Source organism: Ailuropoda melanoleuca, chromosome 9 (assembly GCF_002007445.2).
Source record: "Ailuropoda melanoleuca isolate Jingjing chromosome 9, ASM200744v2, whole genome shotgun sequence".
In the NCBI taxonomy this organism is placed as follows: domain Eukaryota; kingdom Metazoa; phylum Chordata; class Mammalia; order Carnivora; family Ursidae; genus Ailuropoda; species Ailuropoda melanoleuca.
The window spans coordinates 36,918,810-36,984,454 of NC_048226.1; the positions used below are offsets into that span (position 1 = coordinate 36,918,810).

Below are 65,645 nucleotides of genomic sequence, written 5' to 3' on the forward strand. Positions count from 1 at the left end.
CACTCGTGTGGTACGCATGCTTCTACCCACAAACTTCAACCCTCGAGTATACCCTTTTCTAAACAATCACTTTGCTAAAACGTGCCATGTGACGCAATTCCCTTCACAATGAACTGCATAAGATTATTTTAAGGAATGAAAGTTAAAAGAAATAAGATGCCTAGAGCAAGAAACAAGATGCCTGGTACAGGACCAAGTTGTAGAGTAGAAAGGACCTCAGTGATTCAGGTTACAGATGAAAAGAGACTGGTAGCTGCAATGGCTTGTCCCATGTCCCGTGTCCCATGGGGTCTGCTCTGCAAGGTCTCAGTCCTTCCTTCTTTACTCTATCATTGGAGGCCACCCTCTGTCACAAGTCCTGATGAACTAGGTGTTGGCTGTTGATTGCAGTCTGATGATTTTTTTCACCTTGTCTTCAAGTCTCAGGACAGCTGACGAAGACACCTGCTGTTGGCTCCTCCCACGCCACCTTCCCTCTTATCTTGGATCTGAGCATCAGAAAGTCCCCTGCTGATGGACTTTCTTCTTGCTTTTTTGGCTTCTCAGGACAAACAAAAAATCCCAGACCTCAGATCCCTGCTCATTGTTTCCCAAAAGACAGAATAGTTCAGTCCTGCCTGCCTTCTTCTTTCTTTACGTATGCTTTAAACATAATTCCATCTGACCTTATCAAGCCTTCTCATGATTTTTTGTCAATCAGCAAACCTACTGATATCAGTGTCTTCCAAAGACTTTTGTTCATGAGGAAGTGCTTTTGCAAATCATTGCTTGAAGTTGCTTTCTAACTGGCTTGCGGAGTTTCACTTCTGTTAAGCCTCTTTCTTAAAAGGGAATTGCTCTCTGCCCCTTCTGCCTTCTTAAATCTATTTCAAACCTAAAACAGCAGTCATTGAATGCAGTTTTACAAAATAGTTGACTTGCGTCACCTATGTCATATGAAATCAACAACCTAATCATTTTGATGATTCCCATCGCATTCCAATAATAATACAAATAGCGTGTGAGTGTGGCTGTTAATTAGCTTTCCCATTTCCTCATCAGAACTTGCCTTGTGCTGTGCAGGCTTCTCCGTTGCATTGTCTGGCATTTTTATTATTATAAACTGTCACATTGAACCCATTCATTCAACCAAAACCTACAAATATTTATTTAGTTCTTCTATAGCTCTTCACTTTCGCCATCACTCCAAGTAAGAAGAAGAGATTTCTCTGCAAGACATTTTTAGGCAAAATATAATGTATGGAGCACCAAGTTCAATAACTTTAGAGAACGAAATGTGGGACAATTCACGCGGCATACTTACTTTGTTTTTATAGGCCAGGCAAAGCTCGTTAATTCCATTCTATTTATTATTTTTGAACCATTTGTTTAGTGCAGTGCATTTTTTAAAAAATCACTTGATTGATCTTTGGATTTTTTTAAGATCACAGAGGAAGGCCATTGACTATAGAACTCAAATATCTGAAGTTCACCCAGAAATCGAAATCTCTTGGCCCTTTGTGAAGCTTTTTTGTGCTCCTAGGCTGGCAAAGCCTTTGCTCTAAAGTCTCTGAGCTTGAGTCACATCTGTCCCATTAATCTTTGTCAAGAAGGAAGTTTGGGGGGGAGGGTCGAAAAGGCCAAGTCCAGATCGCATTTCATTCTTTCCTCATTTGTTTCAGGGCCCATGGCCATCAACCCTCCTTGATTTTATTCTGCCTGAGCTTCACATTTCCATAGGGATAAATATGGGGCTGCATGATAATTACTAACCCTTAAAAAAATAGAGAGTGTTCATTAAAGTTTCCCCGCACATCTGAGATGCCGTTCGAGAAAGGCTAGCAGCACATAGTATCATTAACGCCAGTGATAACTGCAGGAAGACTATGTCACGTTTTCTTTTAAAGATATAGATATTTCAATTTCACCCTGTCTGACTCAAAGGGAATTTGGGTGTTAACACTTCAAAATACTTTTTAGTCCTTAGGGAGAAAATCCAAAGTGAAAAGTATTAATTTCCAATTCAGTTCCTAAAGCAAAATGCCTGCCTCAGAATAACAGAGTTATTTCTTATCCTGTGGCAGAAATGTATAGGTGAGAACTCCCACTGAGACCTTCCTATCTGAACGCATTAAGGGATTTCTGCCATTGTAGGTAAAAAGACAGGGGGGAGAAAAACTGTCTTCTCACTTGTGCTTACCTTTCAAATTTTTCTGAGACTCCCTTTATGTGACAAGAACCCTGCTCCCTGGCAACCTCATCTACCCACAGCAGAACAGAGAGCCAAGAAACAAAGGAAAAAGCTTTCTGACTATCCCGGTAAATTTTATAAAATCCACACTCTGAGACTCCTGTGTTTTTTCCATAGAAAAGCTCTTCAACCTTTTATTTAATTCCTAGTTACTCTTAATTTATACACAATTCTAATTACCTTAATGGTCTAGATTTCAATCACATAACCGATCATAGGTCGAAAATTAAAAAGGGAGCTATGTATAAAATAAGCATGGGGCACCTGGGTAGCGCAGTCGTTAAGCGTCTGCCTTTCGCTCTGGGCGTGATCCCGGTGTTCCGGGATCGAGTCCCACATCGGGCTCCTCCCCTGGGAGCCTGCTTCCTCCTCTCCCACTCCCCCTGCTTGTGTTCCCTCTCTCACTGGCTGTCTCTCTGTCACATAAATAAATAAAATCTTTAAAAAAAAATAAGCAGAAAATACTGATACTCATGCAATATACTCTCTCTGAAAGAACAGACACAGAACACTATAAAAATCTAGAGCACGGTTGTCTGGGGACCTCTAAGGTGAGAATGAATATACTTAGCAGAGTCTGTGGGCAACATTGCGTTGTTCTTTAATCATATGATGGTCCATATGATATTTTTATTTTATCAATAAAAATATTTATTGGGAATTCAGAACAGGAACCCCTTACTCAAGATACTTTCTTTTCATTGGTCCTAAAATCATATTATTCACTTTTGTGTAAGTATGACATTTTACTGCCATCACCTGAAAAAATTTTCAGAACATCGTATGGATCTCAGTGTCTATGGTTTGAGTGGGAGCCCTTTAAATGGGGCGCTGCTGTGCCCTGCCTAACCTCACATTGTGTGTTGGCCTTGGGGTCACAACGGTTTTTTCTAAAAATTAGGTATGTAAATTTCACTCTGGAAAACTCACAGTTTGAACCGCTGAAATGAGGACTGCGGGGTATTTAAAAGGCTAAAGTGTCTGTAATAACAAAGACATTCCCTGAATGTCCTACGGAAGGAGCCAGGTGCTAGTGAGAAGACATCTCTGGAAACAAGCGAATAGATTTTCAACACTGTGGGCGTTGGTATTAGTTCTCTGGAATTCTCCCCTTTGATAAATTTTCCTCCATCTCACCGTTGCCAAATTGTCTCTTCCGGTAGAGTGCCTTGCTTTTTGTCAGTGGCAAGGATATCAAAGTCCTGGGGTGTTTCACAGAAAAAGGAAGCCTTTGAAGAGAGCACAAATGTGGAGCGCTTTTTCCTTTCTCCTGCCCATGTTCACCAAAACAAACGTGCGTCCTGCAGCATTCTTGGCCTGCCCGCGTTCCAGAACAGCAACTCTCTCTCTTGATAGTGGCCGTGTATATCACACTGGGGTGTGTAGTTTCTTCACTCGTGGACAATTCCAGTTTGCTCCTCGGTGTGTACGACTGACTGCACTCAGAGGACACTCTTGGTCTTGAAGTGTCTCTGCAGGTAGTTGCCGTACTAGCATTTGGTCCAACAGCCCCACGGGTGAGACAGCGTCAGATGACCCCCTTCGGGCCACATCATGGGCCACTACCCACTGACGGCAACCGGAGGCTGCTGGTTCTTTCTTTCAAATCACTCCTGCTGAACACCTTCGAGGGGTGAGGTGTGCGGGCCCTAGCAAAATCAGAACAGAGAGTTTTCTGGCAAGAAGCTTACAATCCAGTTGTCAAGAGGAGTGTTAACTTCACACTCCTCTTTAGATTTATTTATTTATTTATTTTTGTGAGAAAGAGAGAAAGAGAGAGCACACGACAGGGGGAGGGGCAGAGGGAGACACAGGCTCCCCGCTGAGCTGGGAGCCCCAGGCAGGGCTCGACCCCAGGACCCCGGGATCATGACCTGAGCTGAAGGCAGACACTTAACCGACTGAGCCCCCCAGGCGCCCTAACCTCACACTCCTAAAGCAACGCCTGCTAGCGCTGCACAGCCAGGCCCCCATGGGAGGTGCTGGGGCTTTCTTTCCTCTGAATCCAGAGTCCCCAGGATTCAGGGGGAAAGAGCCATTTGCAACCTTCCTCTCTCCCAGTCTTTCCACAACCGCTTAGCTAACATCTACTTTGCGCAAAAAGCCTCCAGGAGTAAGCAAAACAAATCAAATACACAACTTCGCCTTGAAAAGTTTAAAAAAGAAATCCCAATCGCTTTCAGGTGGTCAGGAAGTGGGCTTCCTTGGGTTCAGTTTCCAGAAAAGACACCTGTTTGCTCCATGATCTTGAGATCTCATGAGGCCACAGACGGCCCCATTCACTGGGGCAGGCACACGCCACATTTTGTTGTTGTTGTTGTTGTTGTTGCAATTTTATGAAAGTGCACATTGACAAAATGAGCCCCTGATTGCTCAGGACCTGAACAGCAAATTCCAGAACTGCGGTCACTCATTTCAGGCAAACCAAAGCAAGTCTGAGGGACCTCTGAATTTGTATGAAAGGTAGCAAGTCCACAGCTCCCAGCAATCAAAAGCAATCATGGCCACTACTTGCTTGAGTGATATCAACAGACATTTTCTTGTTCCCTCCTGAGTGATCGAGAGTGGTGCCCTGGGGCCTTGTTCGACGCGTCAGTGTTTTAAATAAAAATCAGAGCAGACAGGTAAGGGAACTCCCTAAAGGAGCAAAAGCAAAGCTAAAGGCAGTCCCCATGCAACTATGGCATAATTACAGAGATTATGCACCACACGATCGTTTCTTTAATCCTGTTTCTAACAAACTGGATGTTATTATTATTTTACTACAACAACTGATACTACACTACTACCATTATTGAAAGCACGATAGCAGTCTTTAACCGGTGAGAATGACTTTAAGTCTTGGTTGCTGTGACCAATGGTAAGAAAGTTAGCTCTCACATCTGTAATACCAACTCCGCCATCTCGTGGAAAATATTGGAAGTACCTAAAGCATTTCCTTATATTTCAAAGGCAAGGATCTGCTGGTTAAGGAAACAGGAAGACAAGGACATTGCACCTCCTGTCTATTTCTACATATTTTTAACCTTTAACATTTTTACCAGCAGAAGTCATTTGAAAAAAAAAAAGTTTCAGTCTCGAACAATTCTTAGATCACTTGCCAACCTAGATGTGTCACAATCTTGACACTGCAACTTAATGTAAAAATCTTGAATATTTTGTACCAGTATGAATTTCTACTGCCCCCAACACTGTGTAGTGACTTCACTGTAAATTAACTTCTTTTCTACGGATTTTTGAGCTACCAGGTGAATTAATTGAACAAGTCGAATCCTGTTAGGAACCATCGTAGATGATGTCGGTAGCCTGTGTAAAATGAATGTCATTTTTCTTATATAAACTGGTAACAAGACTTGTTTTCACAATTCCTTTTTACATTTTTGTGCATATAATGTGTGTATATTATAGTCATATTCTAAGGTGACCAGAAAGTGTTATTTAATAGAAACTACACACATTTTTTTATGTCTCTATGGACCCTTTGATTCTGGGTACATTTACAATAAGTTAGCAGTAAAATAGACTATTCTTTTCAAGTATGAATAAAAATGTACATTGAAGTAAAAGATGACTACTGTTTTTAATAACTTTTTCCCTGTTACAGTGTGTATTTATTGTAGTAAAATTGGGAAAGGAATGCATCCTGAATGTCTCTTCGTTCTGGTTTCAAGGAAAGCTGTCGCAGGCCATGTGACTCTAGGAAACCCAGTCTTCTCCCCAGGAATTTCCAAGCATCCTGTGAGGGTTCAGATGGTCTCCAAAGCCACCAAGGTGTAGGCTCACCGCAGACAACTGCTCCCGGCCACTCTGCCGATGACTGGAACTTTCTCCTAACTGCCCCTTGTCCTGCAGCGTACTCCTGGCAAACCTCTTCCCAGACGAGAATGTGGGCTTTCTTTCTATTTCCCAAGGAAAGCTAAAACAAACCTTTACTTTTCATTAAACCGAATATATTTGATTAAGGTTTGATGATCAATAAAAGGGTTACATCCCAGAAAAGGAAAAGCCAAAAAGTGCATCTCAGATTTCCGTGAGCCTCAAGTCATTCTGAATCCACCCTCACAGGGCAGCCTCCGTGTACCCCCCTCTTTTTAAACTCCTGCCTTCTAACTCCTCGCTCCCACTCACCCTTGCACACTGATTTCGGCACTGCTTCCGGGTCAGGTCGCCGGAAATGCCTTCCGCGGCACCCCAACCAGGGAGCAAAATCTCCGTAACATCAGAGTCATCTCGATGGAGATGAAGGGAATACTGCTATTTCTATTAGTTAACAGAATACTTAACATCTGGCCGGACACGTGCACACTGGAACTCTGTCCCCAGATCACGACAGTGAAAGAATTTGTCTTGAACCGACTGCCTAGCACCCCACAGTGGGTTCATCCCAGAAAAAAGAGGGAGAGGGATGGTGGGGTCATGTAGCCACTCTACTTTTGCGATTATTATTATTATTATTGGTAATTCTAAAACAGAGTGTATTTCTTAGGGGGTTGCTGGTTTCAGTGGTCTAGTCCAAATCCTACCCTTCATGATGCGAGCGCACAACATAAAAACTTATAAATGTATCAAAAAGATTGAAATACGGTCTCAGAGCAGCCATGTACTTACAAGCAAAATAAAGAAAAATGGAAATTGTGAATTTTATTGCCTTCTCCCTCAAATGGGCTTTTGAATGCCTATGCCCTGCTGAGCAAATAGAAATTATATTAGACATTCCTAATAGGTTCCATAATCTAATCATGGCTATGAATTTAAACAACAGACTAGTATATATTCTTTCCCTACTCTAACCATTTATCAAATTTTATTTTTTCTTCCATTGTTTTACCTGTATCAGAATAACCTGAATATCCTTTCTTAGCCCCTCCTCTCCAATCCCAAAGCCACTGCCTCAGTCCTGGCCCTCATCATTTTTTAATTAAATAGGCTCCTACTGAGATTTAGACCCTCCACCTTTCCCTAAAAACTCTGCTTTCAATAGATTTCTAAAAATGACAACTCTGAGCTTTGTTTTATCATCCTGCTTAAAATCTTGAAACAGGATAAAGAATCAGATCCAAAATCCTTAGCTTAGTATAGAAGCTCTTCCATTATCTGACCCAACCTACATTGTCAGCCTCACCTCTTTACTACTACTCTCTTTTTCACACCCTGTGTGTAAGTCTCCTTCACGATTTTGTCCAAACATTCCTCCTGCTTTTCCATGCCCTATTATTTGGGAGCCCATTTTCTGCCTGTAGAATGCTCAGGTTGGCTGGAATGCTAGATATATTTTACTCAATCTTCAAGACCTAAGTCAAATGTTGTCCCATTAAAAACCCAATCAACATATAATTATGGAGTCCTCACTAGGTGGAAGATTCTGAATCTATCAAGCAGCACTGGTCTCTTTATACGCTAAGAACTTTGGTCCCACTTCCGTAATTACACGTCAAACCCTAACTACACTTACCACATTGTGAGTTTTCTAAGTGCTTTATAATATGAATCACATTAGCTTTTTGGCCGTCACGGTGCCATTAGTTCATTTCCATTAATTCCTCCATCACCTAGAGCCGTAGGGTTGGGGTTTCCCCACTTATGCTACTACTGTTAAGTGAAAACTCCCTACCCAGCATCTGTGCAAGGGGTTTACTAGACTCAATTTTAGGTACTTAAAATGAATTCTTTTAAAGTTAATTTTGTTAGATTCAGCTGATCATTTCAGTGTAATGATCTGATTTTGAATTCTGATTTTTTTTTAAGATTTATTTATTTATTTATCAGACAGAGAGAGACAGCCAGCGAGAGAGGGAACACAAGCACGGGGAGTGGGAGAGGAAGAAGCAGGCTCCCAGTGGAGGAACCTGATGTGGGGCTCGATCCCAGAATGCTGGGAACACACCCTGAGCCGAAGGCAGACGCTTAATAACTGCGCCACCCAGGTGCCCCTGCATTCTGATTTTTTTTTTTAAAGATTTTATTTATTTATTCGACAGAGACAGAGACAGCCAGCGAGAGAGGGAACACAAAGGGGGAGTGGGAGAGGAAGAAGCAGGCTCATAGCAGAGGAGCCTGATGTGGGGCTCGATCCCAGAACGCTGGGATCACGCCCTGAGCTGAAGGCAGACGCTTAACCGCTGTGCCACCCAGGCGCCCCTGCATTCTGATTTTTTTAACTGAACTAGCAGTTATGCTACTCAGATTCATGTGACCTACATATATTCAAACATCTTTTTATTCAGAGACTACAAATTGTTGAATAAGACGAGTTAGAAAGTGATTATAGCCAAATTATCACATTTTTCTCATCAGTTGGGCCTCAGGTGCCTCCTCAGAATCTGATGTGATCCACGACTTTAGGCAGAGTACCCTTCTGGAATCCAGAGTCATCGTTTTCTTCATCTCTCTAGTGTAGTCTAATACATTAATTTCACTAAAAAGAAACAATAGGTCTGACTGAGGTGTTCTTTGAGAATTAGTTCTTAAAGACCACAGTCAGTTTTTGTCAGATATTCTAAGTCAAGTCTTATTTGGGATTTCCACTAAATTCATCACTTTATGACTTTTGAAATCTACCTTCCCCCACTTTTTGAGAATTCTCATATTGATTGCCCATTTTCAGTGTTCTGGCACTTCTTTCATCCTCCAAGATCCCCCAGTTTCAACAAGAAGAATGATCCTACCTGCAGTTTTATTCATTCAATTTTTCAACAAGTAGTTATTAAATGTCTATAATGTGTGAGACATTGCCGGACACCGGGGCTCACCTCGAGCTAAACAGATGCAACTCTTCCATTCAAAGCTTTTACATTTTGATTTTTTTGTCTTGAAAGATTAGGCTTGGAGAACTAGTCAGATCGTTTCTTCAATTATATGGGACTTCAGTTAACAATTACTAGTGTTTTGTCTGGTAAATTATACTTCTTAGCAGAGAAGGTAAAGAAATGCTAACCATTAGTCACTTGCCATTATAAAATTACCTAAAGTCTGAAGAAAATTCCCAGGAACATGGCCTCTAGCTGCTGTCATGGAGCTCACCACACCTTGGTGAGCAAAGACAAGTCCAATAATCACATGATATGTATGCAAGAAGCAAATAAAGAATAAATTCAGATTGTGCTTACATGCCACTAAAACATAAACAGAACAATGTGATGGAAAGTAAATGGACGTGGAATGAGGTCCTAGCTTCGATAGAGTGACCAGGTAACACCTCTGATTTCTCATGAGATGGGAAAGAGGTAGACACAATTAAGAAATCTCCACGGTTGGAGTACAGCGTGTGGATGGGAGGTATGAGAAATGGTTGGAAAGTGGGAAGTAAGTAGTCACCAGGGGCACCTGGGTGGCACAGCGGTTAAGCGTCTGCCTTCGGCTCAGGGCGTGATCCCGGCGTTATGGGATCGAGCCCCACATCAGGCTCCTCCGCTGGGAGCCTGCTTCTTCCTCTCCCACTCCCCCTGCTTATGTTCCCTCTCTCGCTGGCTGTCTCTATCTCTGTCGAATAAATAAATAAAATCTTAAAAAAAAAAAAGAAGAAGTAGTCACCAGATTGAGAGCCTTGTAAATCAATGAAGGTTGAGATTTTATTCACTGGAAAACCACCAGGGGGCCTTGGGCCTTGATTGACGGTAGATAAATCAAATAACCTCCCATGGTACCTCTTTGGGCAACAAATACCAGCAAATACTAGGAACAGCGTGCACCTTTGGAAACTAAAATTGTTGGCAAAGAACATGGACATTACACTATTCCTCTTACTGAAGTAGGACCGTAATTTAATTTCATCCCTCCGTCTTTGCCATTTTAATCCTTTGAGAATACACGTACGCCAACTCAGAGCGAAGTATGTGCCTGTTCAGCTCGCTGTGACACATAATAACCCTGACATCAGTCAATATGTTGCAAATAAAAATTCAATCATAAAAGACATTTCTGCTTCCAGATTATATAGAAATGACTTCATTAAGTTTGCTTTCAAAAAGTATTTTCCCCCAAAGCTGATGTCTTCTTAAATGGTTATGTTTAAGGGCTCTAATGAAGACCTGTGTGGACTGAAACATCATAACTAATGGTGCCTGATTCTGTCTTTGTCATTTTGGTGATGAGAAATAAAAGAGACTGGGTATCTTCAGTGAATGCAGTCTTTTCAAAGCTCTTAAGCTCTTTGATTGAACAAAATTCCTTAAGGGGCAAAGTGTCCTGGAGAATAAAAATGGCTAAAGCAATTTCCTTGACTTGCAGGCTTTGTTACAGAGCAAACACCTTCAGGGGAAACAGGGTGGGTCGCTGGAAGGGAGGGGCTCCTTCTCTGACTTTCCTTCCTTCCACCTCTAAACTTTCTGCATTTCTGATACTTGGGACACCCCCACACATGTTCTTTTAGTCTCCACTTCCACCACTCATTAATTCCGTGTCATTGAGTCAGTGAAGTTTCTCAGAGTCTGAGCTTCCTTGTCGATAAAAGGAGGCCGACATCTATACCATTTGGTTGTTAAGTGAGAAAATACATTTAATGCAGATAACACAGGTGTGGACGTATTAGCAGGCGCCCTACAAATGCTGGTCTTCCCCACCCATTCTGCCCCTGGCAACACTCCCTTTCCTCCTCTTTCCCTGTCCAAGCCAAAGGCCAACAAGTTGTTCTTAGAGCCAGGACTCACTTCAGCTGTAAGCCTCCGGGTTCAACAGCTGAAGGCCAACTGGCACAGTGTTTAATACACCCAGAAGTACATTCTAGAATACAGAGTAAATTTCTGTTTTGTGTTTTTATTTCAAACAGTTTCACCAAGAATTATCTGACCTCTTCTGCTAATTGAGGGCAAGATTTTTATTTAAAATAAAATTGGGAAAAGCTATATAAGGAAGTTGAATCCTACTCCTATTTCTGTGGCTTCTTACTCAGAAGCATATGGGGACTTGGAAGTACCTGGATGGGACAGCAGCCCGCCAGCAGAGGCCAATACAAGGAGGGAACTAATATCTAGTTAGTGAAGGCATAAGCCTTAGGCTTTCCTGACTTGTTCTCATCAAGCAGATTTCGGGGCCCCGAGCTCACCCTGTGTTCTGGCTTTACTAAAGCCAGAAGTGGTCTAAGACTTTGGAATCTTTCGTTTCCAGCTGTACAAATAGGAGGAAAAAGGGGGTGCCTGGGTGGCACAATTGGTTAAATGCCCAACTCTTGGTTTGGGCTCAGGTCCTGATCTCAGGGTCCTGATCTTAGGGTCATTAGATGGAGCCCCACGTAGGGCTCTGTGCTGAGGGAGGAGTCTGCTTGAGTGAGATTCTCTCTCCCTCTCCCTTTGCCCCTCCCCCCCCGCATTCCCTTTCTCTTCCTCTCTAGCTAAAATAAATTAATAAATCTTTTTTTCTTTTTTAAAGGGAGGAAAAAAGACTGTAGAAGTTATTTCATGGGGCTAGAGGAGAAGGGTGTTAGACACCATGCCTGGAAATGGTACATATCACTTCTGCCCATGTTCTTCAGGCCAGAGCAGAGTCACAGAACCCCACTAAGTAGTAAGGAAAGCAGAAAAATGGAATCTAGCTCTGGCCCAGAAAGAAAAGGGAATAGAATATTGTGAGCATATAGCAAACTCCGCCACAACAATCTTTTATTACAAATAGTTTTGTTTAGTATTTTTTTTTCGCTGTAATGGGAATTTGTGTTAGAACTTTAGCAATATTTAAGGAAATTAGAAGATTGAAAGCAGGGGCGCCTGGGTGGCACAGCAGTTAAGCTTCTGCCTTCGGCTCAGGGCGTGATCCCGGCGTTCTGGGATCGAGCCCCACATCAGGCTCCTCCACTATGAGCCTGCTTCTTCCTCTCCCACTCCCCCTGCTTGTGTTCCCTCTCTCGCTGGCTGTCTCTCTCTCTGTCAAATAAATAAATAAATAAAATCTTTTTAAAAAATAAATAAATAAATAAAATAAAACCGGCAGCCATATCAGAGGGCAAGGAGAGACTGAAGAAGGAGGCAGACCACTCCGGGTTGGTTGGTGGCAAGTTTAATAAGCAAAGAGAACTTACATACAAGGCTTATCCGAGGTGCCAGCGAGACGAATGGACCCCTGCACCTGTGTGCCGAATCTTAAGTTTATAAGGAGACCCTAAGTGGGCTCAATCGTGGACACCATGAAGGCATTTTCAACACCGCATCACCATCTCAAGACCATGTCCTCGGAGCAGCCTCTGGGAACGGGAAAGGCAAGTGGAACCCACACTCCAAGGACAGAGAAGGGGGTGAGGGAGTCTCTGAGTGCCTGGGTCCAGCTCATGAGTCAATTGGCAGTCATGTCTTTTTGATGACCATGCTCAGGAGAGATGGGAAAAGTACCGTGTGTTCTGTTCCCTGCGTTGCAATACCTAAATCATCTGTGTGTCCTTCTGGCTCAGTGAGGTGGGAGGATGTGAGGCAGGGGAGGGAGAAGAAGACAACGGCCCCAGCTCCCTGACAGTTTCTGCTCTGTCCAGCAGGTTGAGAGCTAGGAAGCAAAGCATTCCTCCAATGGATCACAAACTAAAGATGAATGAGCCATATCTCATAAACGTACTATCTAACTTCAGCCCACTAGGTTTATTTCCTTTTCATTATTCCCAAGCCTTTTGTAAACATTTGTCAACTGCATACATTACTTGTGTGTGTGTGGGGGTATAGATTGGAAATCTATCAGTGTAAATTTGACATTATATATTAAAATTAAAGATGCCCCTGCTCTTTGACCCAACAGTTTCTAAAAAGTTGTCTTACAGATTTCACGTATGTGCAAAAAAGTTATTCATTGTTTTTTACTGAAGCATTTTGGGAGTAAAAAAAAGATAAGAAACAACCCAAATGGCTATCAGCCGGAAAGTGGCTAACTAAATTATGGTATAACCATACAATGGGTCATTGTGGGGAATTCTGTGCTGGAGAATTTCCAAGACAGAACAAGGGAAAGGGCCAGTGGTAGAAGTGCGTGCAGGGCTACCATGTCTGGAAAGGGAAAAGGGGGAGTCATGCCAGTATTTGTCTAAGTACAGAATGTCTCTGAGGGTTTATGAAGCAATCAGTTACTCTGGTCATCTCAGGGTAACTGAGATGGGCTGGTATGTCCCTGGGGACATCGACCGAGGAAAAGACTTTTTAGACTTCCCTTCTATAATCTGTTCAGGAAAATTCAAGTCGAAAGCATATAAACAAAATATTTTGATCTTAAACCAGAAATGCCAGAGTTCCTCATCTGAGCTGTAACAGTCAAGGGCAGAAGCATGTCCCTGGAGCCAGAGTGACGAGGGCATCAGCTGGGAGAAGCGTAGGAGCTGTGCGGTGGACATTTCCCCCACCCCCACGTGCAGAGTCCCTTTCAGGTGCCACCATAGGTGAATCCAGGTTTTCCGCCTACTAAGGAAGGTCGCATTTTCTTTCATGGACAATGAGATTCTGTTTTCACACAGTTTCTTCAGCTTGGCGGAAGCTCAGGAAAGTAAACAGCAAAAACAGGTGAACCATAAAATTAAGCCGACATCATTGGGGTGTTAATGAAGGCCATTAAATCTGTCATTTGGGACCTCAATATTGGAGCAGGACTTTGATGATACTGTAAAAGGGTACCTAAAGTAGACTAATCCAGAATAATAATACAGCAAACAGCAGGATTGAAGTTTGAAAAATGACTCAGGCTTTCCAATTGGCATTTACATTAGCACATTCCCATCTTTAATGACATAGAGAGAAAAAGAGTTACAGATGCTTAATGCATCAGGGCTCAGTGGATGTGGAGGAAAAGCAGATGGCCTATGTAGATCTGAGAGCATTTTAATATTGAACAAATAAAGCACAATTAGGTGGGCATGGCAAGCTTAATCGTGGGAAGTAGGCATTTCAGATGTTTGTCCTCTACAATCCTCAGGAGTTCATTCAAGGGGGGCAGGCTGCAGGGCAGGAGCCAAGGGAATGAGATACGGCTAAGAAGCCAGACAGTGCAGAAGTTGGGGGGCGTCACAAGACCATGCAGACAATGTCAGTGTGGACGGGGCTGCCCAGCCACTTCGCGCCATTCGTGGTGCTGGGTGTGGAAGTAGGCTGGTTGCTGAGAAAAACAAAAACAAAACCTACGCTGATCTACATTGGAAATGGCATGAGACCCATGGAAAAAAGGGGAGTGGGGGCAAGGCCGAGAGAAGGAGGGAGAAGGCAAGGTCCCTGAGAGCCTGGCAAGGCAGAAAGGCAAGGAGATGGGGGTGACCCCGTTCCTTTCAAAATGAACAAGGTCAACAGAGGGCGGCAGGAAATCTTAGTGAATTTGTGGCAAGGCACTCGTCCCCTCCTCCACGGCCTCATAAAAGAATAAAATGAGCACTTCAGCTGAAGACCTGTGTGACTCTGCAGGGCTTTAGAGAGTCAGATTTACAGTGTTTTCTCTGGGTGGTGCCGCGTAGACAAGCATTTTGAGTTGGGAGCAAGAAAGCTTCGTGTTTGGGGGGTTGGATTATGAAAATTGGGACTATATGCCCAGCACATCTCTTCAGTATATATGATGCTTGAGGACAGAGACACCTGCACGCTTACTAATTGTGGTCAGAGGCTTTCAAGACCTTCGAGTTGCTGGGTTTTTGTTATTTATTTTATGAAGGAGGCCACATGGACACCACCTTTCATAGTGGAGTCAGATTCCACTCAGGGGATGACATTGTGAAGTGAGTGCAGAAACCAGAAGTTAAGTATAGTCAAAATTTCCATTAAAATACTGTTAGGGGCGCCTGGGTGGCACAGCGGTTAAGCGTCTGCCTTCGGCTCAGGGCGTGATCCCGGCGTTATGGGATCGAGCCCCACATCAGGCTCCTCTGCTATGAGCCTGCTTCTTCCTCTCCCACTCCCCCTGCTTGTGTTCCCTCTCTCCCTGGCTGTCTCTATCTCTGTCAAATAAATAAATAAAATCTTTAAAAAAAAAAAATAAATAAATAAAAAAAAATAAAATAAAATACTGTTAAAAAATAAATACTGTGATTCGCCCCTCAGGTACAGTCCTCCTCAACTGCCCACTCAGGTTCAAGTCGGTTAGGGGCTTTTCAGTCCTGAGTACCCACCCAGCTTGTCGTCAGCCATTGAAGGGGTGCCAGCCACACGCAGGCGATGGTGTAGGACAAAATACTGTCTCCGCCTTCAGGTGAATTGTGTTCTAGCTGTGGAGGCAGAAAATACTTCCGTGAGCAATCCAATAAAATTACATCCGGTAGTTTTATATGTGTGGAGACAAAGCAGGCAAAGGGTAGAGGCAGCGCCAAGACAAGAGTTACAATTTTACGTAAAGCGATCAGGGAAGGCCTCACTGAGAAGGACGTTGGAGGAAAGACTAGTAGAAAGCATAGCGGGAGCCCGCCACTCTCTGGGGAAGGGTGTTTCAGACAAAGGAGCTATCCATGCGAAGGCCAGGTAGGGAAGCGTGCTTAGCAGGTTCCAGACACAGAGAGGAGGCCAACGGAGCTGGTGGCTGGCAGGGAGCAAGGAAGGGCAGGGCTGGTAGGTATGAGGTAGGGCCCTGAACCCTGAGACCAGGGTGCCAGTGCAAAAGATTGGCTCTCACTCTGAGTGAATTAGGAAGCAGTGGAGAGTTCGGAACAGAAAAGTCACATGAGGGGACCCAGATTTCTAAAGAATCACTTCTGCTCCTTCATGGAGAAGAGACTACTGGGGAGCAAGAAGCAGGGACAAGTGAGGAAAGTGTCACAATACTCCCAGTGAGAGATGGGGGTGGCTTGGGCCACAATAGTGTTGGCCACTCTGGGGACAAGTGGCTGGACTCCGTGATCACCAGTCCGATGAGTTAGCTGACAGAGGTCTTCACAGTGGAAGGATCAAGTTGTCACCTCTGGACCTACCAATCAATCTTCTGCCATGCGAAGTGGGGAAACCATTATGGGACATTTTGTTCTTCCTGGAGTGATGCAGGACACAGTACTCATCAAGTGCTAATAGACAGCATTTCTGTCAAAAAAATTGATCTTGCTTCCAGTCAAAACTGTACAGCTAACATCTGGTTTACAGGAAATGTAGATGACAAAAAGACAATTAGAAAGGGGGATAGTCTGTGTGACAATTGGCCCAATTTCTCCAATGAGGTGGTGGATTTTTTTAATTCAAAATAAAAGGATGGGGGACTGGTTCTGCCTCCAGCCCTATGTTTGCACTCAGTATTGATAGCACCTTCTGGAATCCACTTCTCCTGAGATCCCCTCCCTACCCCATACCTCCCCCCTCTTAGACTTCATTACTCCTTGCCCCAGGTTTCTATTCTGCTCAACACATTTTCTATTTTTAGTTATTTTCCTTCAGTGTCATGCTATGAATTTATAGAAGAGATTGTTCTCTAGACATTTCTAAGAATCTCAATTCTCATTTTCCACCACTCCTGCTATACAACTAACTGTCTATTGCTGGTGGGGGTTTAGACAATAGGTCTGAATTCCAAATTCTGAATATGTCTGAATATGTCTAAATTCTATTTGAACATGTCTGTCGTCTGAGGGAAGACTTGTGGGGGATTTTCTGTCATCTAGTTTTCTCAAAGGTGGTTTCTGTGGGTATTTTTTCCATTCACTATGCAGATTGATCTGTGATTAGTTGGCTTGATCTGCCATAACAAAATACCATAGACTGGACTGTTTAAACAGCAGAACAGAAATCTTGTTTGTCACAGCTCTGGAGGCCGGAAGTCTGAGATCAGGGAGTCAGCATGGTCAGATTCTGGCAAGAAGTCTCTTCCTGGCTCGTAGACACTGCTGCTCGCTCTGTGCTCCCAGGGCAGAGAGAAAGAGCGAGCTCTCTGGTATCTCTCCTATAAAGCTATCAATTCCATCACAAAGGCCCTACCCTCATGACCTCATCTAAATCTAATTACTTCCCCAAACTCTGTCTTCCAAAGGCCACTGCACTGGGAGCTAGGGCTTCAACAAATGAATTTCGAGTGGACACAATTCAGGATTGGCAGCCTATTCAATTTTCAGTAAAAATTCAAAAGGTGTTTAAGAAACTACCACTGCATCATGATCCCAGCACCTGAAATCTGATAGAATTTTCTGCTGGGTTGTGTGTGGATATAAAAGAAAAAGAAAATTAGGGATGCAGCTACAGTGTTCTGTCCGAGCAACAAGAAAGATGGAGTTTCCATTTACTGAAGTGGAAAGAAAACGAGGACTTCGATTTTAAGTGTTGAGTTTGAGAAACTTATGAGGCATCCACACACAAATATAAAATAAGCAGGTAGACAATGAGTCTGAAGTTCAGGAAAGATCCAGGCCAGGTTACAAATTTCAAAGGAGCCATGCTGTGTTTAGAGCCCTGAGACCAGAGAATACCAGATAGGTTAATGCAGAGGGAGGAGAGACGAGGTCCAAGGATGGGACTCTGGCCAATCCAATGCTTAACAGTCAGAGAGGTGAGGATAAATCAGCTAAGATTAAGAAGCCACAGCTAGCGAGGTCAGGAGGGAATCAAAAGGGCAAGTCTTCCTGGTGCCAAGGGAAGTTGGTGTTTCCCTAAGGAGAGAGGGACAATCCAGCTCCAGGCTCAGGCAGTGGGCACGGTCCTGAACATGGAAAACTTACGCTGAGTCCACAAGATGCAGTTCTTATTCCTCTTAGGCTTTATGCACTCAAATGTCTTCATTCAAGAACTGCTGACATTCTAGGCTTTGAGCTAGGCACAGGACTACAAAGTAAATAACTACGGTCTCTCCCCCTCAGGAGCTGGCTGCAGTCCAGTGGAGGAAAAAGGAAATACATTAATAACCTCCATGGAAGGCTAGAAGACACTGCAGAAGTCAGGGTCTAGATAGAACCAGGTGTGGATGAAGGTCAATGTAGATGAAGGGCCCTCTCAGAAGAAGTGTGATGAAATTGAGGATTTAGGCTGCAAAATGTCCTAGCTCCAACAGTGTGGCTTTGGGCAGGTTATAATCTCTGAGCATCTGCTTCCTCATTTGCAAAATGTGCATAATAGCAATAATAATAATTTATGCTACAGGAAGGATGTGCTAATGAAATGAGATGTTTATCAACTGCCCAGTACAGGGACTTTGCAGGTGCTCAGCAAATGTCACTTCCCTCCCCGTGTTTTTGCCCTTGTACATTTGAGCTCTTTAATCACAAGTAGGAGGTAAATGTCTTCAGGTTAGATAGGAAAATGAAGATAACAGAGTCTCAATTGTAAGTTAAAGGTCATACCTTTGGAAATAGTTGATGGTTTAGGATTAGGAGAAAGCTTCCGCAAAATAACTCGCTTATAGTCTTCACAAATTGAAGGTCATGAAAGACAGTGACTGAGGAATAGGTTAAAGGATGCTAAGAAGACACAACAAGTGAATACCCTATGTGATTCTGGATTGGATTCTGGGCAAGACAAGTGGAAACATTTTAAATAAGTTCTGTTGATGTTGATAACTATACAGTATTATGTAAGAGAACATCCTTGTTACTAGGAAATATACGTTGAAGAATTTAGGGGTAGAAGACAGCACACCTGCAATTTAATCTCACGTGGTTCAAAAAAAGAATGTGTGCATGTGTGGGTGTGCACGTATACATTCATGCACATACACGCGTGCAGAGCAGGAAAAGAGAATGATAATGCAAACGTGGCAAGTGTTAGAAATTGAGTCATCTCGGTGAAGGATGTATGGGAATTCCTTGTGTAATAATTGCATTTTCTGTAAGATTGAAATTATTTCAAAATAAAAAGGGTTTTCAAAATAAAGCTTCTATTATGAAAGGCAAAGTCAATGACTTTTATGACATAATGAATCAGGAAATTCTACAGAGGAAAAAAAAATCAAAATTAGCAGCCAGACTTAGGAGTGGAAACATTAAAATGGCCCCAGCTAGAGACCTGGCAAGGTTCAGAGAATTCTGGAAGCCCTAATTAGAAGTGATGGGAACTGAACTAGTACTAGCTCGACACAGGTTCATTAGTGCAGCTATGGTCCTTTCTTTCACATACAGTTCAACACAAGGGCACGTTGTGTGGTTTCCAAGAGGCCCTGAAGGCATTACAACCTTTGTCAGAACTCTGTCTGAAAGCAAAGAAAAGGTAAAAGCTTAATTGTAGTACCAGAGCCCCAACAATCCACACACATCTGATTCTACCTGTAAATGGCTGGTTTGGGATGATGCCTTCCAGAAAATTATATATCGTGATTACTCTGCCACTTCTTGGAATGCTTTATTCACATAAAGGAGAAGTCTGTAAACCCTACCCATGCTATTTTAATTGCAACATTTCAAAATCTAAATGATTCAGCCCTCCTTAATTTAAACGTGCATTCAATTCTTTATTTCTGGAAAAGAATCATCACATAGAGCATGGAAAATGTATATATGTACAAAAAGAAAAAGGGGAATTAATAATCCTAATACATTATTTTATATATAAAATATAGGTATGTATAAATATATTATATAAGATGCCTAAAATAGAATAAGCCCTTGGAAATCAATTAAATAGTTACCACAATTAATAAGAGCAGGTGCAAATTCACCCACAAAAAAAAGTGGAATCCTAGTACTCCAAGCCCCACATCCCCACCAAAAAAACACCTGTTAAAAAATTTAAAAGACATCCTATTCTGATGAGTTCATGGGATGTATGTTTAAAACTTTCCATTTAAAAAAGCAAATGAATAAATCCCATTGAGAAATAGCAATGGACAACAAAACAAGAAAAATCCTAATGAGAAATGTATCTGAAACTACTTAACTGAATTAAGAGATATAAAAGATACATTGTATGTTGCTATACGGAAAAAGCTAAACATAAAAATGCCAGTTTTTCTCAAATTAATTTATGGACTTATTGTATTCCAGGTAAAATCCATGTTGGGCATGGGAGGGTTTTGAGGACCCAACAAAATAATCCTCTATTTAATCTCAACATATAAATAGGAAAAGATAACATGCACACCTGAAACTAACATTAGACTATATGTTACTGGAATTTAAATTAAAGCTTTAAAAAAAAGAGGTCAAAACAAATTCTTTAAAAGTCAATAAGAGAGAATTGGCCTTATCTTGAAATATATTACAAAGACCTTATAATTAAACTAGTGTGACTGGTATAAGCAGCAATTAAGGAAACAAAATAATACAAAATGGATAACAGTATTTCTAAAATCATAGTATATTTTATAGACAGCATTGTAAGCAAGGGGAAAGAGATGCTTCTTTGGTAATGGTGCCAAAAAACCATTTGTAAATACGGAACAACAAATTAGCTGGTAAGTCTACACCACACTCCAAAATGATCTTCAGTTGGGTTACAGAGGCAAAAAATCATACCTCAGAAAATCAGGGGGAAAAAACAGAAAGTAGAAATAAAACGATGGAAGGACTTTCCAGGCTTTAAGAAGAAGGTTACTGAACATCTGAAGAAAAAAAATCTAGGTCTGGACCAAGATGGCAGCATTAGAGTCTGCCGGACTCCCCTCCTGCCACGGGCACGTTACAGCTCTACACAGAGCAGCTGTCTGCGAGAAGTCCCGCCGCCCGCGGAGTGACTCCTACCCGTGAGGAAACTGAGGCAACACCACGTCAAAGTGAGTAGGAAAGCCCGAGCCACGCCCTTGCCACAGGCCCTCCCCCGGACGCAGGGCTATCCAGCTGGGAGGGAACAACCCCTCTCCCAGCATCTCCCCGAGGAGCCAGAGGTTTAGATGACACATCTAGTACCCCACGTCCTAGGGCTGGCTCCCAGGGACGGGCCCCCAAATCCCCTCGCTCCGAAAACCTGCGGGGCTTCCGCCGGCGAGTGTGACTAGACTACGGCAAACGTTGTTACCCTGCGGCTGTGCGCTCCGTCCCCTCGGCCAGTCCACAGGGCTCCCAGTGGAGAGGGAGCCGCCAAAATGCAGACTGTCCGGTCTTTCCCTGGAAGGAACTTAACTGCGTACTAAGTTATGCAAGCTGCTGCCGGAGGCTCCTGCTTCCGGTTAACAGCCATCTAGGTGCTGAATGCAGTCTGTCCCACACCCAAAAGAGCCAGTAGGCCCGTCCCCCACCTCCCCTTATCTCACTCCAACCATAAAACCAGGTCGACAGTATCTCCCCAGAAGGAGTTTGTCCACACATCTTGTGCCCCAATATTTACAGCCATCCACTGAGGGATGGGCCCCTAAATCACCCACCAACGGGGCTTGCATTCACCAGTCCCAAAGGGCTATAGGAAACAAAGCAGTTTTTAAACAGGTGCAGGAGGGTGTCCCACGGCTATACACTTGGGCTCAGCACACAGGGAGCAAGGGGAAATGCCCATCTCCCAGGTTCTCCCTGGAAAGGACTTAGCGATGTATGTTCCCACCTCTGTCCGAGGGTCCTGTTGCTAATGAACCTGCATCTATTTGCTAACCGCTGTCCTCCCCTTTGGTACACTGACAGTCTTGGCACACCCTCAACCCCTGGGAGCCACTAAGAAAAAGGGACAGAGGCTTGCATGACCACAAAGGCTGGAGAGTAGACCAGGAGCTCAGACCAGGCTGATTGACTTCCAGAAGCCACTCAGTAGCCAGTGAGGGGTGTCCCTTAACACTGGTAACATTGTACGTCAGATGCCACAGTACCTTGGGAAGATGTGGATTTAAAAAGTAGGGCCAGGGGGGCCTGGATGGCTCAGTCGGTTAAGCATCTGCCTGAGGCTCAGGTCACGATCTCGAGGTCCTGGGATCGAGTCCCACATCTGGCTCTCTGCTCAGCGGGGAATCTGCTTCTCCCTCTGACCCTCCCCCCTCTCGTGCTCGCTTGCTCTCTCTCTCTCTCTGAAATAAATAAAATCTTTAAAAAATAAATAAATAAAATAAAAGGTAGGGCCAATGTCCATTCCCTGATGTGTTAGAGGCATCCAGGAGGTCCCTCTGGGTGACCTTGGCTGTGCCAGACACTGACCAGCAGCCAGACTTTCTATTTCATCAGAGGAAGTGAGGAAGTTGTCAACACAAAAACCACAGTCCTTGTGAAAGGGGCATGCCCTTCCATTTCTACCATATAGTAATGGTGGCAGACAAGCCGTCCTAGAGTTGATGAAATGCAGATTGCTGTCTGTCCTAATCTGAGAAACTCTGCTGGGCCTTGTCTCTGTGAGCCAGGAGCAGTAAACAGACAGATGTGACTCTCAAACGATGGCTCCAAATTCCAAGCACCAACTGCGGGCTGAGATCAGATGTTGGGTGACGTGGTGGTCCGTGGATGCTTCAGCTTCCACTGGTAAGCAAGGGGGCAAGGAGTGGGGGACTGTGCACTCCGGAGTACGTCTACCATTTCTGTGAAGAAGCCACCTGAGTCTCACCACCATAAGGGAAGGGAAATAGGAAAAGAAACCTAGGTAAGAACTTCCTGGGGGCATTTGGAGATTGAATAAGGCACAGAGTCACTGGGCCGAGGCACAGAAGGTCCAGGTGGTGTATGAACCACATTTTCTAGCTTCTGTGTTGATGCTTTGACATCGGAGCTTTCCTGACTGGGGGAGGACTCCCCTATTGGGGCTAGCTAATTCCTATAGGTAACAGCCCCTCCTCACCACCCCCCTGCTTTATCAGTCTCTTACATTCCAGGACACTGCTCCCCATCCTAATCACTCCAGGGCCAGCCGTTACATAACCAGGGGTAACCCCTAAACCCCGAGTCTGCTGAAATTATGCAGACTAGCCAGTGCTAAACCTGCTTAGCCTTCTCACCCTGCCCTGCACTTTGCTCTTCCCGCAAAAGCTGCAATAAAGTTTCTTGCCCACTGTTCCCTTGCTCTCTCTGCCTGTGACCAACGTGGGAGCTTCCCTGTGTGACCCTGCATGGCATGACATCCCCTTCCTCTTACAAACTACAAGTACTAAACTATCTTTTCAATGGCAATTGTCTTCTATCTGTTGAACTCACCATTCCTGAATAAAAAGTGAAATCCACATTTTAAAACAGTAGCTAATGGACCGATGGTCAGTCTTGAGGCTAACAGACTTTAATAGTTACAGTTCAATGTTTTGAAAAGGCCACAGTGTCTAACTGGCCTGACACTTGGACAAAGACAAGTTCACAAATGCGTAATTGAATGAATCCCTCCCAAGGCATCCAGTGCCTCGCGGGCTGGCTCTGGAAGGGTTTGTGTCTTGGACAGGGACATGGGTACTAACCACTGCCCACCACACGTGGAATCATAAGTTAAATACAATGGTTATTTTAAGTCACTAAAACGGGGAAGGGGGAGTCATTATACAGTAAAAGCTAAGTGATGCCGCCTGGCATCCCTGAGGTTAGCACTCCCTCAACCCAGAGGTGGTGAGTTCCACCCAGACCTGCACCCCTTGCCTGCCCACGAGAACTGGGTGAGCACCATGGAGACCACAGATGTGTGCAAGCGGGGCCACTGGCAGCCTAGTATGCAGCTGAAGGTGCACGCAGGCAGCCTCAGGGAAGCGGGGCTGTCCAGCCCTAGGCCCTAGGCCGCGGCTGCATCATCGGGCCACTGCAGGGCACCTTGTCCCAAGAGCGATTATGAGTGCTTGCCCGTTGGAAAGGGCAGCAAGGACCTTTGACTGACTCACCCTGGCAGGTACTAGGGGCTCTGAGGAAGCCTCATCCTTCCACTCTCCCTCTCTAGGCATGCAGGGAAGGACTAAAATACAGTCATCGCTGCACTGCTATTTAAAGCTTCATTGGGGACGCCCGGGGGCTCAGTTGGTTAGGCGTCTGACTCTCATTTCTGCTCAGATCGTGATCTCAGGGTCCTGATGGAGCCCCGTGGGGCTCCATGCTCAGCTCAGCTCAGTTCAGCTTAGCAGGGAGTCTGTTTGAGATTCTCCCTCTCCCACTGCCCCTCCCCCGGCTTATGCATGCACACACACGCACTCTTGCTCTCTCTCTCTCTGCCCCAAGTAAATAAGTAACATCTAAAAAGAAAAAATAAATAAATAAAGCTTCACTGGAGATCATAGACTATACACAGGACAAAAATGAGGCCTCTTACCACTTCCCCCTGAATTTAACTTACCCGGTGTATGCTGGGCAAGGCAGTCTTCACTGTGCCTGGGGACATTCGTCTTGGGTTCCCTGACCGCAGGCAGGTGACACGCACACCCCGGAGGCCAGGGCTTGGGCTGGAGCCTGAGCTTACGTATCACTCAGTGAACCACAAAACCAGGCAGCCCACCCCAACGACCCCCAAACATAAGGGGACTGGGCAAAAAAAGAAAAACACCCTGAATATCAAACCCTTTTTGGGGGAGAGACCAGAGCGAAGGCAGAAGAGAGGAAGTATGAAATGCAGAGTGGTGGGTGGCCCAGAGTAAATCTGACACAGGAGGCCTGTAGGGTAGTCTGCAATCTGGGCATTGGGAGAGAAGCGGTTAAAGTATTAGCCAGTGCTGGATTTACAGTAAACGTCCTCCACGCCCAATTTAGGCAAATACTGCCACCTTTTACAGATGGGGTATCTCACAGTCAGTAAACTAAGTCTTGGCACCTGATCTTGCCGACGAGGCGTGTCCCAACCAAAACACCATCCAGTGAATGACGTTCTCCAGCTGGAGTTGGGACGCTTTTCCAGGACTCTCCTGGCTCTAGGAGCCGGCTCGCACTTCAGGCTCTTTTTACCGCAGCCCTTGACTCCACGTTCCATTTTCCAGTTACTGCATTGCTCTTAGCCTTTTGCTCTGTGCTCTCCAATTCTCCCTGTATACATGGGCTTGCATCTGCCTCAGTGCCCCACTTTGGGCCACATTAAACAGGATTCCTGCCCTGTCTGGACCCTTGACCCACCTCCCACGCTGGCCAATCCTAGTGGCCAAGACTAGGTCTTGGCTGGGTCATCCAGTCCTCCCAAAGGGCAAGGACCCAGCCAACTAGGATGGCCACATACGTAGCAATACGAAACATGTTTTTGACCCAGTTAACAAAAGCAAGACACACATTATATTTGCAAATACATGACAATACACTCAGGGGAAATAACAGAATTTTTAATTCAATTTTTTCTATTATCATTGTTACATTATTATTGTTCTAAACACTATTCTTAGTTCAGACTTTGTTTTATGTGGCTTTTACCCTCAACATTGGGGCCAATCATTACTGTTAATTATACCAAAAGATTGCATATATTAGTTATTAGTTCCTTTGTCTCTGGGTCAAGACTAGTAAAGAGGAACCAAGTCCTTTAGATCCTTCTGACTAGAGAAGAAAAATGTAAATGTTCATCTTCACTTCAATTTATTCTGTAAAATTGAAAGAGAAAGCACAGTGTTAACTATTGGTAAAGTAAAATTGCCATCCTAACTGCGCAAGTTGAAAACTTTTATTGTCTTATTTAACTTTATAAAAAATGGATGAATTTGATTCTTTTTAATTTTTTTTTTTTAGATTATTGAAGAGTATAAAAGAAAAAAGAAAGCATCTACCCTATCTACTCTGGGCTGAAAAACCTGAAGGATAATTTTACGGGATGTGGAATGCTCAGAGTATGAGCAGAAATTTTCATGACTAATGGAGTGTATGATTTGCCCAAAATTACAGGAATGACAGAGACGTGACTGGACCCTTGGCCTCTGACGCTGGTACTCTTGCCACTCTCATCCCGCTGGGAAACTGGTTGGAAAACACGACAGATAAGCCAGAGAAGAAAAAATTGTGACTTTTAATTATCCAGGGATAATGCCGCCGACCTAAAACAAATAGTGTTTAAGTCTCATTAATGGAAATACAGCGTCTCTTCGTTACCCACCATGATAATCGAAGTACTCTCGCATTCTGAGAGTCTCTACTTCTCTCCAACTTTTGAGCTTCTCCCTGAAAAATTTCCAGGATGAATTAACTTGAATGCTGAACTACAGCAAAAAATGTTAAAGTGGTATTTAAGTTTCTAAAGATAATCTATATAATGAAACAGACTGCCTGTAAATTAGGTTTATGAGAAATTATAATAAATGTCAGAGAATCGGAAGTCTAAAATATGCTAAATTTATGCAAAAAGAGACAAGTTCAACAGAAAAACTAATGATTGGGGACTTTTCCTTAAATTCGAAAAGGAAATTAAGACCAGATTTAGAGTACATTATGTTGAGAACTTTGGTCTACAGGGAAAAAAATCCAACATCAATGTTTGTTTAAAGTGCTTCTCCGACATGGACCTTACGTATAGTAGATGTTCAAGGAATACTTCCTCATTGATTTGGTGCTTTCGGGGTAGGTCTCCCCCAAAGCATCTCTGTTATACAAAGCTCTGGTTCTTTACCCATCAGGGGAAACAAAAAACAAAACAAACTCCTTTAGCCTAAAAGTTGCTCAGTTAAGGCAGAAGGGGAATAGGGCTTGGGAATTTTGTAATAGACCACAAACTGATGTACATGAAACTACCAGGCCCTTAAAAGATACTTAAAATTGTTTCCTTTCTTTTTATCACATCTTTCAGGGCCTTCTCATAGATCAGAAAATAAAATACCTAGTATTAGGTATAAATCTATGTTTACACAACCATTAGTTTTTTAACTGAGCTATACTTGACATAAACAACATAATGATTCAATAAACCATTAGTATTTAAATAAATATAATAACTGTGCTATGACACCTTCTTTAGGTTTCTGGCAACCTCCTAAAATCTACCATTCTAAAGGGCTGAATATAAACCCAAGTGGTTAAACCTTAGGTTAGTTGGTTCTCTTCTGACATCTAGTGTTTCTGATTCATTACTGCAAAATACCCCTGTTCATTTTAAACTACTATTAGAATGAAAATGCTATGTGGAATAAAAGCTTTATTCATTTTAGAAGGAAATTTGTTAAGTGGGATAAAATTACAAGATAAATAACAAAGCTTCTGTTTCTAAGGAGCGAAGACTCTTTTCTCTTAGCTCTTGCCATATGAGAAAAGTGCTGTGTCTTCTTGTTAGTCTGACGGGTAGGACAGAGACCCAGCCTGGTCCGAGGGCTGTTCATTACTGTAGAGAAGGCAGGGGAAATGAGAGGGAGACACGATGTGCCACGTACTGGGCTCGAATACTTCAGTGGGAGTTATCACTGTGCTCTGAGAAGCCGCAAGACCCTTCTAACCTCAGGAACTCAGCCTGACAAGACACAAGGATTTGCATGTGGAAAGGAAGACAGCCAACATCCCTTCAGAGAATGTCTGTCAGGCCTCGAGTTACAGAAACTTGTGAGCACTCAAAAATATCTGGCTGAATAGAAATGAGTGATGGCCTGTTCTTTGGAGTCCAACACTCCCATTCCATTTGAGATGTTTCACGGGGGTAAGAGGCTGGGAAACACCGGAGGTAATGACTTTGGTAGTCGTTCCCCCAAAACCCCTAGACGCTGACATCAGCTGAAGGCCAGAGAAGAATCCTCAATAGCTGTCTCTTATGCACAGAAAGAAAGCCACACTTAACCAATCTTTCCTCCTTTTCTTCTTTCTTCCTTTTTTTTCTGCCCATCCACATGTTCCCTTGTTCACAGTTTCTTCAGTCTCCGGTCCTCTCCTGCCCGCAGAGAAGTCTTGATACTCAGTGTGGCCTGCTGACTGGTGGCATCGGCATCACCCGGGAGCTGGTCGGAATGCAGATCCTCAGGCCCAACCCCAGACCTGCTGAATCAGAATCTGCATTTTAACAAGATCTCAGGTGATCCCCAGGCACATAAGCTTGAAAAGCGCTGCTCTAAACCAGAAGCAACAGCAAAGAAGGTCCAGCTGAAACATCAGCTCTCAGAACAGGGCTAGATGACTGGAGCCGTGAACTGGCTCAGTGCAAGGGTCCTGGGACTGGGGGTGGGGGGTCTTCTGTGAACACGGTATGGAGTGTAGCGTCTATACTTCAGACCCTAATGCTTTAGTGTGTGTTTCTTTGTGCAGCAGTTGTCACTGGGCCCCTCGAGAGCTAGAGAGCATCACCCTTAGACACAGGCAAGCGGAACAACTTCCTCAAAGTGTCCAAGGCGCTTTCTAGTGCCTGGGACTGACTGCTTAGGGCCAAGTGCTGTCTGGACTAGGGACCTCACACCTGAACCTGGTCTTACGTGGGTCCTGGTCACAGGAAGCATATACCCCAACCTTTCATAAGTGCCTCCACCGTGATGATGAGCCAGGCATGGCAGAACCATGTCATTAGGGCACTCTAAGCCTAGGCAGGCCTGCATGGGCCCTTTCTCCCATTTCTTCCCTTCAAGGTTCTGTCCAACACTACTCCATTCGTGGGTCAACAAGATGCCCCAAGCGGCTTTTGGAATCATGCCTATGTGATTCTCCCAGGTCTGGTGGCCAGACTCCGGTTCCAGCAATGTCACTTCACAAACACAGTTATTTCTTTCCAGGATTGCATGAGATTGGGTGGCCAGGATGGCGCTGACATACTGATTTTAAGTGACTCTCATGATGGGCACAGGACAAGCTCAGGGATGTGGGTTACTGGAGATCCACTGCTGACCCTTGGGCTGGAGCTGCGGGTGTGGGCCTGTGTATTGGCCCTTATGCGTCCAACTTCCAACTACAGTATCACCTCTGGCTTATAGAATGCAAAGGTGGTGGGGTGGCAACACCCATCTTTTAGCCTTCATGCTCCAGTCACTGGCACCCAAGGTGGTCACTCCACTCTTTCCAGGGGTTGCTCAGGATGGCCAGACAGCCCTCCAGGGGCAGCTGGCTGTCTCCTCCTACGGCTTCCCTGTTGCTCAGTAACATTGACAGGCACCTCTAATCCGTCCTCTCTCATCTCCATTGACGTAGCCACAGCAAGCCGCCCTGGGTCAGCCTGAAGTCAAGCTAGACAAGAAAGGGACATTTGCCACCTGGATGGGACTGCTCTTCTCACTCGCCCTCGGGGGCCTCTTGGCCAAGGCTTCTGGCAGGTGGTGCCACAGGAAAAGCAGTTTTGTCAACTTTGAAAGTGATTCCATTCTTGAAATAAAGTGAGTCTAGCATAAAAAATTAAAAAATATACATGGTAGGAAAAATGGAAAACTGAATTTAAGTAAAAAAGAAATGATGGCTTACATTTTCTCATATTTGCGGTGAGAACCTTTGGGAGCAATTAGAAGCTGGTCTTCACGGCAGGATGGATGCTTTGGCCTCGTGAGTTATGATAAAGTCAGGATTAAGTGTTATTAGGGAACTTCCGAGACAAGGAGATTTATATTTCAATACAAATGGGCTGGTAAGAGCCCTGACAGTGTATCACATCGCTTTTTCTAGAGGTGAGAGACTTGAACTTAGCTAGCAATGGCACACTGGACAAGACTTCACAGAATCTTTTTGCTCCTGGATAGAAACTAAATCTGCCACACTTCTCTTGAAGTCCTGTGAGCTAAGTGTGTTAATACCTTTCAATCTCTGTGTTCTGTTTGGACTTATTGCCCAAAGCTTATGGCTTGCTCCGGTATCTTCAGGTTATTGTTCTCATCTTTCTGGACATAAACTCATTCCTCACCTACAACACCACTTTGCCCAATCACTCTGTTTCCCGCGTTTCTACTTCTCCAGCAGCAGGGCTGAAGGACTGAGGAGAACAGAGGCATAAACACTGTCAACAAAGACTCAAACTCTTCTCTCTTCTGCTTTGTTGTCCTCAAGGAATTCCTAAACTTCAGAGTTGGTGAGGGTACATGGGACGGCAAGGGAGGCACAGATCGAGAAATGTATTAAAATTTATGCAAATAAATGTATGGCAGCTTTCAAATTATTTTCCGTGGAAAGAAAGTTACTCCCCAGTGGTCACAAGTACTTACTGAGGGCTTACTGTGTTAGACATTGTGAGAGATAGAAAGTTCAAGATCCAGGCTCTGCATTCAACAGGTGTGCAGTTTAACTGTGGAGCTGAAAAGGCAGAAAAGGAAATCTGTGTGTATATACACACGCTCTCATGCACACACACTCACACGCCCTCACACGCACTCACACTCACACTCACATACTCTCTCTCACACACACCCCAATACTCCCAAGACTCAAAGAAGGACTCACAGTGAACTAGAGGTAGGATTTAGAAAGGGTCTTCAGCAAGGATGGGGTGGGTGGGTAGGGGGAGGGATTTATTTGCACAATCAATGAGAAAAAAAATTTGTATTTTCAATCCATTTGTTTTGTTCTAATCTTCAGATAAAAGCTTTTCCATGAAATACACTGCAATTATTTATTTGTCTTACTGATTAATTATCGAATGTGATATAAATAATCAAATACACCGAATGAAGAATCAGAACCCCGTAACATCATCGAAAAGGAATCTCTGTGGCTTTCCATTATTGCCACGAGTAGCAAGTTATTACAACAGTTTAATCGTGGAATGATTTGAAATTTCTGTTAACACATTCCAGGCTTTCAATCAAATATATAACTTTGCTGAAATGCAGAAATATTTCCAGTATAAACTGGACGGAACTGATAAATCAGCGCTTCATTCTCTTCAACATCAGATTCAAAATGATGACCGTTTTTCCGAGCTGCAAGAAAAAGACAGTGTTAATTTTTAAAAAGGTAAGATAAAATTTTCAAAAGGCTACTTTATAACATTTCTTCCTATCGTCAGCAGTATTAAGCAGGGAAATACCACCAAAAAAGGAGAAATGCCTTATAAGATTTCCCCCAACTAGAGGAGCACCTGATTTATCGCCTACCGAACGAGTGTCTACACCCGCCCTGCACCAGATCCGGTGTGGGGCTCGCTCCCCGCTGATCCAAACGCTAGGGCCTACTGCGTGCCAGACTTGCCGCAGGGCCCGGGGATGGAAATATAACCGGGGCAAGGACCTAGTGCTCAGGAAGCCTCGTCTAGTAACTGCGCAGAATCGTATGTTGGGTGTTTTCAGTCTATCTTCACGGAGATGCTCCCAGAGTAAAGAGAATGGAGAAACTGGCAGAGCTGAGGCTGACGGAGAAGTGAGAGGCAAGGCGGAAATGTGACACAAGGAGGCACAAAGAAGTTGGCTAAAGTGGGAGCGTGAAGCGGGGAAGACTCTGACTTGATCCTCAAGTCGCAATAAACACAGGCTTTGTGGCATTTTTTTTAGAAAGCAGGATATTGGGAAATAGAGATAAAAAGAAATAGCTCCGCCACGTGCTAACCCTGCAACAAAGTCCACGTACTGCCGTTCTCATTTATTCCCGCACACACGACGATTAATACTGCACACAGCAGAACCTAGCTTTCGGTTCCGGGTTTTGGTCATGAAACGACCCCTTCAACTGAATGTAACCAGAGTGAACTCAGGAGGAAGTACGTTCCTAAGGAGTGTGAGCAGGAAGGTTGAGAAAACTTCGGGCAAGCTTGAGAGAGGGCGCAAACAGAGCATGCTGAAGTTCACGCCTGGCCAAGGTGATGCCCTGTCCTTGCAGTTGTGTTCGTAGCTCCGTCTCACACCTGTATCACTCAGTGAAAACGTAAGCATCTAGGGGCACCTGGGTGGCCCAGTCGGTTGAACGGCCAACTCTTGCTTTCAGCTCAGATCATGGTCTCAGGGTCCTGGGATGGAGCCCCGCGTTGGGCTCCATGCTCAGCGGGGAGTCTGCTTGAGATTCTCTCTCTTTTCCTCCCTCTGCCTCTGCTCCTCCCTCCCACTCTCTCAAATGAATAAATCTTAAAAAAAAAACAACAACAACTTAAGCATCTACAACCAATTCTCCATTTTACTCGCAAACATAACAGCATGAAAATGTCTCTGCGTTTTCCCCATGAAAGAGGAGGAAAAGCTTATTAACTGTCTCCAATGTGCCAACACCTGTAGACAGGCAGCCTTACAATCACAGACTGATGAGTATATATTCAGTTTATATCATTTTCTTAGAAAAATAACATCTAATTCTCAGAGAATGTTAAAATTAAAACATTATTACTAAAAGAAGAGGAATGAGGCAAATTTTTTAAAAACTATTCAAAAAAGAAAAAAAAAAAAGAACTCAATCTTTACACTGCTGTTCAAGAATTCAGCGCACTTTAGAGTGTCCAGTACCATTAACTGAAATAATTGTCCTGGTTTTATTTGAATGCCTAGTATCTCAATTTCAGGGCTTTTGCATGATTTAACTTTTTGTTAAAGTTAAACTAACAGAACATTCTACAGAGCAAAAGAGTAAACAAACTTCAGACGAGGGCAACTTCCTCCAAAACTATACTAGACAATAAAATTATACACACATATTACCTTCAGCAACAAAGAACTCGGCTAAATAAAATGCAGCCTTCACAGCATTAGGTGCATGGGAAATGCCTTCTAAATTCCCCCACTCATAAGGTGCTTTCTCTGGATGCCACTGGACACCATATACTGGATACTTGTACCCTGCATGAAGAACACAAACAAGTAAGTATTAAGAATGGCCTAAGGGGTATCTGGGTTGCTCAGTCGGTTAAGCATCCGACTCTTGATTTTGGCTTGGGTCGTGATCTCAAGGTGGAGCCCCATGCTGGGTCTGCTTGTCCCTCTCCCTCTGCTCCTCCCCCCATTGCACGTGTGCTCTCTCTCTATCTCAAATAAATAAATAAAACAGAGTTATGTTTTATATCCTACGTAAAACATAACTTTATAACTCGCAATGTCAGAGTAAAATTGTGCTCATTCTCCCAGAGACAAAATAAAGAATTTCAGTTCACAGTGTTAACATTCACAACACATTTCACTCATTTTCAACATTTTACAGTCCGTAATATGATTTGCTTTAGTAGGTAATTAGAGGACAGTAAAATAGTTGAGCCTCTGAATACACCCCAGTCAATAGTCAGGTGCCCGTGTGATTAGTGACACAAGTTTCTTCCATGATGAGTCTGTTTCTCCCCACCTCATTCTGCGTTTTCATCCCCTCCCATAATGATGTATTCATAGGAGAATGAATGATGCCACACATTTTTGTTGTCCTTTTATGTAAGCCAGTTTGTCTTGGCCTAACTCTGTCCCTCTGTCCGTGGAATGGTTCCTAACCTCATGACTGGCGTTTCAGAGGGGTCATCAGAGACTCCCTGGAAAGTGGCTTTGTGGACAGTTAGGAGGCTACCGAGGAGTCCAGGTGGAAGGTAGTTAATGTAGAAATAGAACAGGGCGAAGCTGGAGGGAAGGGAGGTAACATTTGCAAGCATCTGGGGAGCAGAAGGTGGCACACATTTTTTAGATGTGGAGAATGAGGGCAGGACGTCAAGGACAACATCTAAGTGTCTACCTTAGGATGATTTGGTGAATGGCAACGCTCTCATGGAAGCAAAACAGAGAGGAGGGAAACGGTTAAAGAGAAAATAATTGGCTCACTTTCCAACGGGCTGAGCAACCTTCCCCAGAATTCCCCAGATATTGTCTATAAACCCTTGGACCTTTGACTTCCCCGGGCAAGCAAGCCAGTGATAAGGCCAACCTTTGAATAATGCGAACTACAACCACTTTATTACAGTTTACTCCACTTCAGTACCCTGGCCTCTCACCTACTCAAGGACTGTCTACTGTTTTGTAGGTTCTATTCGTAGGACTCTGCTTCCTTGCACAGTACTGATCTTTTTGGCCAGGAATTGCTCACTTTCCTTGAAGCCTCCTAATGTGGAAGTCCCTTAAAATCTGGGATAAATGTAGTTTTCTCCAGAGGGAATTATTTATATTAGCTTCTGCTATAAACACTGGGACACTCTCAGTCTGTGATGACTTTAAACAAAATTTTTGACTTGAGATTTATTGAACTTCCCAGTTAGTTTAATGCAGGCCACAGGTGACCAGCATGTCACTATGAATGCTCAAGGCTTAGTTACCACCACCCCCACTCCCTTAGGGTCAAGGTTCAAGATGGCAACTCCCGCAGCTCTGCAGGCAGGCTTTGTTGAGGGTCCTGCTGCATGGGGTACCTTCAGTGGAGGGGGTTCCTGAGCTTCCTCTCAAGTTCTCCTCATTCAATAATAATGCTGGTTTAAATACTCCACTTAATAATATAACACCAAATAATACCATATAATCCAGTAATTCCACTACTGGGTATTTACACAAAGAAAACAGAAACACTAATTTGAAAAGATATATGCACCCCTCTGCTTTTTGCATCATTTACAATAGCCAAGACACGGAAGCAACCTAAGGGTCCAGCGATGGATGGATGGATAAAGAAGATGTGGCATAAACATATGATGGAATATTACTCGGCCATAAAAAAGAATGAACTCTTGCCATTTGAGACAGCATGGATGGAGCAAGAGGGTATGATGCTAAGTGAAATAAGCCAGACAGAGAAAGACAAATACCACGTGATCTCACTTAAATGTAGAATCTCAAAAACAATACAAACAAAAAACAGAAACAGACTCATAAATACAGAGAACAAACTGTAGGTGCCAGAGGGAAAGGGGCCGGGGGCTGGACAACAGAAGTGAAGGGGATTAAAAGTTACAACTTCCAGTTATAAAATCAGTAAGTCACAGGGAGGGATGAAAGGTACAGCACAAGGAATATAAGTCAATAATACTATAATAATTTTGTATGGTGATCAACAAGTACACTTATTGTGGTGAGCACTGCGTAATAGAGAGGATTGTCCGATCCCTACGTTGTACACCTACAACTACTATGACACTGTATGTCAACTACACCTCAATTTAAGGAAAGTACTCCACTTAACTCCCAGAGGTTTTGGCCTGAGTATCCTGTCACCTCATCGATGTACAGGTATCCCTCCGCTTTCCAGAAGTCTACATTCTGCCACTTCACTGTTATGAAAGACTCACACTAGTAAGTAACGGCTTTTCCTCATAAGAGCAAAATCCTCTTCAGCTTTCTTTCAGTTAGTGGAAACAGAGACTCGTGGAGGTCTTTCATAAAACCAAAGTGGCTTAACGTGAACTTCTGGAAAGTGGAGGGATACTCTTTGCTTTGTGCCGTTGTGGCTTAGGAGTTTCATAGGAAGGCTCTACTTTTGGGTAGTGGGGTAAACTTGTGTTTAGGAACATGTTTTTCTGAACATGAGTCATATTTTTTGTTGTTGTTTGGAGGAGAAACTGTCATGGTACGCACTCTACAACACTGCTAGAAACAGAAGTCATTTTCTCCACTTACTCTACTCTCCCTTTATTCTTTATGTTCCTTCTCCACCACTCCATCCACTAGACGACCCAGGTAAATCACGACTGATTTGTAACATGGACAAAAAATACATCTCCTGTCCCCCAAAATGCCCTAGCTTCTACCTTCACACTCCAGAGTAACATGATTTCATTCATAAGAGAAGTATAAAATCAATATATATATAATATATATATAATAATATATATATAATCAATATATATAAACATAAGTGAAATACAGTATACATGTGCCATGATATATACCTTCCATGGTTGAAATAAACTCAGTCTTGCCATCTGTATTTGTAGTTAATACATTGAAAAACTTCTTTAACTCTTCATTCATCGTAAAATTCTAGAGTATAAAGATAAAACAAACTAATTACTTCTGTAGTTAATCTAAATGCATTAATTTCATTGTTAATCAATGCGATACCATCATGGAAAGGCTCCACTTATGGAAATTTGCAGTGAGAGGTTCTGTTGATAATGACTTCAACAAGTCAGCAGGAAAATTCTGGAACATTCTGCTCTGCGATGCACCTGAAATAATTTAAGCACAAGAGAAATAATTTAAATACAGAAAATATAAAATCCACTGAAGTCACTGATCTATGGCCCAAAAAGCGCCATTATTAAGCTATAATCAAGTGACTAAATGATAAGCAAAACATATCATTTCCACGTATACATTCTAGTCAAACACAAAATGAGTTTAACATACAAATTCAAATATGTTCCATAATGAAGTACTTTTCTTCTAGAATTTTAACATGAGTAACTAAAACCCTTCTGATATGATAATTATCAGGCCAGCCATCAAGTAAGCAGAAAAATTTAACTTGAGTTCTCTTGAAAACAGGTACAATTTACCACATGAATATATTTTTGTTTTCTCAGGAAATGTTCCAGAACTTTCAACTTATTTTCAAAGGTATCTGGAACTTAAAAGGTTTAAAAATACCAACAATGTAGGGAGCAACATTAAAAAGGCCAAGAAATCTCTTCTTAGTAAATAGATCAAAAAGAGCAATTTACCTTGATGCAGCTTCCCCTAATGAAGCCTCTCATTCGGCATGCTAATGGCTTCCAGGAGAATCCCTGCACCTCAGATAATACAAATCCACTCAAGTACCTTACTTCAGTGGATTCTAGTCCTTTTTTACATAAACTTGGTTTTTCACCACATACATCCAAAATAGTCTGACCTAATACATTTACTTCCCACAGAGTTCTTGCAAGAAAGAGCTCTGAAAAGTGTAGAGCATTGTATGGGTTCTATGTATAACAACTACCACTTTCCAGCCAAAAATCCCGATGAGAACAGGAATACTTGACAGCATTCAACTCTGAGGACTCAGAGATCAGGTAACCTACGAGAATCGTTACCTATTTACACAGAGCGGTATAAAAAGGAATTTTCCTGGTCTTTGTCCTGAGTTCCTGACAGGGAGCTTCTAAAACTCTCAGCAATTCCTGAAAACTGGAGTGTCTTCGTAACACCAGCAAGGCGACTCATGGCGGGCTCCTAGATAGCTTCGGGATGAGGCTGAGCGTCAGAAACATAACCACATGAGTAGAGTAGGTTAGGACTCTGAGGCAGCCTGATTTCCAGGGATGGAAAGGCGACTGGAGATTGTGTTCAGCCACACAGCCAATGATTTAACCAATCCTGCCTTTGCAGTGAAACCCCGATAAAAAATTCTAGACAATAAAGCTCATGGGAGTGTTCCAGCTGGTGAACACATTGACATGCCAGTAGGGTGATGTGCTCTGACTCAACAGGAAGAGGACATGGAAGCTCTGCATTCCCTCCGGGACCTCAACCTATGTGTATCCCTTCCAATAAAATTATTAGTGCAAACACAGCACTTTCCTGAGTCCTGTGAGTCATTCTGGTGAATTACTGAACCTCAGGAAGGGTCATGGGAATCCTCAAGATTGTGGCCTGTTGGTCAGAAGTGTGGGTGGCCTGGGGATGTGACTTGTGGTTCGTATCTGAAATAAGGGCAGACTAATTGGGGAGACTAGCTCTAACTACGGAGTCTGCACTAACTCCAAGTGGCTAGTCCCAGAATCGAATTGCGTACACCACAGCTAGGGTTAAAACAGAGTACACAGCCAAGGGAAAAGTGCTGTCCTATCATAATTCATAGCTACCATTATGCGAGTTGTATTTCAAGCACTTCACACAGTAGCTGGAAAGCAGTTACCTTATTTAATCTTCACAAACAACCCTAAGAGGAAAACCCTTTAAAATCAGGAAATTAAAGTCAAGGGAGGTTAAACCATTCCCCAAGGAAAAGGGATGAAGCTAGGACTCAAACCCAGGTCTAATTTTAGAGGTCTTAATCATGCATGGTCCTGATATTACTGCAGGCAATGAGTTACCAAACTCAAAACTCCTAAGCCATCTTCACAGCTCAGTACATCGTTCACATCGTCAGCCTGCGTGAATAACCTACAAATTAGTAAACACTGCGAGCGTTTCTGACTTGGATATTTGCTACTTACTCCTCCTGCCCAGGTAACATTTTTTAAAAGGTCAAAAAGAGAATTCTCACCTTTAGTGAAGTTCAGCGGCATTGTAATTCCATCCGTATGTGTGAGAGTTAATAAGGACTTTCCACTAATCAGATATGAAAGCTCTTCGAATCCCAGGCAAGTGCCCCACACGGGAAAATAGTCTCCGTCATCAAAACTCTAGGCAGAGTGAAAGAAAAAACTAAGCTGCTTCAAACTTTTCCAAACAAAGGTTATACATTGATTTGTCATTACAAGACAGGCGCCTGAGTCATGCACATGTTTCCAAAGAATTTTCCAGGATCCATAAGTAGGCTATCCCTTCATCTTTCCTCAGATCAAGCTCCTACATAATCACTCAGTTTTAGTCAGAGACCGACATCTGCCAGGCAGGTACCAAGCAATACAAGTAACAGTTAGGGACTAAAAAATATCAAAGATCATGCTAGACAGATGTCCACTGATACATCTTCTACAGATCTTGTTGCTTTGCACACACGCTGAAGTCCTTCCCCCATTATCTCGGAATTTATAGTAATAGCTGCGTTATAGCACCTTCAGCTAATCAAATTTAAATCAGGGGAAACCCATGATCTGGAAGGAAAGGAACAGTCAGTAAGGAAAAGGCTAAGCAAAAGTAAAATAACTCTGTATAGAGCAAAAGTTGTCAACTGAAGAAGTACAAACGTGCTGAGCTGCTTCAAAGGGAGTCACAACGACTCACATGAATGGAGAAAAGTCTTCTGGTGACTGCATTTTCGGGTTAAGTAAAGATTAAATCCGTATGTGCTGATGGTTACAGAACGGAGTTTTGCAACTTTTCTAAAAGCAGTGATTTTCCTGCATAAATTGTAAAATATAATCTAACAGTCACTCATCTTAAATGAGGAAATGGTTAGGGTTTTCTCTTTCTGTTCCTTTCTGAGAAAAATACAGAATTACAGTAATTCCTATCCTAAGGTAGGATTTTTAACACTTTCTATGCAGGTCTGGGAAATTTTATTTTTAGAAGTTAGAATTGCATACATGAAGTTGAAAGGCCACACTGCATTTACTTATAATAAACACAAAGGGGGGTTTCACTGCTCAGTTTCCATATGTACCAAATTTCATTTCTCGACTAAATGTTAAGTCCTCGCCTGCTGGGACCACATCTTTCACTTTCTGTGGATTCTCCACAGAGCCTAGCAGAGCAAAGGACGCAGAGTAGGCCTGAATAGATCTAACAGACTTCACTTCTCAAGGCTTCTTCAGTGAGAGCTTTGTGGACCCAGTGGCTGTAGTTAAATAAGTTCAAGGTTGCCGAGCTTTTTTCCTTTGCTTTGAAATCTTCAAGTAGCTAATTACATTTCAAAACATAGACTTTTGGATCTTAAGGGTTAGGTGGCTCCTTTTTTTTAACTGAGCAAGCTGGTCATATGAGTTCCTGTATACAAAAGGAAAAAGGACTACTTTATGATGTTTATATATATTTTCCAAATGCATTTTAAATCACTCACATTATAAAATTTCCGCTTTGTTCACTTTTTCAAAAAAAAAAAAAATCCATTCAGCATGTACTCAGTACATCATACCATATTATATGAAATGAGGAATACCTCAAAGGGTTTTGGAACCACAAACTCTACCGAGACATGAATAACTACTCTCAAGATATTCTGTCTTCTGAAATATAAGCTCCCGAAGGTCATGGAGCCTGTCATATTACAAAGTGGGAGCTAAGTAAATGTTTGAACTATTCTACAACAAAATACTCTAAAAGTTAAGAGAGAGTGGGATGCCATTCCTGTTGGAGTAGGGAAAGAAACCTCTACAGAAGGGGAGTAGCGCCTTAGCCTGAGAAAATGGACCAAGTTGTGAATTAGGGATGGAATGGAAAGAAACAGACTAAGCCAATTTAAAAGTAGGAGGACACAGAATACATGCTAGAAATACCAGACTGGCTTCAATTATGTGCAGAAGGAAAAGCTAGAAAAGTGGGGCTGTGGACACACCCTCTGTGTCTTGATCTGAAGACAATGAAAGGCTACAGATGATTAAACAGCCTAGCCATTATAAGTTTTTAAACAAGTATCTCATATGCTAAAAGCTGTTCTTTAGGGAAATATTTAAGGGCAGGGGGAGGTACAAGGGCCAGCAAGATCATAGCTCAGGAGAGAAAAAACAAGGATCTGCCTGGTGACTGAATGTGGAGTCTAGCGTAACTGTGAAGAAAGGGCAAATAGGATTGAATAAGTTGTGACGAAGAGCAGCTTTCAAGAGGAGATGAGAATTAATAACATATGCACAATGCCTGGTACATAAAAAGAACAGCTTACTAAGCCAGCATGAGGACCTGGTTCCTATCAATGAGCACGAACAGAGAGGGTCAGTGTGCGGGGCTCTGGTTCCCTTGGAAGGTCACAGGAAACAGGTGAGCGCTGCCTGGGATTGCTTAAGAGCAGGAGGCTCAAAAGATAATGGGGGGGGGGGTGAGGCTAGGGTAATTGTGAGGGAAGTATTACCACATGCTTAAGAAAGAATTATCCTCATGGAAAATTATAAAAACCCACCTGGAATAATATGCAATAACTGATATCTACCTGTTTGGCAAAGTTGTAGAATTTTCTGGCTGTGAGAGCATAACCTGACTTCTTGAGATCAACGCTTCCTCCAGGGAAAAGGATCCTGAAACAGAGAAACACTCTTTTTATTTTAAGACAGCTTCTTCCTTAACACATAAGCAACCATATCATTAAGGAAAGTGAGAAAACTGTGGCAAAAATATAATATTTATACTGTTACACATTCGTAAACTACCACAGTTAACATACTTCTAGAAGCGTATATTCTTCCAAAACTTGTTCAATAAACAAGTTTATTTTTAAGATCAAGTGTGGATAAGTTAAGGATAAATAAGTGGGGGAAGGGAGGCGAGTACACAAAGCTAGAAATCAAGTCAAGATAAAATTCCAGGTACAGCTAGGTTTGAATCAAGGGATCAGTCTTTCCCAGATTGAGAAAGTGCTTTAAAAGCAAGACACTGCCTTTTCATCTCTATGTTCCCACACAAAGCAGTATGGAGTCCACTGCATAATAGGGACTCAATAAAGGTGATAACGAAGTTGCATGACAGTATAGCTCATTTTCTGGCATATATTTTTTGTATATTTTTGAGGTTCTTCCATATATTCTGACCTGGACTTACTAATCTTGTCTGTGCCAAAGTACACTGCAAATAATGGGCACCGTAAATGTTTTACTCATAGCTTTAAAAAAAAAAAAAAGTAATAAACACAGTTTTTAAAAAAGGAAAAAAAAGAAACTCTTTTTATAAAAGCTTTATCATAAAATAGATTCCCTCCACCCAACTCCCAATCAATCAAAACCAACCACCTTTAGGGGCGCCTGGGCGGCTCAGTAGTTTGAGCGTCAGTCTCTTGATTTGGGCTCAGGTCATGACGTCTGGGCTCAGGTCATGATCTCAGGGTTGTGGGATCGAGCCCCATGTAAGCTCCATGCTCAGCGCGGAGTCTGTTTCTCCTTCTCCCTCCCCCTCTGTCCTTCCCCCGCTGGCATGCGTTCTCTCTCTTTTACAAATAAATAAATAAATAAAAATCTTTAAAAACCACCACCTTTAAAATTGGTGTGTTCACCTGATCGATTATACTGTGCTAATCTCCTCACCCCTACCTTAAAAAAAAACTAAAAGCAAATGGGAGTATACTATAAATACCAGTATGTGCTTTGTTTTTTTAATATAACAATATTACATTGTTCACATAACAACAGTGATCCAAACCAGCATCTATTATCCTCATTTTTTTAAATCTGTGCATAATACTCTATTATATGCATGTAATCTATTTTTTTTACCCAATTTCCGACTGATAGACTACTGGGAGGCTTCTAAACTGGGGGTATTTTAGACAATTCTACAACATGTACGTTTGAGCCTAAGTTTTCACATAACAGGGGCAATCTGTCTATAAAATAAAATTCCTTCTGACAGACTTCCTGGGTCAAAGGTATGTGCATTTTTAATTCCATTTCGATTTCAACAGATATTGCAAAACTACCCCACAAAAAACTATGTAATTTACATACCCATAAAGTATGAGAATACTTGTTACTTCACACCCTCACCACAGAATATTAACAAATTTTCTGATCTTTGCCAACTTGATAGTTTAAAAAGTTTATAATTGCTATAATTACGTAACCTTTAATTATGAGTAATGTCAAACATTTTTCATGTGATTAAAAGTTTTATTCTGTTGAGCTAACCAATCAAATATTTTGTGGTGAAGCCACAGGACAGAAAACTTTTTTCCAAATTCTATTCAAATTATCTTCTGAAAGATCACTGATTATTATCCTCAGACTTAGGACTTCTAAGTACCCTAAGCAAGCAGTATACCCTGCCATTCAAAGTGGCTTCAGAACATTTAAGACAAGCATTAAAAGAACAAAGATTATGTCACACGTTAAAAAAAAAATAAATGTATCTACAATGCAACATTTCTTTCTTAAGCTGCCTTCCTTCTGCAGGACTTTTTCACCTCACAACAAAACAATTCCTATAAAAGAACTCGGAAGACTAACATTATACCACTATAGGATAGTTACACAGAAACATGAATGTTTCTAAGTATGTTTTTGCAAAAGCAGGTACACCCACCTCACTCCCTGTATCAAACCAATGCTGCCAACTTACCCATTAATAGACTGGAAAAGCTTTTCATACTCCTCGTTTGTAAGATCAGGCCTGAAAGCAATAAAAACAGTTACAAAACATCCATTTCTAAAACCTAAGGTAAAAAGTAAGGCTGTAAGTGAAGTCCCCACATTAATTTTAAAAGACAAATGAAAAATAATTCTTAAATACCAGACAATATCTCTCTCCCTTCTTAGAGGTATTTGTTCAAACTACATGAAAATCACATACTGTAATTCTTCTATCCTTGTTTTGCTAATCAGACAAGTAAACATGTTTTTCTGTGGTCTCATATAATTTAATACTGTGAAGTACGTGTTAATATGGAAAACATTAAAGACCATGAGATCTGGGCACCAGTAATTTCTCTGCTAGCTGAGAACTACCAAAACACAAAAGGATATTCTGTAGCTTTATTCAAAGATGAAATAAAGAGATTTATTAATACGCCTACCTTAACTACAGGCAGTTTGGGCAGATAAAAACAATACATATAAATGCCAAGTCTCTGCTTCATCCCACGCCTGCCACTAACCGCAAAGATCTGGAGACCTCTGTGTACTCAAAAGTCAGAAGGGTTCCGACCTAGGGATAGGCTACATGCACATCACTGTAGACAATTGTCGCCCAGGTACTCTGAAGCTCCTTTTATCGAATACCACTTAAGAGCTCCTAACATCACCATGTTATTGATGATTTTATCCCCTTCTCCAGAAAAAAGTCATGGGACTAATCTGTGAAAATTTAGTTAAGTCACAGTAAAATGGGTTTGCTCTTCCAAAAGTTCAAGAAAATGCAAGGAGAGAAGAGAGCATCACGGTTATGAAATTCTTGGAAGAACCTTCCTATATTAAGCAGTCTTGTTTCTATAATAGAATAACAAGGCATGATGCCCTCTCAATCAGCCATAAAAGAAGTAGGTTTATGATCAAATGTCGACCACAGTCCATTTCTGCCCCAGGGAATGTTTTAGGGGGAGTTAGAACACCTCTCCCATTATTAAATACACTTACGTGATGCCTAGAACTTGGCTGCGCTTTGTTGTGCTAGGTTCTTCTCTAAGTCCAAATGAGTTTTGCAAGTCCAGGTCTATTTAGAAGTTCATATGGGCGCCTGGGTGGCTCAGTTGGTTGAGCATCTGACTTTTGATTTCGGCTCAGGTCATGATCTCAAGGTTGTAAGATCAAGCCCTCCTGTCGGGCTTCACACTCAGCAGGGAGTCTGCTAGAGATTCCCTCCTCTCTCTTTCCCCCTCCCCCTCCCCATAAATAAATCTTAAAAGAAAAAAAAAAAAGAGGGGCACCTGGGTGGCTCAGTCAAACATCTGCCTTCAGCTTAGGTCATGATCCCAGAGTTCTGGGATCAAGCCCTGCACTGGGCTCCCTGCTCATTGGGGAGTCTGCTTCTCCCTCTCCCCCTGCCTCTCACCCCAGCTTGTGCTCTCTCTCGCTCACTCTCTCTCTCTCAGATAAATAAAATCTTTAAAAAATTAATTAATTAATTAATTAAATTTAAAAAAAGAAGTTCATAATACTTCTCCCAGCAGAGAGCTATAAAGTAGTGGATGATATTGCAATGGTGCTTACCATTATCTTAGATGGAGGATAAATGGACAAATGGCCCTAACTTGGGAAGTGACAGGGAGAGTCAAAAGTGAGTCTATATTTCCAGTATTCTGCCAGTCTCATCTCCCCAGACTGGGTCAATAAAAAGGGAACCAAACAGTCAGGACCCAGAATCTTCCCCATGGATATTTAAACCAGGACAGACAATCATCACTGGAATGGATTCAGAGCGCTCAGCTACATTCCAGGAACTTCTACCAGCTAGCCATGCAACCTGGTTTCAGTCATTTCATTAATTCTAAATAAATAAATAAATAAATGGGACCGCCTGGGTGGCTCAGTCGTTAAGCATCTGCCTCCGGCTCAAGGCATGCCAGGGTCCTGGGATTGAGCCCTGCATCGGGCTCCCTGCTCTGCTGGGAGCCTGCTTCTTCCTCTCCCACTCCCCCTGCTTATGTTCCCTCTCTCGCTGGCTGTGTCTCTCTGTCAAATAAATAAAATCTTAAAAAATAATAAATAAATAAATAAATGACTCCCATATTGTCCATGACTGGACTTTTGGACCCTGCTAATCACTCTTAAGGGGCTTTCTTGTTGAGGGCAGGTTGGGGATGAAGTGTCATGAACTCCAATGCCCCAGAAACCAGACAGGGAAGATAGGCCAGGTCACATTCTTTGAATACAGATATTATTTGCATGTTGTCAGACTTTCTAGAAACCAAAGACCTTCTCAATAGGGCATGAAATAGTTTACTCTCTCTTTAAATAAAAGAAAACAGCTTAAGCCTGTGATGATGGCAGATGACACAGTTTCAGCAGCATGAAAAGGAGTTATATGCATTGTTGCCAATGGTGGACACTAGCTTGATTTAAAGTCAACCCCAGATGATTGTCTTGGGGGGAAAAAAGAAAAAAAAAGAAGGCCAGAAATTCAGACTTTTATAAAGTCTTCTGATTTGTAAATGTTTAGAACTGTTTTAAAATGCTGTGTGAACAAAACACAGTTTTAAACCAAAAGCAGCCCATGGGCTGTCACTTGCTACCTCTCAGGAGGACGATGCTCCATGGGTTCCACTAGTCCCACGGTGGGGATTTATGATAACTTCAGGGTACCAGGCACCTGAGAAGGCAGGAGACCAAAAACAAACTTCTTTACCTATTCCCGAATCTTGCCTAGGTCTCCCATCCTCCTCCTTTTCCCTTCTAAACCATGGAAGTTCAGAAATAAACTCAACATTACCAATGTGGCCACTTCATTCTCATTCTGTGTTAGGTCCTCCTTTGGAGGTTACTCTGGGAATTCAGCTGCCATGTATTACATTGTTTTTGTAGGAGTATATGATTCTACTTCCAAGCAATATACCTGAAAATGAACTTTGGGAACCCGCACTAGAAATTAACCTCCATACTGACAGTCACGTTTTCAGTGACTCTGTCATAAATATCAGCATTCTGCTGCTAGTCATCAGGTTTCAAAACTTGCTCAGTTTCAAAACTTCCCCAGTTTCAAAACCTCCCGAGTTTCAAAACTTAACCAGTTTCAAAACTTGTCATTCTTGACTATTCCTCCCTATGTCCTTTCATTCCATTAGTCATCACATCTTGCTGATACTTTTAGAGAACATTTATCCATCAATCCTACAAGTAAGCCAAGCCCTGGTCACTTCACACCTAGCCTACCTCAACAGTCTCTGAACTGGTCTACCTGCCTGTGTCTCTCCCACCTCCCATCCAGGTTATCAGCACTGATATCCTAAAAGAATGCATGCAGAAAGAACTCCCATGATCAAAACTTTGAAACACTGTTCTGAAGACTCTAAGCTTCCTCAGCTCTAAAACTCCGGTGTTCCAAATAAGGTTTCATTTGAAAAATTAGATTTGCTACGAAAAAAAATGAAAGATGAATGTCAAAAACAAATGGGGTAGAGATCGATAAATGTAAAAGATCAAGCAAGAAGATGATCCTTATGAAACTAAACATAAAACCACTTTGTGGTTCAAGTCTCTCAGTTGTAATGTTTGCATTTTGATTCTTTTTTTTTTAAGATTTTATTTATTTATTCCACAGAGACAGAGACAGCCAGCAAGAGAGGGAACACAAGCAGGGGGAGTGGGAGAGGAAGAAGCAGGCTCCCAGTGGAGGAGCCTGATGCGGGGCTCGATAACAGAACGCTGGGATCACGCCCTGAGCCTGGGATCACGCCCTGAGCCGAAGGCAGACGCTTAACCGCTGTGACACCCAGGTGCCCCTGCATTTTGATTCTTATTGTTTTATTTGAACAGAACCTTTCTTTGTTATAGCTTTTAAACGTGGAATTACATAAACAGGTTGCCCAAAGCAAACAGTTTTGTGTGTGAAATCACTTATAAAGGAATAGATAGGAGAGCTGGAAGATTCTAAAATATGCTAATTTGGGATGAAAAGATATCATAAATACTTACAAGGTTGTGCTTGTTAAAAAATTCAATTCTTTCCCAATCAAAATATGACATGTCATTTTAGTCTTACTGGGCCATTATATCACAAAAAGTAATGTAGCTCCTTTAAGATTGAAATTCTTGTAATTTATATTGAATCAACACTGCCGTATTAGTTATTTACAAACTTTTAAAGTACAGTGTGAAGGTATTTTAAAAGTCATCTTCTAAAAATCTCTTTCATTCCATAAGTGTTCCCTTGTCCTAATATTATGGAATAAAGCTGGTTAAGTTGTTGATTCTTTTACTCCATTGTTTTCCAAATGTCTGATGACTACCACCTTTCTGGGGTAGGAAACTACCATTTCATTCTTTACCTAAGATGTTTGACAGACCTCTAACAGCACTGTAAATACAGACAGCTTCATACTTTAAATAATTTAATGACTCTAAGCATTAGATTTGGCAAAAGTCAGGAGCAATGTTACCACATTTAAATGATGCAATCATAGCAAAAGAAACGTTAATTTTCGAGATAAAAAAATTATTTGAGATAAAAGTTTTTATTTATACAGTGTAAAAAATGTTGGCTCATACCTTACTGGTACAACTCTTGCACCTGCAGACTCCAGATATTTTACATAGGATGCAGCAATATAGTATTTTCCCAGGCTTCTCATGTCCTTATTACGGCACTTTTGCATTAATACTCCTAAATTACGGAAGGAAGGAAGGAAGGAAGGAAGGAAGGAAGGAAGGAAGGAAGGGAGGGAAGATTGTTTTAATTTCAAACAATTTCCTTTTTTTTCTTACTCAGAAACTGAAACACCTCATAGTAAAAATACCACCACTTTACTTGTTTAATTCACAGAATTAAATACAAAGCTTCTTCTGTAAGTACATCCACAGACTTTGGGAAGAGAGCAGTGGAGGTTGATCTGAGTTCTAAGTAGCCTCCTCTCTCTCACCTCATCAAGGAAATTAAATAAGCCCCAAAGCAGGTTTACAATAGCACCAGCCTCTTTCACAAACTTAGAATCAATCTCACGTCCTTAAGTGTAGAAGGAGGCCTCTCCTCTCCCACACACTCAAAGACACATTGTTTCCTTGACCATAAAACAAAAGAGTGGAAATATGTGCTGTCCACATCTCTCCAACAAGAGTGGAAATACCCTCTGTCCACATCTCTCCAACATCAGCAGCACTACATTAATGTAAGCAACCAACATCTTGCCTCCTCCCCTTCAGACTATTACAATAGCTTCTTAAAAGGTCTCCCTATATCCTTTCTTAAACAATCCTCAACAACTCCAACCAGCTCTCCACATGGAAAGAAATCTGACCATATCACATTCATTCATTCATTCATTTCTTTATTCAGTATGTTACTGAATCATAATATATAACAGGCACTGAACTAGGTGCTGGAGATGCATGAGGAAACAAAACAAAAATCCCTCCCTTGTGGGCTTTAATCCTAGTGTGTGGGAGGGAGAGAAGAGAGGACAAATAATTAACAAGGTAAAAAGTTAAAATATAAAGTCTGATGACTGGTGGTAAATGTTAAGGAAAAAAGGTAAAGTAGAATAAGAAGGTATGTGTTGGAGAGGGGGAGGGGTTGTTCCCATCTATCCAGGGGAAGAAAGTCTCTTAAATATGATGGTCAGGCAAGTCCTCCCTGAGAAGGCAGAACATGACATTTCAGCCAGGACTTCAGAGAGATGAGGAAGTAAACCATACGCAAGTATCTGAAAGAAGAGGGATCCCGGGTGTAGGAACAGCAAGTGCAAAGGCCCTGAGTCAGGTGTGTGCCTATCACATCTCAAGGAGTCCATATGACTAGAGCTCTGTGTGAGCAAGGGAGAAAACAATAGAAAATGAGATCAGTGATAACAAATCGAGAGGGGGTATCTCCTTGTTTAAGTACCTCAATGGGTTACTAAACTTTTATAAACTCTACAAGACGCTGTGTGCTCTGCCCCACCTACCTCTCAGGCTGCCTCTTCCCACTGAAACCTTAGCCCCAGCATAGTACTGGCATCCAATATATATCAATACATGTCTGTCTAGAGAATACACCTGGGCCAGTATCATTCACTGCTTCACCATCTGGAACACTTCATTGTCCCCGTAGGCCATGACAGGAAGAGCTGTCTATACTAACCACTTCTCTATTTCCAGCTTGTCACAAAACTGGCATTTGTCAGGCACTCAGTTAACACATGCCAAATGCCAAAATTTGTTAAGACGATTTTTCTTGTTGTGGATAAGTAAGATCGTCTTCACGGAGGAAAAATGAAATGTGGTAGGGAAAGAATGAGGGAGTGTCACAGGAAATGGAGATGGAGTGGTACAAGGCAGGCAAGGTGAGGCACCACAAAAAAGGGTTTGGGACATGTGAACATAAGTACCAGAAAGGAGACAAGTGTATTAGAATAGGTAAGTTCCACCTACTTCTCCCCCACCCTGCCCCTTTACCTACATACTCACTTTTCCCAGGGGAAAAAGCTCAGGCTGTAAGTCCCTCAAAATGTGACCAAAAAAACACCCAAATTTAAAGCCACATCACAACTTTTGTGGTTTCCTTCTCTTTGAATTCTTTGCACTTCCTAATTCAATGCCTTGAACACAGTAGGTCCTTAGTTCACTATTTTGTCTTAAGTGATGTGACTGAAAGCACACTCTGTTTCTGTAATTGACCCTGAACTACCACCGTTTCTAGGAAACGGAAAAGAATCCCCCCCATCCCTTTTTCCTTTTTCCCTCCTCTCTGTACTCACAATTCCCAACACACTACATAGAATTTTATTTTGAGTGAATTTTCCTTGGAGAACCTAACCACCATTTTAAACAGCTATGAAATAAGGCATTCCAAGTTCCAAATATTGATACAGAAACCATTTGAAAATTGGGCACTAGCAATATATATGGGCGAAAAAAACCTCATTTACTTACTATTTAGTTACAGAATATGATGTTCCTCTTCCCAGAAGGTAAAGGAGTCTGAATGCCATAATACTACCTCTAAAATAAAGCCAATCTTAATTGTCTGACATAAACTGCTTTTGGCAAATTTTAATTCTAAGCTGATTGATTTCTCCTGGGTAGCCTTCCCCTTCCCTGTCTCGAATGTCTGTTCTGGCAATGCAAACTGGTTTTACTCCTTAAAACATAAATTTGTTGGACACGAAAAATTACACGCTTCACCTTAACACCAGGATTATACACTAGGATTATATTAGCCACTGCTGCCCTCCGATGCTGAAGATGACAACATCCAAAGAATACTGTAATTCCTTGATCATCTGGTCAATTCGATTTTTATATGTATAATGCATTGTATCTTAAAATATGCCCTCACTCCGCAAAATTTCAATAAACATAATGTATGTACAGAGTCTGGTGAGTTCGTAGAAATTCGTAGCTATGTCCAAAGAAGGAAACAATCCGCAGGATTCTTCCCGGCGCACCCTCCTCCCTTCCAACTTCAAGAGTCAAATGAATTTGAGGAAACCACCAGGCATTAGCTATATTTCGGCACGATCGAAATGGTGTCTTGGCTCGGCTCTTACTCGTGCTACAAATGAAGGCACACATTGTAACCCTAGCTGCGGTATTTCTAAGACGGGGCGCAACAGATGGAACCCAACAGCGGGGAGTGCCGAGGACGGACACCCGGCCGCAGGCCCGCGGCTCCCGCCCGGCCTTCTTACCGATGATGGGCTTCTTCGAGGTGGAGGCGAGAGGAACGCACAGCCCGGGGCTCGGCGCCCCGCACAGGACCAGGACCAGCACACACAGCAGGCGCTCCAGTCTCGCCATCGCGCTCGCCGCCTCCCGCCGCCTTTCAAAGGCACAGCTGGCAGGGCACCCAGGTCTGCTGCAGCGGCGGCGGAGGCGGCGGTGGCGCAGTGCGCGGTCTGCCGGCCGCGCGGGGGCGGTGGGCGAGGGCGGCGCTCCGCCGCGGAGGCCTATGGGAAATGCAGTTCCGGTGCGCGCGCCGGCTGCGGGGCTGGAGCGGGCGGTTCAGTCGCCGCTCCTGCCCCATCGCTTGGCCCTCATTCTGCCACCCGCTGCTTCTGCGCGGCGGCCGGTGCGGAGAACACTGGAAACTTCTGGGTGGGCCTGGGGTAGGCCTGCGGTGGGCGGAATCTTCCCTTTCAGCAGTTCTACGGAGGTGACCTTAGGTCACCCGTAACGGAGCCCAGGCTCTCGAAGAGGAACGCCTGGGTCCCCGCCTGACCGAATCTTGTAACCAGGCAGCAAGCGGGGCTCGTGAGAGGTTCGAGAAGTCTCCTGAGAACTTTGCGCCAACTGTAGCTCCCGCTTGAAAGGCCAGACCATGTCATTAGGAATACTGACAGCCGAGTTGGGCACTCCAGCGTTCCATGGAAGGATAGACAGTGACTTCAGAGGTAATTTCCACATCCTAATATTTGTTTTCAGGGTCGAGGCAGCTGGAGGAAACGAAGGAAAGAGGGAAGGACGATGGATGTGAACACGTTCCCCGGGCGCGCGGCCTCACCTGCGAAGTGGGTCAAGGAGGGGTCAGCTTCCGGCATCCCCTATAGAGGGGCGCGTCCCCTTTACTGTTGGCCTCAACCACAGACTTGCCCGTCCTACACACATGGGCAGAAATGATGGCTTTGGTTTCTGGGCGTTAGAAGTATTTTGAGGGTTCTGTTTAAAAATTTTTAAAAAAACTTTAGTATCCCTGGGCATATTTTGGTGGGAAGGTTGGTAAAAGAAACCTTTTTCCTTCTGTGTGAAAACCTAGGTGTATAGATATGGCTTGTACTAGGTGGAAGTGCCCACCTACAAGGGCCAAATTAAATTCAGAATAAAATTCTTTGACAAGTATTGAAATTCTGTTCAATAAGTGCTAATTACTGAGGAGGCAAAAGTGAATTGGACAATGTCTTTTTTAGAAGTAGTTTATAATTCAGTAAGGAGAAAAGACAGGAAGAGAGAACATGGCTTATGAAGAGAGCAGGAATAGAATTTTGGTATTCAAGAAGAGTGAGTGCAATAAGTAGTCTGGTTTGACAGGAAAACAATGCTACTGTAGAAGGGCATGGTGAGAGATAAGCCCAAAGGATGTGGTTAAAGATGTTATGAAAGGCCTTAAGTTCTCAGCTGGTTCTGAGCCTGATTGAACAGAAGAAGAGCCTTGGTAAATATGAATTGGTGTTGGAACAGGTATCTATCTGCAGAGGAAAAATCATTACCTGGCATTTTACACAAAAATAAACTCCATTTACATAAAGATGTAAATGTGAAAAACAAAATATATTCCAAAAAGAAAATATAGTAGTACATGTTCATGACATTGGTGGTCAGAAGGATTTTATAAAACATTGTATGAAAAGATACAGATGTTAATGGAGAATAATAATAGATTTGACAGTGCTCTAGTTTTGAAACTTCGTATAACTTTAAGAAAGTTAAAGATAAGGCACAAACTTGGAAAATATATTTACAAAATATAGAATTTTTAAAGTTTATTTCTAGAATATACGAAGGATTTAATAAGAAAGGACAACATAAGAAAGGAAAACAAAAGTTTTCCCAAAAGAAAACTAGGGAAAGAATATGAAAAGACAAAACAAACCTTTAATAGTCATCAGGGAAATGTAAATTAAGATAATACATCATATCCATCAGATTGACAAAAATGTAGACCTTGAAAATAATAAGTGTGTAGAAAATGAGAATTCTTTTATTTTTTTTTTAAGATTTTATTTATTTACTTGACAGAGAGAGACAGCCAGCGAGAGAGGGAACACAAGCAGGGGGAGTGGGAGAGGAAGAAGCAGGCTCCCAGCGGAGAAGCCCGATGCGGGGCTCGATCCCAGAACACCGGGATCACGCCCTGAGCCAAAGGCAGACGCTTAACAACTGCGCCACCCAGGCGCCCCGAAAATGAGAATTCTTTAACACTGCTAGTAGAATTGGAAATTATTACAACCATTATTGAAAGCAGTTAGAGAATATCTGGTAAAGGTGAAGATGCACATATTCTGGGGATGCCTGGGTGGCCCAGTTGGTTAAGCATCTGCCTTTGGCTCAGGTCATGATCCTGGGGTCCTGGAATTGAACCCCGAGCCTGGGTATGGCTCCCTGCTCAGTGGGGGGCCTGCTTCTCCTGCTTCTCCCTCTCCCTCTGCCGCTTCCCCTCCCCCCCCCGCTCTCTCTCTCTCTCAAATAAAATCTTAAAAAAAAAAAATGCACATATCCTATAAACCAGCACTTTTCAGACATACGTATGTACCCTAGAGAAATGCTTGGATATGTAAACAAAGAAATAGACATAAGTATGTTCTTTGTAGCATTTTTTTGGTAATAGTGAAATATTAAATGCAATGTAAATGACCTATAAGACAATGGGTAATGAATTGAAGAATTAATAGACTATTAGAAAGCATGAAAATGAATGAAGTGGAGCTGCTTATGAACAAAGATAAATCTGTTTTAATAAGAGATAACAGAGATAAATGATGCTTGGGTCTAGAGGATAATGTCAACCACCTGAACCAGAATCTCTCCACACATTTTCAAAAAAACATTATGTACAAGCAGTGCAAATATAATTACGTGTGATTCAAGCCTTTAGCAATATAGGAGACAGAGAATACTACAAACATCCAATTATCAGAAAATTAATCAGTAGCAAATTTTTAAAAATATCCTCCCCTGCTGCAAGACATCTAGATGCTGAGAGTGGGAGAGGCAGGGCTTCAGAGAACCTTTGAAAAAGAAAAAAGGGAGTGGATGATTGAACAAAGCGTAGGCAAAATCAAACCTTGAAAGCAAATGTCAAACATAAAGTGCCAACATATTGAACACAGCTGGATCTTGGTGAATTATAGCATTGGCTGTCAAGAAGGAACTTGAAAATAAGAGACCAGAAATGGAAGTTTCAGAAAGTATTACTTTTGAGGAAGAATCAGCTACACTGACAAGTGGATAGTGTCCCTTAAAGACATGGCAATGAAGGTAAAGAAAGAAGGAGGAAAATTAAGGATTCTACAGAAACAGAAGAAATAAGTCATCCCAGACACCCCACCTCACCCTGACATACATAAAACTGCCACCACAAAAGCATTATCTGTTGAAGGAATTACACTTCACTCTACTGACACAATAAAATACTTTTCAAGTTGGAAATTATCCACAAAAGGCTTATTAAAAAAAAAAAATCAGACCAACACAATGCAAGACTATTCTGAGATGAAAAAAAAAGGTAAATTATAACATTTCACCTAATGAAAAGTATTCCTCAAAACAAACTGTAAGACCAACATCCAAACCAAAATATTCTCAAACAAGCATTAGATATGTGTGTATACGTGTATGTATCAAGTCTAGTTCACAGCCTAAGAACAGAAGTGGACAAAAACAGTAAGGAATGCCTCAACAGTTGACTTAATCAGGAAAAATGTGAAGGAAAAGACAGAACCATCTCACAAATGAAGAATAAATTACCACTGTCTGTCTAAGGCAGAAAAGATTCAAGTAGTTTTTTAATAAACATAAGTGAAGAAAAGGAGGAAACAACCAAAGGAATGCAAATGATGTTAAAAAAGTAAAACAAGTTTAAGAAAAAGTGCTTAAAACAGAAGGCAAAGAAGATTCAACATATGTATTATCAGAGTCCTGGAAGAAGAAGAAAACAAAGCAATGAAACAAAAGCAGTATTTATCACTATAATCCAAGAGACTTTCTGTAAGTAAGAGAAAAATGGTAAAATCGACCTGAAATGAACAACTCTGAGACTTATTCTAGTAAAACTATTGGGCATTAAGGAAAAAGAAGAAATCATGAAGGCCACTAGGCAAAATAACCAGTTTACTTATGTGGGTAAGAATATTAGTATGACCTCACAGTTTTCAAGAGCAACATAAAAATGAAGGCAATAATGGAGCATCATTTTAAGAAAAATTCACATGAGTTCTTTGATTCCTGTATGCAGCTGAAGTATGAGTGCTATAGAAACACATAACTGTTCTCACACACCTTTTCTGGAAAACCATCTAGAAGATGAATTTCATCTAAACAAAAGATGACTTGGAAAATACATCAAAATAACTGATGGTGAGCATTCAGTAGATCTAATTGTAGTACTAATGCTAAAATAAGAGTAGGGACATGGGTCAAAGAGTAGAATATAAACATATATTCTGCTCAGTAGAAAGAATGCAAGTTAAAAAATGAGAGGAAAGCAGAGAGAGGAAGAAAAAAACAAATAAAATCACTGTGTATAGGTATTGGTGGGAGTCAAAAGGTGCCATTTTAAACTCACCCACCAGGTAGAAAAAGTTAAGAAAAGAACAAAGGGCATGATAAAAGTTGTGTAATTAACATAGCTATAAGGCAGATAGATACTAGCTGGAAAAGAGAAATCAGTGGCATTTTTTTTTTTGTAGTTATATAGGCTGGCAAAAAAAAAAAAAAAAAAGATTGGAAAATATAAAGTACATGTTAGATTTTCCTATGGGACATGTGCTGAATTCTGGGATGGTACCAGAAACTGAGGAAGGCTGAGTAGGAAAGGCAGAGTGAAACATTCACTTGTCTTGCAGAGCTTTGGAAACAAAGTTCCATTAGAGAGAGGAAGCCTTCAGCAAACCCACAATAGATGCTTCAGGGCAGTTACCACATTTTTAACCTGCAAAAGATGGGTACTAAGTTTAAAGTCTACAAAAGGTAGAACTTTCAAGCCTGAGAAAAAAAGAGAGTATGCAGGGTATTAATCAAAAGCCCAAGAGGACCAGGGCACCTGGGTGGCTCAGTTGGTTGAGGATTGACTCTTGATTTTGGCTCAGATCCTGATCTCAAGGTCCTGAGATAGAGCCCTGCATTGGGCTCTGCGCTGAGCGTGGAGCCTGCTTGGGATTCTCTTTCTCCTTCTCCCTGTACCCCTCCCTCCGCTCTCAGGCACTCTCTCTCTCAAAAATTAATCAATAAGCCCAAGAGGAACAATCATGAAGAATGGGGATGAACTAGAGATGGACTGAATCTTACTAAATTAGCAACCCAACATAAGACCTGATTGGATTGACTAGCCTTTCACTCTGTCTGACGAAAGAAAGGATCACTGCTAATGGATGATATTATCCAGAGCCTCTGTAGTTAAATGCAAAGTCCAACATACAATAAAGTATTTTTAAAAATAAGAAGCAGAAATAAGTAATAGTAGTATAAAAAGAAAAGTAAAATAGAAGACCCATAGATGATCCTGATATTGCAATTAGAAGGCAAGGCTTTTATTTTAAATAAAATATGATTAATTTTAAATAAAATGGAGAAAAAATATGGGTAAAATGGGAAAGAAGTTTTCAGCAGAGAATTGGAATCTATAAAAAAGAATTTTGAATTCTGTTTATTTTGCCTGAAGAATAATGTCTCCTTGTGTTGTTTTAAAGATTTTATGTTTGACACGGAGAGAGAGAGCACAAGCAGGGGGAGTAGGAGAGGGAGAAGCAGGCTCCCTGCTGGGCAGGGAGCCCAACATGGGGCTCGATCCCAGGACCCCAGGATCATGACCTGAGCTGAAGGCAGATAATTATCCAACTGACCCACCCAGGTGCCCCTCATTGTTTTGTATAACTGCAAGACATAACATCATCAGAGGATCCTGTTTTATTAGTATGTGTGATCCTAAGACTGTAAGCATTGTAAGTTATCTAAGAAAAACAGCTAAACAAAAGCCTTAGTAAGTTTAATACAGTATAATGCAAAGCAAAAATCAAAAGTGTCACCTAGAGTAAAACACATTGAATTTTTCTTCAAAATCAAGAAGATAGCAAAACAGAAATCACCACTGGAATATCAAAGAATAAAACAGACCACTAGACCTAACACACACATAACAAAACACAAGCAAAACTGATACCTTGTCCTTCCCACTGTACTGGTATGTATGTATTACCCCTCCCCACTGTATTTGTATTTAGATGTGATAAGTAAAATCTCCAAAATGACCTTTTCCCCTCAGATCTGTTTAAGGACCATTTGAAATGATAAAGTTTATTATTAGTAACATTTTTTTCTTAAACATTTATAATAACATTATCCCATCTAACTGGGCCTGGGATATATTTTTTCCCACCTCCAAAAGGGACAACCCTTTGTTCATTTCTAAGTATAGATGTATTAGGTAACTGGATATTCCACCCTAATTTTACATCAATTATTTATAAAATATAATTCAAGTCTGAGTTTCTCAACCTAGTTTTTACTTAAGAGTCAGGGCAGGTTCTTGCCATTGGCCACTTTTACATTCCTTATTGCTTCTAGAGAAAATCACCACCAACAATATTTGACTACACATACTTGTGGGCCACTTGATGGAAGTACCACTGATTGTCACTAAAGCAGAGTCCTAGGTGCTGCTTATCTAAATGCTGTAACATATAGGTCACCAGTCATCAACTACCAGCAGATCACTCATGACTTATCTATCAAAAGATGGGTGTCTAGCTGCACCCTAGAATTTGCCCAGCCTCTTCTGAACTACCCTGTTTTAACACTTCCCCTCCTCTGCTCTGTTCTTCATACACCTTGACATCTGGAAGAGTAATGGTAGTGGTATAGAAAGAAATACTCCAGCATTAGTCCTTGGGTAGGACTGGGAAGTGGCGAAAAGCAGTCCCATTACAACTACACTGGTCTCACTCTTTAGTCCAAAGAGTGTTTGAGGAGATCTCAGCTTATCTCTTCAAAGGGGAGAGCAGTCCACTTAGTGAGGCCCCAGTAAGGAACTCAACAGGCCACTAGGGGAAGAAGAGGAGGAGAAAAAAGAGGAGGAGGGGATAACTGGATAAAGTAAGGAGTATTAGCAGTGTGACATACATCCAGAAGTTGAATCAAGTCACTCCTTAGGCATCTATTTACTTTTAGTGAAACCAGTAAGTTCAGTAGAACAGGATATACATCTCTGGGGGCAGGCAATGGCTTATTAATTACAAAAGAAAGGGCTCCTCTCTAGTATCTTCCTAGGTAGGACTCTGCTTGCTGAAAACAGGACCCGAAGACTTAGAACCACCAACCAGAGCAACAACTACAGCCTTCTTTAGCTAAACCCTGTTGTAACTAGTTCTTGGTTTATACGAGAGTAGAGGGAAGCTGATAGGAGCAAACCTCAGGAGTTTTCTCTTACGACACTACTGGGAAGGAGAAATAAACCATCCTAGAACTTAGTAAGATGAGAGCATCAGAGTGGCCAGAGGTTGGCTACAGAGTCTCTATCTCTCCTATGAATGTGTATAGGAATGTTTGAAACCAAGTGTTTTTTCACTAAAGTGAAGAAGCGGCATTTCTTTGCAAAGTCCTTTGACTCATTATGACATCCTCTAGATGGCAGGAAATTAACATAGCTTGCCCAGAACCTAATGGGAACACATGTATGAGAACAAAAGGTTTAAAAATGGTTGAAAAAGGAAAAACTGAATTAATTATAACTTGAAAATATATAATGTTTAATACAAAAATTTTAAAAAGGTTTAAAATGAGCTAACCAGCCCCCTCCCACACTCTTTTTTTTTCTTTTTTAAGTTATGAGACTAGGGGTGTGTGGCTGATTCAGTTGATGGAGCATTTGACTCTCGATTTTGGGGTTGTGAGTTCAAGCCCCATATTGGGTATAGAGATTACTTAAAGTCTTTTTTTAAAAAGAAAAAAAAAGCATAAGACTATAATTAAAACTTCAAAAATAAGGTAAAGAGTTGTCACCAATCCATCCAATCCTATTTCCATACTTTCTAAGAAAGGTGGATTCTGGAAGAGATCTTTTGTTTTGCTAAGAGAGAGAGGTGGTTATGGATTTAGAGAAACCCAAAGGAGCCCAGAGATGGGACATAGTGAGGGATGAAGGAGAAAAAGAGGAAAGGAAGGGAGGTAAGGAGGAGGGAGGAAAGGGAGGGTTGGGGAGGGGAGAGAGGAGAGAGGCAACAAACAAAAGAGAAAGACTGTTCAAAGGTACTTTGTGGTTTTGCTGGGTGATCTGTAATTTTGTCCTTTTTAACATTTCTATGTGGAATCTTTACTAGACATCTACATCATTTATTAATGTTCTATTGTCTGTATTGTATGTCTGTGCCAGATGTCAAATTTCTCTCAACACAGCAACTGGATGGGGGCTGAGTCAGCAAAAGGAGGCCCAGTTACCTCTCTGTATCTATATAAAGCATTCATGTAGCAAAGGGCTCAGTAAAGCTGAGGTAAAATGGTAGCTCACAACCTTCCCCAGAAATCCTCCATTGATTCCAAACAGACTACTTCCTAACTATCAGAGAATATTTGGGTGGCTTCCATCAGAGACAAAAACTGGACAAGCAAAGAGGTTTATTTTATTCTGACTATTGCAATTTGGAGCATACCCCAGATCTGAATACCAGAGTGTCTCAGTGGTGGCTTTGCCTTAGATTTTTGTGGAATGGAGTGAACACATGGCATTTTGGAAGTTTACATCAGGGGTTATTTTGCAAGCAGAAATCTCAGATACCTGAACAGGAAATATTTTCCTCTGTAGTTAGCAAGTTTCAGGAGGACCAAGAGATCTTAGCTAATCAATCATGACAAATAGTTCTAATCTTAGCTAATCAATAATGAGACAAAGAGTGGGAAACTGGAGGGTCTGTGCCTAGCTTTGTCAGGAGGTTTGGGCAAAAGAGAAAAGTCTGTGTTTGTTGGCTTTGTCAAACATAGTTTGTCTCAAACAGTCTTAGGGATTAGAGTAATTTGTGTGGAATTTTGGTCAAAGTTCAGTAAAATAGTCCACAAAGTCAGCATTTCTTGTTGGCACTGTTCTTGGAGAAACAGCCAAACCACCTGTTGTGCTCTGACAGTGGTCTAGAATTGAGAAGGGCTCTGGAGATGAGCATTTAATCAGGGGGATAAATACAAGAATAAGCAGAAAAAATATTAGAGATTGCATTAAGGAATGAAAACAAGACTTGAGACCAGTCTAGTGGATTCCAGAAAATTAGTGTGTTATAGTCCTTTAACAGTGGGGTCATGACTGTGTTGGCAATGGAGTACATTTCTTCATTAGCAACTTGAATGTTCTTATTTATGATGTAGAGGTCAGAGAAATTTGGGGGAACACATATGCAGCAGTCACTTCCAAACAGCACATGTTTCCCCTCTGGGTGTCAAGATCAGACCGAGTGCCAGTCAGTTGTGAAGCACCGTGTGTTGAGTCTTTTGAAATTCTTGGCCAAGAAGTTCAATGTTCTTTATCACATTGTTTACAGTGATGGTTATCTCCTGTAGTAGAGCATGGAAGATGTGAGAGTTTTTCTTTTTAAGATTTTATTTATTAGAGAGAGAGAGAGAATGAGCAGGGGAAGGGGCAGAGAAAGAGGGAGAAGCAGACTCCCCACTGAGCAGGGAGCCCCATGCAGGGCTCAATCCCAGGACCCTGGGATCATGATCTGATGCAGATGTTTAACTGACTGGGCCACCCAGGCACCCCAAGATATGAGTAGCCCATAGTGGAGATGCGCCAGGCAAAAATGTGGCTCATATGTGGTCAGATGCAGCATCCAAGTCCTCAGGATCTCCTACCAAGCTCTTGGCTTCCCTTTCAAGAGTGTTGTCAGGACCAGCAGAGAAAGGAAGAATACAGTAACCTTGTGGTGTCAGCCTTCACATTTTCAGAAAACACAGTTACTGGTAGACTGTCCAGATCAATGATAGTCATTGAAGGGGACAAAGAGGAATTTAAATACTTTAAAGACTTTGTTGGGCTACATATCTGGTAAAGACTCACAAGACTGGCTAGGTAATATGAGCCTGCCCAGTGCTAGGAGATATCAATAGGCCTGCTTCCATAAATGAAATAGGTATCTTTTGGAATAACCAAAGAAAATGGTGCAATTTTTTGTCATAGTGTCATCTTTTCTATAGTAGCTGGGAAAAGGATATGGTTATAAGGAGACTACTCTGATTTGGACTTTTCCATACATAAAATGTTAGTGCCTCCAGATGGCAGCACCCATGCTGGAGTTGTTTGATATAAGGTTACATTTTCTTTGGAAAATGATGAGTAGTTGCAAGTACTGTCATTAGAGTTGGCAGAGTAAAAGATGTATAGTGAACCCTTGAACAACACAGGGGTATGGGGTATCAACCCTCCACATTGTTGAAAATCCTCATGTATATTTGACTCCCCAAAAACTTAGTTACTAATAGCCTACTGTTGACCAGAAGCTTTATCAATAACATAAACAGTTGATTAATACATATTTTGTGTGTTATATGTATTATAGTCTGTGTACTTATCACAAATTTAGTTAGAGAAAAGGAAATGTTATTATGAAAATCATATGCTAGAGTAAATACATTTATAGTATTATACTATAAAAAATCTGCATAAGTGGACCATGTAGTTCAAGCCCATGTTGTTTAAGGTCAGTCAACTATGTAGACAGAAACTGGAATCTAGAAAATTCTTGTCTGTGAAATTGCCAGAGAAATAAACATGACTTTTCTAAAAGTGGTCCAGATTGGATTTGGTTATTTGTTTAACTGATATAAAATATAGGAAGAATGCCCTAGCATTGTGGGGGGGGGGGAACAGTTAAGCTGTGGTGGTTTTAAGGGTAGGAAGAAGAATTTGAGGGAAAATGAAGGAAAGGGTAAACAAAGACAACAATTTCAAGAAAGATATTAAGGTTGAATAATCTCAGTTTAGTAAAAGTCATCCAAACGTTTTGGGGGTCCTGAATATAGGTAAATAAGGAATAGGAAAGAAGGAATAGTAGGAAGGGCAAAAAAGAAAGACATGGTTCAAGGAAGTTTTGATACTAGTCAGTAATAGAAAAATAGAAGGAGGATAACAAGAAAAATACAAAGAAAAAATATGGAGGGGATTGATTATAACACCTGTGGATGATCTTGTTCTGGTGTGTTGGTTGGAAGTTGACCACTTTATGGTATCATACAGTTGTTCTTGAGAAAGCAGTCTACTTCATGTTATTACAGGGGAGGAAATTTTCTTTTTTTCCTTCTACTCTGCTAGGTTCTCTGACAAAAGATAGATTAACCAAAGAAAAACAATTCATGTAGCGTACATTGTGTGGGAGAAACTTCAATGAAGAGTAACTCAAAGGGTTGGTTAGAACTTGGGCTTGTATAGTATCTTAGCAAAGGAAGAGGACTTTGAGTTTCTAGGGGTGGTAAATTGTGGAAGGCAAATAAAATATATGGAAAATTAGTGGAAGATAAGGACGAATAAAGTTTACTATGTAGATTCCTTGCAACTGATAAGGATCTATAGCTGTCTCCAGTGATTAACTTTTGTCCTTCCTGGTAGAAGAAAGGGGACATTTATGTCCTATTTTTAGGTAAATAGGGAAGGTAAATAGGGGGAAGGTAGAGAACTTTCTTGTATCTGCTTCTTCTCGTTGCCTTCAGCTGAAAATAATCCTTACATCAAAGTGGCATATTTTGGGGGTGGTATATTCTGTAACCTACATCATCATCTGCTTCTCCGAGCCTCTCCAAAGACCTTCGATTTAAGGTTTCCTGTTGAGGTGGATTTCTATTTGAAGTAAGGCTTTTTTTTTTTTTTTTTTTTTTTTTAGTTGTGAAATGTGAACCCAAGGTTGTTTTCTTTGTTTTGGAGCAGTTTTGGTGCTAAGGACAGTGTGTTTTGGTTGAGGACCCCCCCAAAGTGTATCTACCCCTTTCATGTATAAAAAAGGGAAAGGTATCAGTAATTAGGGACTCTAACAGTGGAAGAAGAAGATGGTGAGTATTTGAGGTTTTGAGTTGCAGGCATGGAACCCAATTAAAGAGGTCAAGGACATCTCATTAACCATGATGTATAAGGGGAAGGCAATGGCAGAAAAGTTAGGGAGTCAATTCTGGCAATAGCCAACTAATTGTAGAAATCCTTGGAGTTGTCTTTTGGTGTTAGGGAGAGGGAAATTGATAATGATGTTAAGTTTTTTAGGAATAAAATCTTACTTCAGGGTGGATATCATGTACTGGCACTTAAGGGCTATTAATTTTTTTATGTTTAGAGATCTTATGTCCCTTTTAGGCAAGAGCTTGCAGTAAATATTGGGCATTGACAACATCATTAAGCAGAGAAGGTCATCTATCTACTGAATTCGGGTAATGAGGCTCAGATACCCTCAGAGGATGGACTGAAGTTCCTCAAGAGAGGTTTGCCTGAGTCACCAATGGACGAGACTGAACAATGGGGGAAAGAAGATGGAGTACAGTGTGGGGCTGTGCCTGACCATTCTTCATCCCAGACCTTCCCATCACCCCAAGTGCGCGGTGCTCTGAGAGAGGAGCAGAGTGCACGGTAAAACTCTGCTGTGGGTAACTTGCCAAAAGAAGTCTTGCAGACTGGAGAGGGAGTTCCTGATGAGAGCCAAATTGCTGGGGTGTATTTATTCCACTGTAGTTAATAAGTCTCTAGACCAACCCCATCAAGGCCAGCCTGTACTATGTATGTGTGTGGGTGTAGAATTAAAAGAAGTGGAGTTTAAACTCAACTAAAAAATTATAACCAATTAAAATACTTAAAACAAAGAAATGGATTGAAGTTTGAGGCAGAAATAAAGCCCAACAGGTTAGGAACTTATCACTGTAACGCAGCTAACAGTTAGGATGAGAGAGAGAAAAAAAAGTAGAGAGAGGAGCTTAAGTCTGAGGGTTTGTAAGGAGGCTGCTGAGAACAGCTCAACTTCCCAGTAGACAATATTCCATTTAGCATAAAGCAGACCTTCATCCCACTTGTAATTGTCCCCCTGGTGGCTGTCACCCAGACTTGCAATGCAAAATATCCCTCAGTAAGGTCTGCATATTGCGTATTGACCCTGTGCTAAACGTTGGTTAGATACTGATTATACAAATGTGAGAAAGACTGTCTGCATTTAACACTTTCCAGCGGGGAGACAGGCAGGTAAACAACTATAAATTCAGTGTCATAAGGACTGTTTGAGACCTCCACACAGAGGATCCACAAGTAGGAGCAAGGAATTCTCTGGAAGGTTAGAGTTTTCCCAGATGTGACAAGTGAGCAGGACTCTGCAGATGAGCAGAGAAAACAGGAAAGGGCATGGAGCTGAGAAAACAATAAGAGCAAAGGTTCAGAGGACACAATACACACATTTCCCCTCCCTCCCCTCAGCCCGTCCCTTACTACTGATTCTGAGATGTCTTGCGTGGAGGGGGTGATTTTCAAAGTGGTAAAAAGGTTGAGTGCCTAGAGTGTAGGTGGGGTTCAGAGTCCTGCAATGTGAGGATGGAAGAACAGGTTGGGCCTGGTTGTAAAGGGCCTCAGATGCCAATTAGCAGTTTACCACACATGCAGTGCTGCTCTCTCCAAGGTCAGGGGATAAAATCTTGCAGAAGGAGAAGTCTGGCAGCGGTAGAAGGGGTACATAAGGGCAAGAATAATGAGACACTGGTAGTCTAATGTGGAAGCTATTATGGCAGGTCTGATGAGAGATGATTAATCTTGGAAGTGGGTTGGGGTCAGACATTTCCAAGTAGGATTGGTAGAATCTGGTGGCCTGTGGCACTGGGTCTATGAGGAGCATGGTGGTGTTGTGGAGGGTGTGGATTTTATAGCCAGGCCAGCCAGGCTCAGTCTGATGCTGGCATTCACTAGCTCTGTGAATCTGAGCCAGGAACAGACACGTTCAAAGTTCAGTTCTCTTCTGTAAAAATGGGCATAATGCCAATTACCTTTTTTTTCAGCAAAGATGGAATGACACAATGTATGTGAATCTAAAGTTTTGTCTGGCACAAAATAAGTAATCCATACGTTTGAGTGCCCTTCAGCAGGTGTTCAAGACCTCCCAAATTTTGTTTCATGGGCATCTTTCTAGGGGAAGTCTTACTCTCCTGTACCCGTTCCCTCCCTCCAAAAATAATAGGGCTATTTACTGTCCTCAGACATGGCCTATTCTTTCTCGTCTCCGTCTTTGCTCATGCTATTTCTTAGAATATCCTTCCTCTCCTTTGTTCTCATTGTTCTGGAGGGCAGTCAATTTGCCTTAAAGGCTCTGCTTCAAATTGTACCTCGTCTAAGAACACATCCTCAGTTACCCCACGTGGAAATTATCTTTCCTTCCAAAGCATTCTATTGGAACCATTCTAATGACCCTTATACTATACTGCACTTTACCTGGCTATTTTAGATATATATTTTCTCTCTTCTAGGTAACATCGAGTTTTTTTATTCACTGTACTATTTAATTCAGTGTACAGTGTTATCAAAAGTAGAAATTTGGGGTACCTGGGTGGCTCAGTCAGTTAAGCATCTGCCTTCGGCTCAGGTCATGATCCCAGGGTCCTGGGATCGAGTCCTGCATTGGGTTCCTTGCTCAGCAGGGAGCCAGCTTTACCCTCTGCCTGCCGCTCCCCTTGCTTGTTCTCTCTCTCTCTCTCTCTCTCTCTGACAAAGAAATAAAATCTAAAAAAAAAAAAAGGTAGACATTTTATATATTAATATGATTGACTTGGGTCGAAAAGAAAACAGTGAAGCAAGGACTAGCTATGAGGGCAGGAGGAGGATGTATGTATCCTTGCTGACAAAATCAGTGGAGATGTACTGCTGTCGATCCTAATTTTATTACCCTCATTTCTACTTCCACCTGTACTAGTTACAGTTCCTCCACAGCATCTCAGTATGGCAAAATTCAACATATAAGGCCAGGAAGGAGTGTTTCAGACAACACCATCCTACTAATTTACTGAGTTTTTGGTTAGTTTGTAGGTTTGACCTGTTTTGTGAGCTACAGCCTTAATTTAAATGAGCGGCAAAAACCGTATTTGCTCTAGTTCTTCTTGTTATTTCTGTAAGAAAAACATATAGTATAAATATCATATATATTTAAACATGTAAGTATCTTATATATCATATAGAAATATACATTATTTTACTATATATAAATATAGTAAAAATATGTAATATAAATATAAAATCACGGCTAACAGGAGAGTGTTTCAAAATTAAATTATCTGATTAAGTAGCACACTCTTTTTTTGCTTAGAAGTTTTAACTTCTGGGGCTCCTGGGTGGCGCAGTCTTTAAGCATCTGCCTTTGGCCTAGGGCGTGATCCCAGCGTTCTGGGATCGAGACCCACATCAGGCTCTTCTGCTGGGAGCCTGCTTCTTCCTCTCCCACTCCCCCTGCTTGTGTTCCCTCTCTCACTGGCTGTCTCTGTCAAATAAATAAATAAAATCTTTA

The 65,645-nt window shown here is 42.0% G+C and overlaps 2 protein-coding genes across 4 annotated transcripts in view; one reads left to right on the plus strand and one right to left on the minus strand.

Annotated features, from left to right (window-relative positions):
- Positions 1-5,774, plus strand: part of NKAIN3 (sodium/potassium transporting ATPase interacting 3) — a 379,291-nt gene extending 373,517 nt beyond the window's left edge. For all 3 annotated transcript variants that reach the window (XM_034668114.1, XM_034668115.1, XM_034668116.1), the window contains one exon: positions 1-5,774. This exon is cut by the window's left edge and continues 6,285 nt beyond it. The gene's annotated coding sequence lies outside the window, so the exon portion shown is untranslated.
- Positions 5,775-30,244: 24,470 nt separating this feature from the next.
- Positions 30,245-50,365, minus strand: GGH (gamma-glutamyl hydrolase). Its single transcript, XM_034668118.1, has 9 exons — positions 50,139-50,365; positions 47,023-47,137; positions 42,443-42,493; positions 40,329-40,413; positions 37,788-37,926; positions 35,660-35,766; positions 35,488-35,578; positions 32,342-32,479; positions 30,245-30,643 (listed from the first exon to the last, which is right to left on the minus strand). The coding sequence occupies exons 1-9, from the start codon at positions 50,245-50,247 to the stop codon at positions 30,522-30,524; spliced, it is 957 nt and encodes a 318-aa protein (XP_034524009.1). The 5' UTR covers positions 50,248-50,365; the 3' UTR covers positions 30,245-30,521.
- Between the last annotated feature and the right edge of the window lie 15,280 nt (positions 50,366-65,645).

Coding starts and splice junctions, on each gene's coding strand:
- GGH (XM_034668118.1), bottom strand. CDS start 50,247: ATGGCGAGACTGGAGCGCCTGCTGTGTGTGCTGGTCCTGGTCCTGTGC. Junction 35,579..35,659: donor AGTGGAGCCTTTCCATGATG/GTATCGCATTGA, acceptor TTTATACTCTAG/AATTTTACGATGAATGAAGA. Junction 30,644..32,341: donor CGAGTTCTTTGTTGCTGAAG/GTAATATGTGTG, acceptor TTTTTCTTGCAG/CTCGGAAAAACGGTCATCAT.